The following is a 72,089-nucleotide window of genomic DNA, read 5'->3' on the forward strand; positions in this document are numbered from 1 at the left end:
TGTGTAAATAGCTGTTATCAGTCATATTTTGGGGAACACAAATCTGCTGCCTCTGCCTGGGGGGTTTGGTGTGGGCCTACAAACACGTGAGAAGTGGGTGTTTTCCCCCAAAGAGACCCTGCGCGAGAGACCCCTGCTCCCGGCAGCGCCCCACAGCCCCGCTCCCCGACCAGCTTCCCAACATCCTGTTTTCACGGGGGTAATTTAACCTCCCTGTTCCCCATCATATTTTCCCTCCTGCCCCTGCCAACGCAGGCTGTCATTCCTGGCAGGCGGGGTGGAAATCTCCTCCCCGGGATGCGCCACCACTTCGGAGGAGGAGCCGGACTCTCCCGCAGTTGCTCCTGGCTCCACCGCACTGCCGGCACTGGTACCCAAACCCCCGCCACAACCAACCGCCCGCTTCACACCAAGTCCTTTGGCGTTCACTCAGCCACTAAGCGGCTCAGGCAACTCTGTGCTTCCATATTTTGCTCCATGATGGCTGAAGAACCGAAAAAACCTGCTTTCCTTTTGACACCATTAAGCTTTTATCAGGACAAGAGGAACGAAGCAAGGTACCGACTAAACTATCCAAGAGCCATACAGGTATGGGCAGCCAGACTTTTCCATGTTCTTCCTCGCCAGCGGTGGATTTTTGGCAGCTGTGAACTGGGAGCTGCTCGGTGGCTTGCCCAGCTTGCCACGGCTCCGCTCGGTCTTTCAGGGTTTGCGTTACTCCTGGATTCCCTGTGTCCTGGATGATGAATCTCCTCGCCCCGCGGGGGTCCCTAGGCCAGTCACGGTGAGGTTTTGTACCTTGTCTCGCTGGAAGTCGATGCTGTACTCTAGATGATGCAGGTAGCAAGGTCAATAGAAATACGGCTGTAAGTGCCAGCAATACCCAAGGGACATTCCTGTCCGCTCTGCGCTGCAGTAGCTGTATAGACCGGCACCTCGCGGCGTCAAGGGCTAGGTGGGATGTAAAATTGAGAGACTCCAACAGTTGGGGGTCTCTCTGCATAAAGCAAGGAAGACGAAAATAAAGAATCATGGAAAATCAGTGAAATATCACACGTAAGGGTCCAAAAGCTAATTTAATATGTAGAAGTAACTTAATCTTTTGGTATGCGTCAACATCAAATTTGCTGAGAGACTCTGGTAGTACTAGCAGAAAAAATCTGAGACAGACAACACAAAATAAAAGCTGAATCCACCTGCTTTCTTGATCATAGGCTTTGAAAACATCTCTGCTAGTTATCCAGCTATTTCAAGAACTGTACTGGTTAAATCTATATCCAAACAAACACAGAAGTCACAAAAAATCTGTCATTCAGGTCTATGGCCTTAAATGATTAAAAATAATAAAATTCAGACAGACATTAAATGGAAATGTTGTTTTGCTGCAGCCTCTAGCACTGAAGGTTTAAGCTCTAATCCAGTCTGGACAACATCCCCAAGAACGAAAATGAGAAAATGTCCTTTTATTGCAAAAGTCCGGGTTTGGAGCATCCATAGCTGAAGCCTGAGCCACAAACCAGAAGCGCGTCCCAGGATCAGCCGCCGTGTAAAGCAGAAACTCTGCCCTGGCTACACTTGTGGTGTGGAGACACCTTTTTGGGAAGACGCCGTGGAGATGATGCTGATGCAGAAAAATAAGGTTTATACTTACCTACCATCAGCCACGGTGGGATTAGTGTGGCAAAGAAGCTTCCAGGCTGCACAGCCCCAGAGCCTCGGGGCATGGCTTGAGGAACACGGCAACGCTCGGATATAAAGGAGAGCCTGTGCTTTATTAGGCCTCGCGTCTATCCTGAGAGCAGCCAGCAATCGTTAACCAAGCAGGCAGATCACCCACACGTCTTGGACTGTACTCAGCCATGAACGATTACTAGAAGAATATAATAAGCCTAAAGCAGAAGTGTACAAGAAATTTGGAAAAATCAAAAGCGTAAGCAAAACCACAAGCAATGGGGAACTGTACCAAATTAGGACAAAATATATCAGCCTTCTACCAATTAGGAAACAAACGTTAAAACTGTAAAAAAAAAAAAAACAAAAACAACAAACCATCTGCCACCAATTTAGTAATGACCCTAGAAACACCGATGGAGCGCATTATCAGTGATCGTAGATTAACCCAAGCCCCCCACTAAGGCAGGAGAAGCCCTTCCCCGCGTCCCTCCCCGTATAGCCATGGCTCACTCGGCGCCCTCCACCCTTTTATTTCATCAACCAGGGAACCAAAGCTGGGGGGGCTGAGCGGGTTGTGAAAGGCAATGGCATCGCCGGCTCCGAAGCCGGACAAGACGTAAGCTCCCTGTCCCACCCCCAACTGCAACAATCACACTTTCCTGTTCCACACCACACATAAAGAACATCCAGGCTGGGTGACATAAAGGTTAAAAGTAATTTTGGCTGCAGCAGACCGGCGCATAGATTACAAGAGGAATTTTATTATCAGAGTTCACTATAGAAGGGCTGCTTTGCAGTCAGGATGCAATAGCCAGATTCCAGAGAGAAGCCAGTGATGTTACGTGACCGCCGCGGCTATTGACACAGCTATTTGCAGAGCGCGGCCGTACCTGGCTATCACCACGTCCACATGGGCCACCAGGGCAGAGCTCCCTCCACACATGGTGCGGTGCATGCAAATCACCTTATCAGCGATGCTAATTCTCGGTCAAAAGAAGTTCACCGAACCTTTCAACAGTCAATATTTTAAGGAGTTCTCAAATAGCGCTCGGAGTAAGCAGATAACCATTTTAAATATAGAGGCCCTGGAACGGGAGCCCGCCAGCGCTGGTGCCAGCGGTGATCTGGATTATTTGCTTGTTACTAAATACCCCGCGGCATTACTTCCCAGGTTGTTCAGCTCAAGTCTGACGCAAACAGCGGCAGAACAACAAACAAGAATTTGCAGGATTTTGTAAGCCCCAAAATAATTCAAAGAATAGGGAACAAATTGGTTCAGGGCTGCTGTTGCTCAGGATTGCGTCTTCGGAAGCACGAGGACAGTTTGCTGTTTAATTACTTGTAAAACCTACCTGAAGGCTTGACAAGCGCTTCCAAATCCCAGCAACAGAAAAGCAATGTGAGTATAAATAAAGACGACTTGTGAGAGCAGATTTAGTTCAAGGATGCTTTTCCCCTCTATCGATACCCAGAAATAATCCGTCCCACAGCACGTTGCTGAATTCCTGAGGGCCCTAAGCACAATTCGCTGTGTTTTGCAGTATACGCGCCGGTAGGGTAGGGGATGGAAGTCCACACTTGGCAAAACTTGCTACCCCTGACTATCGCAGAGTTTAAAAGGGGACAGAAAAAAATAGCGAAAAACAGCTCCAGAGCAACATTAGTCCCATACGGAAGAAAAACTCTGCAGGAAGAAGCCTCCCGCCTGTAAGAAAGGCATTAAAAACCTGTTGGTAAACCAACGCCTCCAGGCAATAAGCCAGACCAAAGTGAGACCTTAGCGAGGCTTTAAATGCATGTACCGGGCACGCTCCTAAGGGCCGCTACAGCACAGAAAAAGCAACAGCAAGGCGACAGGAGAACAAAGTAAACCAAGGCACAGGCATTTATCTGTAGGCAGGGGACCAGCTGCGGCAGACCTAGGCTCTCCTGCCGAGCGGGGCAGAGCCCACCCGGCTCTGCGGGACTGCCCAGCTGCCCCAGTTCCCCACTGGTTCGCAGAACTGGTGTGCAGCCGACAGCCCCAGCAGACCAGCTGTGCTCCAGGCAAAGACCAGCTAAGGCGCGCTGCTCCTGCTGCGACCGTACCACCAACAGCAGCGTGGGCAGCCCCATGGAAATAGCTGAGATTATATGTAGTAACTCTTGATTAATTAAAATTAAATATAATTGTAAGAAAGCTAACTGACCGTGACTGAGAACTCCTGATCAGAAGAAACTGTTCAGCACCATGCCAGTTTGCAGTTACTAGATCTCACGTGATGACAGTACCAGTACCTCTGTCCTGGTCTGCTCAGCAAGGGTAAACATCACCTCTTCTAGCTCAAGTTAGATATACTTCAAAATGCTGCCTTTTAACCAAAGGCCACATAGAGAAGAAAAGGTAATTTTAGATGATGTTTAACATCCTCATTTCTTATTTGCTTTGTTGTTAAATAAGGGTGTTCCATTTCACTTGGCAAGCACCTTGGCAAGAAGCAGTGGTCCCTTTATCTAGCTTAATAATTTAAGCCTCTTCCATAATTTGTTTTTAAAGACAATTCAGTTACTAGGTCACAGCCAAAGGGCTACACATGTAACTGTCCTATTTTTTTTTTTTTTCCTTGCAGGGATGGGCATGGCTGATGAGTGCGGGACAGAAACCACCTTCCACCCACTGGGGACACCCCGTGAGAGCCTGTACTTTGCCAAGGGAGAACCCCACTCCGTGCTCAGAGCATCTTCACTTTCTGGCAGGAGATTTCACTTTGCATGGTCCTTATGAAGCACTTTTACTTTCTTTAGTCGTCTCCACATAGGGAATTACTTCTACTTAACAAGCCAGACGGCCCAGCTGTACCCCGCCATGACATGTGGAGGGAGCCCCGCAGGAGAGCAGGGTTCTCACCGAAGCAGCCGCCAGTGCCGGTACAGCGTTGCTGCCCCAGCATGAAGAGAAGGCAAAGGCAGTGAAGCACTGCGCTGGATTTAAGCTCCACACTTGACTCTTTTCCAGTGTAAAATGTTCCCTTTCTACCATTACAGGCTTCTTAAGTACCATTGAGTTTGATTGGTGTTCTTAGAGGGAAAAAAAAAAAAAGAAAAAAAGACTTCATTTGCACATGATGTTTTGAAGCTGAATTTTGTTTTCAGTTTCTAAGCACTTCCCACCCACTGCTTTCATCCAATCTCTGAAAAAAAAAAAAAAATCCCAAACCTACCACACCACTTCAAATCAGTCCCTTGCCCAGGAGAGAGGGCAACCAGCCGTTTCCCCCTCCCTACAGCCCCACGCATGCCGATCGATGTGGCTACCTAAGCATTCCCATACCGTGCCCAAGGACATACACACAGCCCCACCTCCCCCAGGGACCGTTTTCTGCCATGCTGAAGGGGCAGCTCCTTTTTAGGTGAGTTGCAGCTGTGCCACCTGCCAGAGGAGCAGGGGAGGAGGGGTGGAAAATTTGGAGGAACTAAGACACCATCATGGAAAAAGTTGTAGGAGTTTGCCAAAAGATGGAGCTTTATTGTACGGCTAATTAGCTCCCTCAGGAATGGCTCTGACAGAGGGAACGGGAAGAGAAATACACACTGTTCTTGGGGCTTGCTGCAACAGAGACCCGATCTGCACGTTTTGAAACATCCCATAGGAGTTACCTGGGTCCTGCTCCCGAAATTTCCTTGTGAAGGCACTCCAGACAAGCTCTTGGCCGAGACCCACACAACCACCTTTGCTCCGGGTTGCCTGTGATACAAAGGTGCTCACGCACGCTCGCGGCAGCTTTTCCACTTCAACACTATTCCCCCTAAAACGCTGATAAAACAGTTATGCTCATTCTCTGGAAGTCAACTGTGTTTTCATCAAAAATGGTTACTGACACTACCGTACACTCACGCTTTCATAGCCATACCCTTACCCAAGATTTTCGTCAATACGGGCTGTAGGCACCGGGACAGAAGTATACTCCTGGAGTCTCCTTCCAGTGCGCTGCAGCCAAGGCGGACCGCAAGACAGCTTCTCCTGCTTCCTTGAGCACCTCGCAATAGGGAGCGCAGGCAAGCAGGTCTGCCTTAGCAGCTCTTTATCTGTCATCGTACAAAGCATCAGGAAAACAACAGGCATTCTTGCTGGCCATGTTTTTATTTGTTTTTCGTTTTAAACAGGGGAGCCAATGATACATCCAGTATTTCAAAAAATCAGAAGGTAAAACAAATTTTCAGAAGACCGAGATGCTACATGCTATATTTAACCTAATTTTATTCATGCTTGCTTTTGAGGGGGGGTGGGAGCGGGACAGGAATCATTCAGTAAAAACATACAGTAAAAACAAAATGTCTCACCATATAGAACTTTAACCTACAGTAATGTTGTACCTTAATTATTTCCATGCACACAACTAACATTACAAAATTCTTTTTAAAAATGAACACAATTAAGACTTCTAGGAGCGTTTGATAATAAAGCAATTCCTAATTTCTTTTGTAGAGATCAAGCACCTCCAATTACAAATTCCTATACACAGTGAGTGCTTTACTTGAAATGAAAACTAAAAAATGAAAATAAAAAAATGTATTGGATAGCCTCAGAATAAGCCGATGTTAATATATATCCAGCTATGTAGGCAATAAAACCATAGTGCTAAACAAAAACTTTTATCTGAAAAGTAACTCAAAAATTGACTTTCTATAATTACAGAAATATACTTATTTGCTAAAATAAATAAAAGTGCTGCATATTAACACTTCACTATAAAGAATGCATACCGGAACATTTATAAATATTGAATGATTTTCAGTAAGAATAGCTACTACAATAATGCTGGCTAAATAGAAGTGCATAATGAGAAGCACTATGGGTGGTTAATGTTTTGCCACATACTGCTGTTACCTTGAGGTAGATAACACATGCGTACCAAATTCTGCATTCATTTCAGTTGCTGCTGGTATCATGTGTCTAAGAAATGTGTACAGTATGAAAAACTCTAAAATACGCATGAATGAAAAAATGTCTTGGGAAAAATAGATATTTTCATGCAATTATGTACAGTCTCACTGTGTAAATTTCAAGGCAAGGTTCTTTTTCTGCAAAACATGGACACTGTTTTACTGAGAGAATGTTTTTGTGTTTTTTTTTTTTTCTTGGTTTAGTGCATTTTTTGTTACCTCCTGCATTTTGCATTATTTTGCTCTATTCTTTAATTTTGTGTGCAAACGACATGCCAGTTAAAAAACAAAAGTAACTCATGTATAGAAAGTAATTCTGGATTGTAAAAACAATGGTAAACAGAAAACTAATGAAATCCATACCAAAATTACACCGTCTGAATCAAGTAAAAAAATTACTTACACTAGTAATAAAAAAAGACAAAACACATCTCATGAATATAAAAGAAATGTCTGCTGAGTGTTTTAATTTAGATGTTTCAGAATGCTGCTGTATGTTTTGTGGGGAATTTGGGGAGACGATTTCATAGCAGAAGGCGTTAACGTGGCCTGTATTGATTTCAGTGGCGAACCAACAGGGCTGTGAAACTGAGGAATACCTATAGCCTCAAGCTGCTTGTTGAAGAGGAGTTCTCCACTGTTACTGAGAAAGCTCTCTTCTCTCTCCTTCTCCCCAAGCTTCCCCTCTTCTACTGGCTCAGGTTCTAGCATTTCAGCATCTTCTTTCTTACTAAAAAATTTGTCCAAATAACTGGTGTAAGTATTTTCTTTTTCAACTTGTTCATCTTTCCTTACTTCGCAACAAAACTGGTCTATGAGGAAGCACTCCTCCCCGCTACTTACAAACTGACTGTCCCAAGAAGTTTGGTACAGAGCTTCTAACTGTGCCAAATTAGCCATTCCTTTCTCCTGCTTCTCTCTGCTTACTGACTTTGATATTAATCCTTTCAACTCTATTTGAGACACTGAGCTATTCAAGTCATTTAATTTATCAACATCAGTAGACTCGTGTTGTAAACTAAGCTGAATGGTTTCTGCTATAAATGAATCAAAGTCAAATCCTTGATTCTTCTCCCTTTCTTTTTCAACAAGTTGCTGTGATGCTTCCTCAAGTGCTATCTGAGCTTTCACCAACCCATTCTTTTCACATTTAGACTTGCCTTTCTTATCAGACTTTTCTTTGCTCTGTTCCTTCCAGTTCGACAGATCTATAATAAGCTTGGGCTCATAGTAATGGTTAACTTCACTGTCTCGCCAAACTAAGTTATCTAGGTATGAAGATGACCTCATTTTGTAATTACAAGTGTGACTACATTCCAGATCACAATACTTGTTTTCATGGTGATCTGAATACTGCCAGCAAGGCTCAGTAGAGAAGTGGGTGTCAAAGGCAGGATCCTCCAGATACTTTTCACGATCTCCATCCAAATATTTGCGAGGATCTACTTGCACTTCTTCCTCATCAGTAACATCAGAAAGAGCCCTTGGATCACGCTGAACTTCATCAGCTTCATAGGTATTATGAATAGGCCAGTCATGGTCTGAAAACTGACTTTCATGGTATCTGTAAAACAATTTCCTAAGTGTTAGAAGCTAAAACACAGTCTTCCAGCTCCCAAGACAGAGACAGTTAAGTTTAGAAATTCCCTTACAGAATCACGACAGTTCAACACAGATAAAGTTTTTCCTCAGTCCAATCGGGTACCTCTTCCAGGTTTTAAATTTAATCTGGCATAAAGTAATCCTCATATGCACATCTGAAAGATTTAAGTCCAGAATTATGTACAATAGCTCACTCCATTTACAGAACTCTTCCTTAAAGTGTCTTTAACTGACTTTAAATGACTGCCGTAAATCCCTTCACTATTATATGAGCTAAACATTGGACAAGACAATCATACTTAAAAAAACCTCTCTTCATTTAGAGTTTATTTTTTAGAGAAACATTTTGGGGAAAGAAGTAATGGAGAGATTAACTTTAGATTCTAGAGTCCTGAGTGCATCTCAGGAATGCATCAGCATATCCAAGTCAGTCTAACGAATTATAAACCCAACAACGTTGCATTGCCTATAAGGGAAAAGTTTATTCTCAGGTCAACTTATGAAGAAGAAACAGAAAAGGAAATTATGCCCATGAAGCAGCATCACTTCGAGCACACGACCATTCAGTTATGTTATATGCCCCAGTAAGTAATAAATTTACCTTTCCCAATTATAAATATGGCTGTGACTTTCATCCATCAGCAGAATATCATCAACCTCATCTTCAATGTGAAAAGGATGACTCGAAATAGGCTCATCCGTTGGAAAGGAATAAATGCTCATATAAGGATGGGACAAAGCTTCTTCTGCTGTCAATCGATCCATGGGACTAAATGTCAAAATTTGCTCCAGAAAGTCCAGCGCTGTGGAGAAAAAGTTATCATTAAATAGGAGAAAAATGGCATTTCAGACATCTGGAATTTAAGAATACAGTACAGTGCTTTGCTCTAGAGGTGTACATTTGCTTAAAAGTAGCCACCTGCAAAGTATCAGCTACTGACGCCACAGTGCCAAACATGCATCCTGTAGCCATAGGAAAGCTAGAAAAGTAGAGGTCAAATCTAAAATCAACAATGATTTAACTTAAAACAGGAAAAAAATACTAAGAGATAGAATGCTTCGAGCTGAATCAGTATCTGATATTTCCTATCAGGAAACACTGCTGGGGACTTTCTTTTAAAAAGATCTGAAAGACAGTTGTTTTATACTGACTGCATTCCAATCTCCCCTTATATTTAGAAGGCCACTGTCTCAAAATAGAGCAATTCAACTGGTCTTCCAGTGCAAACAGCTCCACCAGAGACTCACAATTCTACTCCAAAAATGACCAAGTAGCTATCAAGCAAATAGTCTCTTATTACAGCAGAAGACAATCCTTCTTCAGAGAATGCACAGATGCTTGTAACTGAAATTTGCTTTTAACAATCACACACATTGTTGTTCACTATTTTATGATTTTGAAATACAGGAAGTTTTTTTTTTTTTTTCTGAATTAATTACTTACCTTCAGGACTGATGCCTGGAAGCAACTGAGTTAAAGGTTTGTGTGGCTCAGTCATATCGTTTCTAATGTAAACTGGAATTACATTGAGAAGCTCCTGACGGTCCTCCTCATGTACAACAGGAATTGATTCTAGAATCAACTGCATCTGTTCAAGTTCATGTGCACCTAAGTACCAAGAGAAAATACAAGCCATTTCAACTTCAAACACTTCTGCTCCCTGCATGTGAAAGGCATATCGAAATTTTGTGCTGTGAGCAGCTATTTTCAGCAGACAACTTATCTCTTACAACAGAGGAAAGGCTGAAGTTCTAAATTTGAATGATAATAAATCTGAAGAGCTCTCAAAAACACTGTAGCATATGAAGAACTACAGAGCTGCTACACACAGATAAAGTGACCTAACCTTAAGCTTTTGCAAGGATGTTTTCACCATGGATGAGGTACTCTACAGCAACACTTTATCTTTTTGTTATATCCTATATACTGCAATCCTCCCCTTTCAACTGATCCACCTAATGAATTCAATACTCGACCTCACTTTGAATTATATGTCCCTTATTAACAAAAACAGTAGTGGTTTAGCTCAGCAAGAGATCTTACAGGCCACAGCCATTTGTATTAATATTCTACTCTGAAACCCTATATTACTGTCAGGTGCAAGACAAAAATCACCTGCCAGTTAAGCAGTATAACCTTGTTTAACAACAACAAAAAAACCCCAAACACAAAACCACCAAACAAAAGAAGTACTGTATTATGATTAAGATTATAGTGCACTTCTAGCACTATCTGAAGTTTCCCTGGGTAAAGAACTGTAAGGGCCCATACAGCAGGTGAATTTTGAATGGCATCTATATTCAATACCAGTGTTAACGTTGGAGTACCCAGAAATACAGCTTGTCTACCTCAATTCGTTGCTTAGCTCCAAGAAGCATGTAGCACCCCAGAGATTCAACTAGCAGATGAAACCATGTGGGATTATTTGCATGCCAGTGTTTCACCAAGCAGCTCTAGGCAATCATCAACGACACTGATGCATGTGACATTAAACACAAAAATAAGTGGGGCCAGAAAGAGATTGTATCATCTCCTGATCTACACACTATCAGTACACTTCAGCAGTTTGCACGGCAGTCTGCACTGGACAGCCTACCGCACATCTGCCAGAGGACTTAACGAAAAGCTGAGGCAAAGTCACTACAGAAAATTCCAAGACCTACATTCCCCAAGCGAATCAGTACGGCCTCCTGTTAACTTATTATTTGCTGGATGGAAAAAGCAGTTTTGCCCTCCTACTTCAGACTACTACAAATTGCTTGATGTAAGCTATCAGATGTTACACTGTAATTTGCTGGAAAACACATTCTACTGTATCATTATTTCCATCCTACAAATTAATCAGCTTTCTTTCCACTATAAATGAAACGAGTATTTTAAACTATTCATTTAGAAGAAAGAATTACATAAGTTGTTTGGAATAGCTATTGAATTCCTCTGCCTCAACTTCTCTTCCCTCCCTCGTGTCAGGTATTCTGCAATTTTAATCTTCATTTTTCCTTCCCATTCCCATCAGCTTTCCAGACAGCAAGATTCCCAAGGGATGGTTCAGAAGTAGACAGGAAGTTGCAAGTTAATAAAATCAAGCCATCCAAACAACTTGGCAAAAGAATTTTATGCAGAGTTTCAGGACAGGCTAACTGTCATATCTCCAACCATTTTCCCTTTCCAAATGCATGACGTTAAGAAGTCCACTCTTTAGATCAGAAAACTATGGCAGTGCTAAATTATCAGAGGAACACATCCATATCTAAAAATACTTTTCTAGGTATCTACACAAGGCAATTAGGGCACATAAATGAGCCTATAAACTTAGGATTTTGGTTACTAAGACTGAGTTTAAAATATTAATATTAATAACAATAATAATATAACTCACTATTAGACCAATAAAAACTTTTGTCAAATACCAATGCTACTGAAAAAACCCCACCCAAAACGCTAGCAGTTGTAATCAATCTATGCTGAATGCTGAAATCTACAGACTTTCTCCCACTATTTTACTATTTTGCAGTAGAAGTGCTTGATGCAGTGGAAGCCCAATAAATATCTTACCAGTTGAGCAATTAATACACTGGGGACATTACTCCAATAGTTAGTAACTCAAAGAGTTAGCAACTCACTGCAAGTTAAGAAAAGCCTCTTCGCATGTTAATCACCACTCCTATAAAATAATGATCTCAAGGTGACAGTACTCCATTAATAGTACTTAATGGGAAAACGCTCTCAATTTCATTACCTTGACGTACAAAGCTAAGAATTACTGCAGAGGTGTGCTTTTTAGTCCACATGTATCTAAAGGAACGTGAACGCTGAAATGCAAGCTCAGTTCTTAGAGGTTTCATCTGTATCACCCCAGTAATTTAGACCAACAGGAGCAAATCCAATGCGAGCCTGAATGAGACAGCTGCTGCTGAGGCCCCAGGGTGCACACAAAATAAGCATTTCAGGGGTTTACTTGAGACTAGCTCATCTGCTCCCACAGACTGAATGCCTATCAGCAGGTGGAGCACATCGGGTGATCTCCTGCAGTGCAAATGGCTGTTTCATTTTATCTACAAAGACTCTAGGTTGTGCACTGAGCTAAGTCAGCAATGTGGTGCAGGATGGCCATCAAGAGATCTGCTTCACAAATTTGCTCCTCATCCTAATCAAAACACTGATGTAGATGCACGCAATGACACCAGAGCATTGCTTCCTATCTTACCAGAAACATTTGGAGGTTACACACTTCTTTGGTATGCCACACTAAATTTCAGATCTTAAGAGTCCTCCCTATACCACTGAAACAAAGGTCAGGTCGGTCTGTAGATAAGAAAAATGGGAATAGGGAAAAAAGGGCTACTCTTTCATAATTTCAGATATAAAGAACCAAGAAATGACTAGGTTGACCACATTAAAAAAAAAAATCTTTATGAATATGATACTCAGGGCATTCATAATCCTCATATATTCCCTGGATACATCAATTTACTAAAACACATCAATTCACTAAGATACATGTATTTAGAACACTTCTTAGGCCCTCAATAAGTCTAGCTTAACCTAATTACAGACAGATTTACCATATATGCCAGTACTAAATTAAATTGTGATATTTATCTAAATACACATCAGTAAGAGTAACAAAAATTAAAACATACTCTGATTTACAAGTACATCAATTTACAGTTTGCTTATATAACTGCATAATAATATAGCATATCCTGATAGTCAATGACTATTGATACTAGCCATGAGAATCAACATTTTGATAGGGAGATAATTAAGCAGTACCACTCCTTTTAAGAATACACACACACATTTTTATCCTACTCACCTGCAAAGAGGGTTTTCCCAGTCAGCATTTCAGCAAAGATGCAACCTGCAGCCCACATGTCAATGGCTTTAGTGTAGTTATTAGGAGAAAGCAAAAGACGGGGCGATCTGTACCATTTAGTAACCAATCCTTCAGAAAGATGGCCCTAATAAAATTAATTGAAAAAAAAAAAAGAAAAAAGCTTAGATTTTTTTAAGAGATACGATTTTTTAATTACTGGTTTCTTATTTTTTAATGCACTACTACTAGATTTTTTTGGTCTTAAGATCATAGGGATAGTACCACGTGCTCCCTACCAAGCACTTCTACCTTTTAAAATGGAACAGCAGTATCTTTATGAGTGAACAGCAACAATATAGAAGAGACTATTTATTAGTCAAATGAGGCACTGTAGCAAAACTTTCTTATTCCCAGATGCCAAATAAATGCAGAGATAATAACGAACTCCTGTGAAACACAATCTAAACCAGGAAGACAGTATCTCTAAATCAATCCCAGGAAGCCACACTTGCACACTATGAATGCACCACTTCCAAACTTATCTAAGGCTTCTATAGTTATGCCTCTAAACATTGCTCTTGAACTCAGGTTCTGTATTCACTGTTAATGATCTTCTTTTCTGAACACATCTAGTGGAAAAGTTTTATTTTATGCTTGCAGTAGTCCTATCTGAAACAAAAAAACATGTCATGCAGAGATCTGTTTTACTCTACTTGCAAGCATTCCAGTCGTACTGTATGATTCCTAATATGATATCCGACCTGCTAATGAGGCCTTCCAGCCTATCTGCCTCTGTGAAAGGGAGAAAGATGCTATTTTAAGAAGTCATGGTTGTCAGCATATCACTTAAATATTCCCACTTTTCACATACCTTGTGGGAATAATGAGGATCCATGATTCGTGCAAGACCGAAGTCACCAATCTTCAGCACCAAGTCTTCAGTATTAATGAAAAGATTAGCTGGTTTGAGATCTCTATGCAGAACATTTGCAGAGTGAATATACTTGAGCCCACGTAGCAGCTGGTACATGAAAAGTCTGGCATGATCTTCTAGTAAAGGGCCTTGCTCTAGCAGATTAGCCAGATCTGTCTCCATGTATTCCTGGACAATGTAAACACAGTTCAATTCTGTAAGGGAGCCCACATCATCTGTTAACTGGCTTCCACTAGGACCAAGAATTTCAAATACTTTGACAATGTTATCGTGGTCAAGTCTTCTAATAATTTTGATCTCACGTAGAGCATGTTTAACACTCTGGGGATCTGTAAGGACAATTTTCTTGACAGCCACTCTTTTGTCACAGTCATTATCGACAGCAGAAAAAACTAAGCCATTTCCACCACAGCCCAGTGGTTTTAAGTCCATATACCGAGAGCCCAGATCAAAACCATGAATGTTCATGAGACTTTCAAATTTTTCTGCCATTTTTAAATTCTTTAAGTTTCTTTTTCCTCAAACTACTAAGCTTCTGTAAACACGCGGAGACACTTCCACTGGTATCTGAAGGAAAGGTCTTACGGAAAGGGAGAAGAAACACTTGGCTTCGACTGCAAGATGGTTTCTTGACACTCTCATTTCATTATGAGCCAGCCAGGCCTGTTGTGTCCCCTTGAATTTAGAGCCCGTAAGCTCTAGAACTCAAACCGAGCATAAGATAGAAAGATTGCAGCATTCATAGTTCAAGAAAGGTGCAGCATTTCTGCAGACATTAAAGAAAATACTCACAAGAAACTCAAACGGAATGAAATGACATACTATGCACTCAGCTCTACTGTGCTAAACTGGTTAACATTTAACAAAAATGTGAATAAATATGCACATAATAGGCTTCTATTAACATCCTCCTCCTCACAGTGCAGATACATTCAGTGTTGGACTGGTCCTGAGCAGCGTCATTCTATGGTGCTGGTAAGCACTATTTTGTTTTCCTTCTTCCTCCTTTTTCTCTCCTTGTTTACAGTCTAGTTAAACAGGAAACTGGCAGCTCTTGATTTACAAAAGATGCCTTCTGTTAATGATCAGGTGGCTCCAGCTCACCACAATCACAATCAAAGCTACCATCCATTTTACTCCGTGACAACCTGAAAAGGAGAGAAAAATACATCAGTATTCCAGCACATACAGAAGCCTTTCTCCTCCCCAAGTCCTTAAATTGTCCTAAACATACAACTTATTTAGTGTTCAATTACAAATTAAGAAACCATCACAAAAGCTAAGCTAACTAGAAATGACATATTTTTCATACTCATGGAGGAAAACTGACAATAATCACCAACCACTATTTCTAAACATATATTGTGAAAGTTTTAGATATAACCCATTGAGAATAAAAGGCACACAATGAAAAATCCTACTAAACCTCAATAAAGAAGGGAATATCACAGAGAAGTTGATAATTCCCCAATGCAGTTGTTAAGAGACAAGCCAGAAACAATCATATCCTGCACCTCAGTCACCAAATTTTGGAATAATTCTTTTACTCAAAGACAAAACCAGGGTTTTAAGTATTTCACCATAATAAGAGAGAAGTGGGTATCATTCACACAAAAAGGGTAAGGTTTGTGCACTCCCGGTATTTACTGACTTTCCAGAACGTACAGCCACTTCCAATGCCACTTATAAAGCTTAAATCCTTGTGATATTGGATAAAGCTTACTAACAAAACATAGTTTTGACTCCATAGATTCATTGCTACAGGAATCATGCCTACATATTAGACAAATATTATGACTTTATCAATTACTTCTACGCTTATCCAACCCAGATTACAGAGAAAAACTAACAGCAAGTACATTTTACACAGTAACTGATATATTCTATAACCGCTTCCCCATACACATGGGCATTTTCAGACATCATTTATTTTTTAATAGTCTAATGAATGCAACTACTATTTATGAAAACAAAAGTGATAATTTTCTCAGTAAGCTTCCCTGTCTGCAGCAGCAGAATGCAGTCATAACGACCACATGTTGCATTTTTGCACAACATCCTCATTTCTTTTAAAAGCTCAAAGATGCCACAAAGAGAAGAGTCAAGGGTGTACCTTACGCAGTGTGGTAAGGTTTGGGCAATTCCATTACAAGCTACTTGTATGTTCTTCCCCAACAACTATAGGTCACATCAAACCACTAAATGTCTTCTGTTTGATCTTAGATCAACACATTTCAGCTCTTCATCTAGCTCTCTAAATACATGTAAAGTTCTCCAAACTATCTTCACACTTCAATTGTAGGACCGCTTTCCCTTAAAACTGTGCTAGCACTTCAGTGGGACACTGGGGACCAAGAAAAACATGTCTCCCCACTCCTAACAGGGCAGCAAGAGCAGCTGACAAATTATTAACATATTTTAGAATAACAACCTCAATTCACTAAAGTAATCAGAATTGCATAGACAAAAAAAAAAAAAAAAGAAAGAGAGAAAGGCACACTGGCAAACAGAAACAAGAGTGTTTCAACATGTTTAAATATTACCATTCCTCAGGCTCAAGGCTGACTGCCACCAGGACGCAGAGCCCCAGTGCCCTGGCTCACTCCCTCCTGCCATACACCAGCTCTCTCCAGGTATTGGTACAGCCAGGTACACAGAACACAGGCAAGGAGAAGGGAACGCACGCTACTATCCTCTGCTGGGTTTTTCTTTTTAAATAAAGATCACCGAGTGTAGTACTCCCAAACTGAACAGCGTTGAGCTGGCCACCACTGATGTGGTATAGTACCCTGCCAGAAGGGTGATCTTTGGAGCTTTCTTTACTTGACATGTATAACTATTGCCTTGAGATTCCTTTCTTCACATACTGCCAAGAGTCCTAGTTTTAGAGAGTGTTTTACAAGGGTTATTATAACCTTAGTACAAACGTAATGAAGTAAGTTACTTTTCCCAAAACTATCTTGAATTTATATCCATATTAAGACATCAGCATGCAGACTCTTCTTATAATACCCATGAATTTAATTAAAGAACAAATATCAAATTTATCCTAATTAGGATAGCATCAGTAACTATCCAACTATTTGTTCACAGTTACAAAAAAACAGTCTAGTCTCTTGGTTTTTAACTTTTTTTAAAAACTAAAAACATTCACTTGCACCACTTTCAGGCTCACACGTTCTGAGCTGCTGCCTGTAAAAAAGTTTACACCACCCCAGACCATTTTCCTTTCATTCCATGCCCCCACAAAAAGCTTCAGTGGAAAATTCATTTTTGTAGCTTATCCTCACACTTGAAGTTTCACATTAACCCAAGGTCCAAGGCCTCTGTTCAAACACGCTGCAATAAGCTGTATTTTATATCCTTGGGACCATCTAAACTCAGTTGTATTCTTCCCCACAATTAGGCCTATTGTTTCAAATTGCTGATGTCTTCAATATGCAGCCATACCAAATCGGTTTGCACCAGCTGGGTGACACATCTGGAACCTCTCTTTTAGCTGGTTCCACTAAACAACTCGGATCTTACCCCTTACCACCACAACTAAATGAAGGCGGCAGCAGTACTGACGTTACTCCTTCAAGGAGAAAGGGAGTTACGGCCCACTTGCTCACTGAAGTAAAAGCCCTAAAATTTTCATTCTGTATCCCTAAAATGATGCATTTTTAATCATCAGTTTATACTATACCCTTCCACTAGGTGACCACTAATCGCAACGTTTTCAGAAGGCATGTAATGATTTTCAAAATCAGAGTGATTTAGCTAAGAAAGCAAATAGTGACAACATAAGCAACCCATTGCAGCCTTCAATTTGACCTGATCCTGCTACAAATTTCCTGTGTAACTACGAGCAAATGACTTAATCCCAAAGCCACAAAAAGGAGTGCCCAGCTATCATCCAAAACAGGATCTAGTCCTAGGAAGTAGCCCATCTACAAAACAGATACAGTACCTCACATGAGTACGGTGAGGACAATTAGAGATTGTCCTAGCAAAAATGCCCCGCTATTAAAATAAATGAAATTAAAATTCAGTAATTGAGAGTGACCTTTCGTTTACCTCCCCTGAAAATTCTACTTTGGAAACATAGCAGATGACAATGCTGGAGCAGGTTCATATATTCTTGTCTTAAAAAATTGCTTCTATGTCCACGCATTACCTACTGTCACATTAAAGATGTACTTCTCTCACTATGCCAGTTCAATCTCTCACCTAGAGCAGCCCTTTGCTGACATGCTGCAGCCCCATCATTGCCATCGCCTGTCAGCTGGCCCCTCTGCCAGGGCCACAGCCCCCAAGAGCATCGCTGGTGTCAGGGGGGTGGCCGAACTTGTTTCCCCATCCACAAGTCAACAGCAAACAGACAATTAAGACAAGTAGTCCTGTGGACCAGAAGCACATAGGAGGGAAAGTAAAAAGTTAACCCCAAACTTTCTTTCACTCTGACTAAGATAATAATTAGTTAAAGGGCAATCAACTAGATGAAAGCAAGGCTTTTCTCAAGCCAAAATGAGCTCAAAGTAACAAGTTTTTTTGTTTTCCAAAGTTGAAAAAGACTATAAAACGAAAAGAATGAGATGGGGTTTTTAAAACACCAATACTTACAAAGAGTGACACCAACATCTGTTAAGTTTATACGTTTTCAGTTTCAATGAAAGTCATAACCACCAGTCCAATGGACTGTCTTGAAAATGCACACTAAATAAACAAAAAAGACAAATTCCTCTTCAGTTGCATAACATGCTCTAACCACTTAAAACACATGATGGACTGCAGTATAAAAAAGGGGTGTGTATCACCCCAATTTGTGTTGAATAGTCTATTCACACACAGGCACTGATGTTTTCATTTAGGCTAACTGTCACCTTTCCAAGACTACCAGTTTTTTTAAAGTGGTACTTTTATTCCTCCCACAAAGTTTAAAGCGGGAAACACAAAGATACTAGTTTCCTAAGTGGTTTACAACTATGCTTTTAAAACAGATCAGTTCTCGGGTGAGGGCAACAGAAGTGACCCACAGAAGGGCTGTCGTCTTTGAAATTATTCCTGGTGCTGGCAGACATCACCACACACCACCAGCTTCATGTATTATGCAAGCAGCCCCTTCAATTCGTGCTGAACTTCTGCACGTGGATTTATCACAGTTTTCAGGAAACCGGATGTACACTGAAACACAGTCAAGTATGAGATGTTTACTTTTTCAGAAATACAAATCAGAAGGAAAGATACCAGTTAATTTGATTATGCAGACCACATAATGATCAAATCGTTACTCACAGAAGAAAGACCAAGAATGACTAATGACATATTATACAACCTGCTAAGTACTATCCCTTTGACTATAAAAATACAGGGCACAGAAATATTTTTTTTAGATCAGCCACGTTGCAGTCAGTAGGCAGAATGAGTCATCGTCCAACTCACGAAACTGCCGCTTTTCTAAAGCCTCCTACTTGCTCCCCACTCTGTTTAGGGAACTCTGCGCTGGCAGTCAGCAAATGTTACTATTAGTTTATAAATCTTCTGAAGGATCCGTAAAAGCACACAAAAATCCACTGCGTTTTTCCTGTACCATAAACAAAAGCGGTTCGGTCCTCCCTCGGGATAATTCAATGAAAACTCACCACTGAAGAAGCCTACCACCAGCTAACCACAGCCTTTGGCACCTCGGCAGATCCGCTGCCGTCGCCTGTTCCACCGAACACTTAACCAGTCAACAGTGAATTAAAGATAACAACAACACAAGCAAGAGTTGAGCCTGAGCGAGAAGCTGAAATGAAAAGTTCCCATTTTAGCTTTAAAGCACGCATTTTCTGAACGTGATTGCCAAATCAAGATCTACCTCTATTTTCAGCCACCGCTTTCCGGAATTTGTAACAGGCTTATAAACACATGCTAACACAGCGTTGTTTTTATACACACACAGACATATATATATATTCATATATATATAAAAACAAGCTTGTTGGAACCAGTGCTTTTGTCAACGTTTGCACCGGCCGTATGACAACACACCAACCACCGCTTCTTTTTCCAGGGCACAATTAACTTGGCCATTGCCAGGCCGAGCCAAAATGGCACTGAATTAGCCAGGAAAAAAAAAAAAAAAAAAAAAAAAAAAAAAAGAAAAAAGGCGCATCTCGCCCGCCCAGCCACGGGGACCGGCTGCCCCAAAACTCGAGCAGCCGCTCCTCAGGGGCCGTTCCGAGCAGCTCCGGAGAAGGGTGAAGTCGCTTTCCCCACAGAAGGTGCCCGAGGTGCGGGGGAGCCTGCGGCCGCCCTGCCGGCAGGGCCGAGCGCTGACTGTCCCCCAGGCCGGAGACCGGCGCCGACCCCCCCTCCCACCCAACCCCCCCCCTTCGCCCGGCACCGAATTCAGCAGCAAAACTTCCTCAGACTCCGGCGCGGGCGGGCCTGCCGCCACCGTCCCGGTAAAGGACACGCTGCCTCCCGCCGCCCCTCGCTCCTTTCCCGCACCGCCCCCCCCCCCGGCTCCACACACACCGGCGACCCACCCCCGGCCGCGGCCGCCGCGGCACGGAGGAGCCCTACCTTCAAACGCCCTTCAGGGCGCGGAGGTCGCCCCCGGCCCCCGCTCCGGCGGCAGAGGCGACCCGCTGGGCCCCGGGGCCGCCGCCCGGGCCGCAGCCGTTGGGAGCGCCCCCCCCTCACGGCCGCCCCCGCCCGCCCTGTCAACACCCGCTCGCCCCCCTCAGCCCCGGGGCCGCCGCAGTGCGGAGGGGACGGGCCGGGCCCCGGCGGAGCGGAGACGGCCGCGCCGGGCCGGGGGGCGCCGCCGCCGCCGCCGTCCGGCGGGAGGGAACAAAGCGCCTTTGTGCGGCGGGGCCGGGCCCGCGCTGTGCGACGGCCCCAGACCCCCTTCTCTTTCCCCCGCCACCGGCTGCCCCGCCACACTCACGGGCCTTCCCAGGCTCATCGGGGTCTGCGCTGCTCACACGGCCGGGCCCTGCGGCCACACCACCGGCTCCCGCCCGGCGACCACCCGCCTCGCCGCAGTCGCCGCTGCCGCAGCCGCCGCCATGTAACCCGGCGCGGAGGGCAGGGGAGGGGCGGGCCCGCCGGTGGCTCCGCCCCCAAGGGGGCGGGGCCGAGGCCGCCCTCAGGGGAGGGGGGCGGGCGGGGAGGAGGGTCACCGCCGCCCCGCCGGGACAGCTGCCGCGCTCGGTCCGGCGCCCCCCGGGTCTCCGTGGTGGAGGGAGGCTGGGCCGCCCCCGAGGCCTGCCCGCGCTGCAGGGCCCTCTCGTCGACGGCCCCGTGCCCTGGAGTGCGGAGGAGCAGCCGACCCCCTTCCCTCAGCGGGGTGCGCCGGGGGGGGCGGGCCCGCGGCGGGCCCCCTGTCGCCGAGCGGTCACCTCACAGCTTGGCCTGTCCTCGCCGGACACGGCGGCTTCCGGTTAGCCGGAGGGGTTCAGCAGAGGCTCGAAGTCAAACGCTGCAAAGAAGTGGGCCTGGCGGAGCTGTGTGGAGGGACTACAACCCTGCCACCCAAGTGAACCGAACTCGAGGCCTACGGCACTGACGGTGGCCTCGAGTACTGCATTAATGCTCAAAGCTTCAACTACGCTTGCTGCTTCCTCCTCCTGTTTGATCTCCACTGCCTCCTGACAGCTTCCCTCGGGTCAGGCTTCTGCTTTGGAAACCCGCGTTTGACCGGAGCCCAGGCGGTGCCTCGCTCGGCAAGGCCTAGGGATCGGTTTCTTCAGCGTTTCCCTCAGCCACAACAGGGCACAGGGAAAGAAGCCCCGCAGGTGGAGAAGGGAGCGGGAACGTGGGTTTTCTGCAGGAGGAGGGCCGGGCCATGTCCCCATGCCCAGGTCACGGACCCTGCAACAGCCGGCGGGAGCGAGGGGAGAGGAGGAGGAGGAGGAGGAGGAGGAGGAGGAGGCCCCGTGGCAGTCACCACTGGGCAAGCACCGCTCCTGCAGCTGTTAGCATGCAGGGGTCCAAACAACAACAGGCAGGGAAGCGGTTGTGTGGGCCCAGTTCGACCATCCTGGCTTTAAACGTCCTTCATGGTAGAAGAACAAAACCAGGGTTGGAAGGCAGCAGGCGGGAATGACGGAGGCAGGCTTTCCTTCTCCAAAGGGGACATTTCAGCTTAGATGTTCAGCAGTCTTACTGTCATGGGGGACCTGAATGTTTTCCCCGTGTGCATCTATAAACTACTTGCTGTTGCTGTAGACACCAGAAAAGATTTCTCTCTCACTATTGGATATCCCTTAATGGACATAGGCAGAGACAATAGAAGACTACTTTTCCCTGAAAACCACAACTACTACAACAAAATAAAGCAAAATAGTTAAAATGTTAATTTTTTCCCCCATGAGACTTTTACACAGCAATCTTAGTGGGGAGGGAGGCATGAAAACACCAGGCCTGTAGCTAACAGAAGAGCCTTATGCTTCCGCTAACAGTTTTTGTACAACTCTCACCACAGTGTGCAGTTTCCCTAGGTTCCTCATATGCCTTTTCAGTGCAGGATGACTCAGAAGATAAAGCAATTAGTACTCATTTTTACTGTTTAAACAGGGGTTATTTATAGTTAGTACTGGGATAGAAGTTACTCACGTTGCATAGGGCTCAAGGCTCCGTTCTGCTGCCATCTGGACAGAAGCATCCAATTGACCCTTGCACTTCTAAATCACATAACTATTTTTTTAATAAACAAGTCATACATCAACATCTGAGGAGCTCCCTACCCAGCTTCTTTAAAGTTATTTAGATAGCTTTTAAAACCTCTTCAATGATGAAGCCAAGCGTTAACTGTTTTAATTCAGTCAGATGCATTGCTAACTCTGACATTGCCCACACTGGCAGAAGAGGTGACATGCTAATACAGCACTGTACTAATAGCACACATATGGAAGTCAGTAACTAAACCGACACTTTACATTACAGTATTTGCTCAGGTACCTACGCAGCTAACCATGCTGCCAACAGTGGAGAAAAGTCATAAAGTTGCAGTTCTTCTGCCCACCCAGCAAAACAGAGTTGGAAGGTGACAGCGCTGGCTGCTCCAGAAGGCCTGGATTTAAATACAGTCTATAAAAAAACCTGCAGGAGTGCATATTTGGAAGAGGTGATGTTAGGACGGCAACCAGAGCCAAGCCACAGAGGAGTATTTACTTGCATTAAAGGAAAAGATTTGGGACTCAAAAAAGGCAGGAGCAGCAGTAGTTTTATGTCTAAATCCAGAGCTATTTAGTTAATTAAAGAAACCTTCCACCCATGCAAAGTATTTTCATTATGAGAGACAAAAGAGCAAGCTGATGCTAGGGTCCTGCAGTAAGAAAAACTTTATATTACAGCCTTGCAACAGCACCTGGAAAGCCCATCGTCATACTGTGTCCATCGGGACAAGTTGCCAATATCCACATTGCCATTTCAGTCAGCTGGAGAAGTTGCACATCCATGGAGTTTGCTCTGCAGCAGCCCAGACTGTTTGAAAAGCAGTTTAGCAAACACGGAGCAGGCTTGCAGTAAGTGGCAAGCTGCCTCACCTGGGTAGCACATGCTTACTCATAAATCTCACTTAGTCCAGATGTACCACCATTTTTCTGGATTCCTAATTAATAAATCAAGAGCTACTTCCTTCCTCCTTCTTCTTCTTTTTTTTTTCCTCCCTATTTTTTTCTGCTATTCTAAGAGCATAGTCTGCGGTAGGATCTAGTGAATGAGACCTTTCAACCTAGAGGAAAATCATGCAACAAGGAAGAGGATGGTGCAGGAATGTTACTTGTCTTCAGCCTCACTATTTATAGAATTACTATGCATGTGAGAGTTGCTCAGAATTTAATTGTATGTCACGTGGCAATTTATAGCTATCTAATCCAGCAAATTGCTAATCTGTTTTCAGATTTTTAATATCCTATTGATTGGGCTATAAATGACTGTCAAATTGTTTCCCATTCCCCACAAGAGTGCAATTACATAGCATGTAGGTGATATGCTATATGATACGAACCCATTCTAAAACATTTGCAGATATTAACTGTCAGTAAAATGCAAATAAGAAAAGAACTGGACTTCGACGGTCATAAAGCCCCGCAATTAAAAAATAATTACAACTAAACAATGATTCATTTATTATATCCAAGTCCAAAAAGATCAAACAGTAAATTCCAATATAACACTTCAGTCCTGTGTGTGAATTGTTACTTGTGGCATAAAAGGGAATGAAGTATTTTTAAGTGTCCACACCCAGTATGATTGGCAAGGGAAGAAAGATTTGGAGACGGTTTGAAAAGGTTGCCCAAGGTGACTTGGCAGCTCCAGGCTTTTGTCTCAGTTTCGTTGCTTCACTGGGCTTTTCTGCGGGAAATCTTTGTTTTCTGGCATTGTGCAGCTCTCTGTAATTATTCCAGGTATTTTCAGAAGAGGCTGGACCCTATGGCTGAACCATACAGAAGATGTACTTCACATCAAGCAGCCTCCACCCCCAGTGAAGATTAAGATTAAGGTGGTACCTGGTCCTTGGCCTGTCCTGCAGGATCAGTCCCCTGAGCAGACGAATTTGCTAAGGCACACAGGCGAAGACTCTTGACAGCAGATGGTACCCAGGGGACCTGCCGGGCCGCTCCTGCCATGACTTACACATCCTTCCAGAGGAAGGGAAATACATCCTAGGATACGTTTCTAAGGACTGATCATGCTTCTTAGCGAAGTCTAGGATTCAGTTTGCATAAGGATACGGAGGAGTTTACAGAGAAAATCCCACTTATTAAAAGGGAAGGTTCAAGAAACACTCAGTTTCTGCTGCCTCCTCAGCCTGTTCCTGCTTACCTGTGTTCTGCAGGGTGATCTGGGCCCTGAAGTATGATTTGATTTTCCTGGCACAGCTCCCAAGAGTTTTTAATAGTTTGTTTGGGTCTCCTTTAACTGCTGCCTTCTCCAATTCAGCCAGTTCTCAGCAGGTGTGAAGCAAAGCCTCCACTAATCAGTTGCTCTCCCAGCTTACGGTTTCATAGTGCTGACGTTCGGCACAAACAGTCCAGATAAATTTGAGTTTTACTGACAGTTCAACTGCTCAGGAAGCTTCACTTCTTGGGCACCTCTTTTTCCTGGAAAAGGTCAGACTACACCTTTCCGTACTGGATGTAGGGTTTTTTATTTGTTCTCTTTAACACAAACATGTTTTCCTAACAAATGGTCGCTGGGTTTGCAGACTTCCAAGTTTTCCCAAGAAAACTTAAAGTATACTTCATGCCAGCATTATTAGCGGGCAACCACATGGAAGTTGCCATCTTAAAAACTTTTAACAAATTTTTGCATTCAAATCGTTTTTTAGTTAAAGTCTATTTGGCGGTAGCCAAAGCTACCTGGGCACAGACAGCACGCTATCGCCTCATCTGCACTCGCTTGGTGGAACTGACTTTGCTAGAGCAAGCTTTGCACCATCTACATTCTGATCAGGAAAGAAGCTATGAGAATATTAGGGGACTTAGAAGAAAGGAAGAAGGCAAACCCTAAGATCTTCATCCCTGTGTGAAACAATAGAAAGACTAGAAAAGAACAGACCATTAGCAGGGACCGATTCAAACCAAAGGCAGCAAAGTACAAAGCACAAATGAAGGTGGAAAAAGAAAGTCACAGAAAACATTCAGCTTTGAGGTTAGAAATAAATGGGTTCTGTGACATACTTTGGAAATTCTGTGAGTCTGCAGGAAAAAAAAAAGTCATTAAACACTTAAAACAGAACGAGTCATTCTTCCCCCTTGGTAGATCATCAGCAATCTAGGACACTTCGGGACAGCTAGCTGCATGCAGGCTCCCTGCTTAATATCACACATTTTTATTAAGTCAGGCAATTCCTTAACCAACACTTAGCACAGGGACAGAGCAGCTGCCTAAGGCAGGAGTTGTCAAAACCATGGCCATACTGGGAGAAGAGGAAGGCTTAGCAAACTTGCCTTGTAGCTGGGTCAGCACTGAAAGCATCAGCCCCTCTGCGTGTGAAATTCACTTGTAGGGCTGGAGCTCTCCCAGGTTTCTCAGCCTTTCATTAATTCCTCTTTAGTTAACCTTGCACAGAGGTAGCTATTTCATGCACAGAATAGCAAACGTGTAGAAAAATTCACCAAGTTAGGCAATTAAGGCAGTATGTCTTAGGTTTAATCACCTTTTAAAGCATGACTAGTACCAACATTTTCACACTTGGGTGCTCCAAATGACCCAAGTTGCTTCTAACTTCTCTGTGCAGGACATGCGAGGTGTGCTCGAGCCAGGCTGTAGATCCAGTCAGTGGGTGAATCTACAGCTGAAAGACATTCTACAGAAAGAGTAACAGGGCTGTTGTGCCAAGGCAAGCACAGGATGAAGTGGAAACAAGAAGCACCAAATGTTTTTTTCTCAGTACTTCAGGTCCAACAGAATTCTATGTGTGGCAGTTCTCCCCTGTTCAGACCTGCAGGAAGGCACCGCTCCCATCCCCATCTCCAAAACCTCAGGTGAAGCAGTTAGGAGAACACAACTGCCCACTGAAGTAGCACCAGACAATTGCCTAAAGCATCTCTGTGCTGGTTATTGCATCGGCTGTGGTGCTGCTAGAGCTGTAAGGCAGCACATTACTGTACAGATATTATTTAAATATCTGTAATACGTTGAGTATTCCAATGTGGAGCGATGCCCTGGAAGCAGGGTGGGGTGCTCTCAGCAAAAAATGCAGTTGGTTTTGGATCCATACTGGAATATACATCAGCTCTTGGGCAGAAGTTATAAAGGCCTGATGATGGATTTATGCAGAACAATTATGCGTTTTTGTAGAACTCTCGCATTTAATTGCAGAACTATGCAATACATAGAGTTCTGCAACAGTAGAACTGTTCTTGTTCATTCCTGCAGAACAGTAAACCTTCCCACATGCAGCATTTTGATTGCTATTGCATTACAGAGATAAAGCCTCTGCTGTGCAATTGTAAATACAGCTGGTGCTGCAGTGCTTGTCATTTACAGAGAAAAAAAATCAGACTAACATTCGCTAACATTTTCACCAAGACCAGAATCCTCTTGAAATACATTTATGTGGGGCAAAGCTCAATAGAAATACACAGGCATCAGCTGATACGCTGCCTTAGCAGCCTGAGGCTACGCAACTTTTGCATATCAAATAGCAACAAATGCTATCTGCAAGGGGAGAAGGGAGTTGCAGTGAGTTGAGGCGTTTCAAACACTTTCAGATATTATTTTGCAATAAACTGGTGCATGGCCAGCGGTGAATCTTTGTCAGCCATCAAGATGGTGATCTGCTGCTGCCTCAAGTAACTTGGGGGTTGGAAAAGCAATGCTAATTGGTCACAGTGGAAGTCTCAGACCTCTACTGCTACTTAGATTTGTGCCTTTGTGAGTGGGACATGGACTCCAATCCAGCCTAGGCCACTGGTGGCACTGTGGTACTTATGGTCATTTGTGAAAACAAGATGAAACAAGCTGGACTGTGACACACACTACGAAATCGTATCTTTGTGACCGCTCAGGCAGAGGCCATCCTCCATTCACTTTGCCCCGCACACAGTGGTCTCCAACACGCCCAAAGCTCGCGGCTGCAGCTCTTTCACAAGCAAGCAGCACGCTGGATGGCTAAAGATCAAGAGGCGAGAAGCACGGTGCCAGCAGGGTCAAGGCAGGCCAGTGGGAAGCCGATGTGAGTGCTGTTGCTCGGGCTGCGCTTCGTCTGTGGCCAACATGCTTTTTCAGGATTCCCAAAATATCACTTATCATAAGCAGCAGATGGACAGGGAAGCACACTGCCTGTCTTAATGCATCCTACTGTCCCTGCCAGACCCCTACCCCAGACAGTCTCCTGAAGCTAGAGAGATGGAAAACCTAAGAAATAACATAAAAGTAGAGATTTTCTTTAGAACATCTACCAGCTAATTATATGGCAAATATTCAGCATTGCAAAAGCTACCTCAAATCACTTTTGTTATATATTCAGACAGCAAACCCCAAAGTTTTTATTTTTCTAACCAATTAATTTTGGAGTGACCTCCTCTCCCTTACACACTGTACCTTTTTCTCAGGACATGTTGCACCATCTATTTTTAAAGGTTTCCACTACAAATATATGGGACTATTCAATTCCCCATATTCCCCCACCCCATTATATCTTAGCTTTCACTAAGATTTTCTAGGATGTTTCAGGTTTTCTCAAGAGGCGCTTGCTGGGAAGGAATACATCTCCAAACTATTTGTTTTCTCATGAAAACTGGGTTTTGCCTGTGTGCCAGAATCAGCAGACATTTTATAAATAGCTTTGGACAGATGACAGGAAATGATGCAAGATCTTAGGCCACTCCACAGAGGGCAACTGTCTGAAGTGCTCAGGAAAGAGGGACTCGCACCATTGACTGCTACTCGGGGTGGGGGGGGAAATGCATAGAAGCATCATTTACTACAGAGGGTATCAGGCTTATGAAACACAAGATCTCTGTCTTATTACAGCTCAAGCAAGAAGTCTCTTTGCTTGCAACTACACTACAATGAAAAACAGGAAAATTTTCCTTTGAAGAGGAAAAACTGACCAGAATTGTCTAAACTCGCTTTGTCTTTTACTCTCGAGGAGGAGCTTTCCCCTCCTAACACGCTATAAATGCCAACACATGCATTGGAGATTCTCCAGACTCTGACTAGTGCCAAACACTGGCATCATCTTCTTACCCTGGCATTTCCCATCAGCTTCAGCAAAAGCTCTTCCAACTCAAACTGCTTTAAATGGGCTCCAATAGTAGCTGCTTAGAGGTTAATCTGTGTCTGTTCATCTGATCCCAAGAACTATCTGTTCCTCTTTGCAATAGTAATACAGAACGGAGCATCAACTCACTGTCTCATTTTGTTTCTATCAGCTTCCGTGAAGATAAAGCATAGTAATTTAACCCCAAATAAATCCTTTATTTGGAACAGGGGCAAACTCTCAACTCTCTTAAGTCCATGGCAAAACTCTCAACAGATTTAACGTCAACGCAGTGAGTCCAGCCTTCTCCCCCACTACCAAGTTGGCTCCTCTTCCAAACAGCAGCAAGCACCTCTCAGCCCACTCCTTACCACACTTTCACACGGCTGGTGCCTGAACAGTGTGCTGCACACGGAAGACTACAAGTATTAGTGAGAAATAGATAGTGTACCTCCCCAGCGGATGTGCTTTTTGAGTCATTCAGTCCAGAGAGTGATGCATTCAAGTCCTCTATGTTCCCACGTTGCAGTTAAGCATCGTGTGGGGCTCAACGAGCTGGCGTCGAAGCAGCCACGGACCAGTCTGCTTTCTCCATGGGGCAGTAGAAGTGTGTGAGCGTGTAAGCACACCACTCCTCTGCACAAGGGCATCGCCATAACCACCCACAGCCCTTTCTTCCACACTCCCGGCACCGGGGAGGCTAGCCTGAGACTTCTGCTGAGATTTGACTTTAACAGGGAATTGTATATTTGATCCCTCTCGCAACCATACCTCAGAGGCATCCTACTCTCAGGAGTGGATGGTTTCTGCCCATCATTTGTAAGCTCTCTGTTCCCACGACAGACAGAAGAGCCCAGAAGCACTCCTACCTATGAAAGGAGTAAATAATACATGACACATTTTTTGAGCTTTTGAACTGAGTAAATGGTTTTATCCATGATCTAAATTTCTGTAAGTCTAAAGAAGACCTTTATTATTTTTCTCCATTAAAGACATCAAATCTGACAGAATCTTTGTTATTTTGGAAACGTAAAATTTATTACCTCTGTTAGAGGTACGACAGTGCTGAAACTGGGCCATCCCAAACTTTCTCAGTTAAAGGCTATGCAAACAGAAATGTAATCCATGTATCCATGTACACATTGCAGATGTAAAAGCAAATCCACGTGTTAGTGGATGTTCACACACTGCGTGTGTGCAGGAGAGAAGGGCACAGGCGAAGGTGGACAAGGCTGTCAGCCTTTGCAGAGCTCAATGAGAGCTCCGCTGCAAGAGACTTCATTCTTTTCTGCACTTGGAAAGAGGTCTTGTATATCCTTTTTGCTTCTTGACCTACGAGGAAATGTGCCTCACATGCCTCCTTACTGCACCACTGGATAGCCTCCTTCACAGAGACACGCTTTTCTTGTACAGGCTCACGCAGACTGCTTCTCTGAAATACCTCCACGGGGTACCCCAGTGCTGAGGGATCACTGAGGAGCAGTCCTAAAATCAGAAAGTTTTCATCTCATATAGATAAGCATTTCGCTGTATAGTTATGACTAGAGGTTCTTTCATGATTTGAATAGCGAGATTTACTTTGCAAGTGAGCTGGAATTAAGAAAGATAAAGAGGTAGAGAAAGCTTCTGCTTTTTAGTGCATCAGCATTCTTTTATCTCCAGCATATCTCCAAACAGTTTTCAATCGCGTTCAGTCAAAACCCGTTAAATGACAACGTAAGAGATAGCACATACATCTAAAGCTGTATTTCATGACAGGGGAAAGGTATTCATCCCTCATTCTTTGCCTGTTATGAAACACTGGAGAACTATTTAAGCCTCAGTTAAAATAAAATAAATTCCTGATAAAGCTATTTTAGTAAACACGAAAGGTTGCTAACCTTTATCTCAGATTTCTTCTTATTGTTTAATCTGGACACTCCCAAAACAAAAGCAATCGAGATGATTCAAAGAAGAGGAGTTTCAACCTTTGGACCAGCTCTAATTGCAATACTTAGTTCTCATGATTGCTGCAATTCAACAGACTCCAACATGATCGTAGAGTTCACGTGTGCTCTGCAACCTACTCCAGCATTGCCCTGGATGCCAGCAAGAGCTGCCACGTGGTTCCTATGTGTAATCTGATGTCCCCAGTGGCTCACAGCGCCACAAAACAGCTGGAAGACCTTCTTCTGTTCCCTTGCATCCATTATCGCAGAAGTTAGGCGCAGAAATCTATTCAGTTATGTTCAGTAGTGGGAGGCTATTTGTGACAAGGTCGGGCTATGCTGTGGGAGGTTTCGCTTGGCCACCCAAAGCAATGAAGTATCCAGCTTCAGCCACCAGACAACAGTGGGCAAACTCTTCCTGGTAGTCTGTGTCTTGAAATGGTGGCCCAGAGGGGTGAGATTGCAGCTCCCAAACCTCTCAGCTTTTCCTTGTTGTTAACTTCCAGGACAGGCAGCCTCCCTAGCTACAGACTGTCTTGGGAAAAGTATATCCCAGAAATCAAGGAGTCTCAGCCCTTGCTTTCAAAGTTGAACTATCCTGCCAGGGCTGGACTAGGAGTCTCATTACCACTGCCCAAACCATCCTGCTCCATGGGCAACTCCAAAGGGGACCTAACGCTCTCAAGCCTGTCTGTTAGAGACTCACTCACAAAGGCTTCACAAGACAATATTCACCAAAGCCAAGGTGGCGGTTTTCCCTGCAACCCAGCAAAGGTTTTGACGTGTCAGGACTTTATTTTTTCCTGACGCGCTACCCAGTCTGGTATTTCCACAGCTGCATGGACCATCTAAATACTTCCTAGAAGTACACAGTAAAGTGAGATTATTATGGTTTGTGATAATATCCCTGTTTAAAGAATTCAGGCAATTCATTTGCTTGTGGCAAAAATGATTCAAGGACTACATGTACAATTTGTGATCAAAGTACTACCCTGTACCCCGTGTTTATCATCCTAGGGCCAATGATATTTGTTAGTAAACAATACAAATGTAATCATTGCTAGGCGATGGTAAATCAGTGGCATGGCTCGAACAGGTTATTGTCAAGTAGGAAAACTTCAACCAAGAACCTGCGGTAACTGCCGAAATCAAGTGAAACAGCAGGGTAGTAATGGAAACTTTTGAACCTTTTCACACAGAGTTACAAGAAGATTTATCTTCCTGATTGCTCTAATGTTTCAGATAGCAGGGGAACATGGGAATATGGGCCTTAATGTCAGCTAGCAAACTTCTCTGACCTTTGAAGGGAACTCCATGTGACATGACAATCACAGTAATCAGAACAAGCTCTATCTGCTCTGATACAGCTTTACTGCATGAGCAGATACTCCTTTTTCTCCTCACAAGTGCTCAGTGCTCTGCTTCATTCATTGCACAAGACAGATAATGCTCACCTGATTACCAGTAATTGGATACCGAGAAAAAATAAAATCAGGGTACTGCCCTATGTGTTATTCATCACATATTGCCCCAGTCTAAGGACGGAACCGCCAGGGTTTAAGGGCTCTGCAAATACCCATTAAATTAATTTCTACAATCTGCAAGAATGTCAGGATATTATCGTTGCCACTTCCCTGAACTAAGTCACGAAGATCAAGGTCACAGTAGCCCTTAATGCACAATTTAAGATTGCTAGAACTGAATTCTGCAAGGGATTGGTACTTTATTCCACTGTTCAACTTTTCAACCCACTTTTCAAAGTGATTGCTACTTCTTGCACCAAGTGCGGATCCCCGAAGCTCTGAGTTCTCAGTTTTTGCAAGTCATTCTATGCTTTGTCCAGGCACTTCTGATTTTCCCCAGTGCCAGAAGCCCCTGAGTAGCTGCGTTTGCACACCCTCCGCACCAGCTTCTCTACTCCCTCTCAGCTGCTCATCCAGCTTCTCCACGTCTCCTCCCATTTCCCAGTTTCTATTTTCTTTTCTCCTTTCCAATTCAAGTCTCATTTTCACAAGCTTTTTCTCCTAACATACTCCTTAGAGATTTCCTACCTATTCAGTCCTTGCTTCTTCTGCACCTGAGTCAGGTAGCTACCTCCAGCCTCTTAACTGGAGCCAACAGGAGCCGCTAAAAGCAGCTCACGGGAGGAACAGTCCACTTGTATTCAAATAAGGTGCCCAAACCCAACACAGCCGGCAACAGCCTGTGGATGCAGTCACAGGAAAATTTCCGTTCAGAAGTTGACTGGGGTGGAGCACAGCCAGGACTGACAGACTGCGTGGGAATTTATCTGCTACCACACCTATCCGGTCTGCAAAACCTGAGGTCTCCAGTTCATAGATGTCAAGAGATTTTCCACAAAGGGACAGGCACATTCACACCTTCCCCTCCCCCAGCAGAAGGTACCCAGAAAGCTACTGTGGGCTGCAGTGCCTCTCCAGGCAGCCTTCTCCGGCACCCCTGGGGCTCGGAAGCTGCTAGCTGTGTCAGGGAAGGTGGTGGTACAAGGGCCTTCCTGCACAGGAACACGTTAGGGAGGGAAAAAAAAAAAAAAAGTGGACAAGAGAGTTTCTGAGAAGGATATGGCCCTGTCAGTGTCCTCCCAGTGGGTGAGGTGTTGTTGGGGGGCACAGGGAAGCCCCACAGGGGCACTGGGCACTTGCCGCTGGGATGTGGGGGGCCCTATTCAAGCTTCTCTTCCCTTTCGCAAAGGTATTTTGGGAAAAGGCCCTCGGCAGCAGAAAGCAGGAGGAGGAGGATGTAAGAAAACACCCCACTCCCCAGGACAAAGTTTCTTCCTACTATTTTGCTCCGGTGCGCAGTCACGCAGAACCTCTCCTGCCACGCAAACCCTGCTGCTTCCCTGCGTGCCTGCGCCCTCGGTACTGCTGCCGTTAGCGGGGCTGCAGGGCAGCCAGCGTCCAGGCAGGCAGAGGGGACACCCGGGGTTACAGGGAGGGACCCCAGCAATTAGGGGAACACAACAGTGAAGGAGGAGAGGAGACAAATGCTTAAATAATCTCTGTCGACAGCTTCTCCACAACCTGAGTTTTTGGCTGGTTGGAGGGACGGACGGAAACCACATGTGACTGTGCAGGGGATGGGGAGCGATGGTGGCAGGCAACATTGTCTGACTTTCTGGTGGTTACAGAGGCTGTAATTTCTTTTTATTTCCACAGTACCCTATGTGCAAAGAACTTCAAGACCTGTCCCATCCCCCAGATCCTATTATGAAAAGCTGGATCTCCCAAAGCTGTTTTCCAACATGTCAAATTCAGGTTTTGTGGCTCTGTTTGACAGTTGTACGAAGACAGCGTTCGCTCCCAACTGAGCATAAGCAACCAGGTCACTGAACATCGGGAGTGCACGACTCAGTGCCCCGATGCCCTGCCTGGGTTAGGCACACTTCTTGGAGCCCCCGTCTCCGGCCTTATCTGAGTCTATCCCACCCCTCCGGCATTCAGCCGCAGGCAGGTCAGTTCCCAGGACCTTTACTGAGCTATGGTCACGAGCAGAAGACACCAAAAAGGGACAGCTCAGTCCCACCACTCCTGCTCGCCCGGGTTAATGCCGCAGCGCATCAGCGAGCCCACCTGCTCCCACGGGGCTGGCCCCACGCTGGCCCCTGGGCACCCACCGCTGCGGGGTGGCTCTCTCACCTGCAGCAGGTACACAAACTGCCCGGGGTCCTTCAGCATAACGCCGGTAGCTGCGGCAGGCAGAATCTAGGAGAGGCATCCCCGAATCTGCCCTTGTGTTCTTTAAAACAAACTTTTATTTATGCTGCTGACAGCGGCACAAAAATAGCCTGAGTCCCCAGTCTACCTTCAGTTATATTTTTCCGTGTGCAGAGCTGAAGCTCTGAGGCTCCTCTCCCTCTGCAGAGCAAACACAGCATTTGCAGGAATAAAGCTGTGCTTATATAAGCTTCTGAGAATGCCAAGTTGAACGTCTGACGGAGGAAAAACTTCTGGTAAACCCCTATTTTTTGTCTTTTCGAGAGATCTAATCTATCTTCTGTGAATTCCTGACCTTCAGAAAGTATTTTCATCTCACACGTTAAGTATAACAATCCTCTTAACAAGGGAACATTTTGTTAGAGCTTTAAATTGGGTTACGTAAATTATTTGTAGTTCTGACAGCAGGTTTCTCTTCCGTCCACGAGGACAGTTGTTATGAGATTGCTACAAGGTTCATTTGCAATCACTGCAGATAATCATCTGAAGGGACTGTTTGAAATGAGATTTTTATCTGGGGGATGTGCAACAAGCTTATCAAGGCTTTTTATAAAAGCAGCATTTTTGCCAAATAATTTGCCGTACAGTAACCTGCACAAGAATTAAAAAATCCCTGATGTGAATGGTAGACGGAGAAAAAAAATTGATTGCAACTCCCAGAAACTTTAAGAGGAAGAGAATACAGAGGGGAGAAACCCCAACATATATATATATATATATATATGTATGTATACAGGTGGTACCGAGCATGTCTCAGTCCCTGAGTTTACTCTTGTTGACTACAGTGGGAATTGCAAACAGTCAGGATCGGACTCTTTGTTTCCACTAAGTACTTGCTTAGAAAAAAGCAGAGTGGAAAAATGATTCAAGAAGTAACAGCACTCCTCTTAGCATTACGTCAGAGCAGTCAATGACTTAAAAAGACATTTTGCAGTACTCTCTTTTCACTTTCTTCTCCCCAGTCCCAAACCAGGCATGGGGTTAGACCCTGATTTTGAATGGGAAGAGTTCTCTGGCAGTAGAAGCCTCCTGCCTCCCTTTCTCTCATCACCGGTAAGGCTGATTGGGAAAAAAGTTTCTTCAGGAGTGGGAAAAGAAGGGCATCATTTATAAATTGGGATTATTTTTTCAGGTTCCCCACTATATTTATGAGCTATTTAAAAAACCCCAACAAAGCAATAAAACAATATTTTATTCAAATGGAAAGCATTTTGTTTGACTTTAAGAACACTTATCTACTGAAACAAAATTTTAAAATGAAAAATTTTGAATCAAAATATGGACATTTCATTTTAAAATCTTTGCCAGAGCATTTCATTTTCTCCCTAAGTAACACGAGCAGTGAGTTAAGTTTCATCCAATGAAGCAATCAGCAATTGAGCAAACCCAGTAAACCTGATTTCTACACGCTCCTGCTGGTATTAAGTTCTCCACAACAGTGGTCCAGAAACCAACAAACCCAGCTGCCCCTTCTGCGGCGTGAAAGTGCTCCAAGAAGTGACATTTTCAAGGAGAAAAAACCCGCGGGTTTGTAAACCACGCACACCCCCGCACAAACACAAGAACCGTGCAGAAGGTGCTCAGCAGAGAAGGACCTTTGCCCACAAAACTTAACACCGACTAACATTTCCAAACCTGCCTGGGAATGCTTCACCTTGGTACTCCCAATCGTATTGAGCTAACTCATGGTGGTTTATCTTTCCTTCATATTCCCTCCCCTTCTTTGTTTGATGCCAAATATTTATGTTCAGCAGTCTATATAGAGTTGTCTCATGATTTTATTAGCAGTCTCTCTTGTCATATTTTATCTACAGAGATGCAATGCATTAGTACTTCTAGGTGCAACGTTAGTTATTCCTCTGAATTATCTAGAGACACTAGCTGACTAATATATAATGCTTTTATTTATATAAAAGACAATATATTATTATTTTGGAAATTCTCAGAGAGAGAAAGATGTTTTTAAGTGTTAGTTAGAAAGATTGATCTTAATCCTTTATAATTCTTTCTCTCTAAACAAACAGATCTCATAGCAGAATACACACAGACATTTAACTTACCATTATTGAAGCTATCTTTTGACTTCCTCAGTATCATTAATATTTAAGCAGAAAGAACAGAACAAACAATTATCCTAATGACACCAAACCAGAACTAACAAAGTAATTTTTAAAAAGTCATCCAGAAGAAGTGAGAAGGTCGACCAGAAAACGCGAGTCAGGAATAGCTGTGCTCCGATGAGGCGGGGAAGGTTATGTTGCTGTGATATGAGTAGTGCACAGCTGTTACTCTAGTAATAATTCATCATATTAATATTTAAATGAGAGGAGGAGGAGGGCACGAGATTGTGTGTGACTCAACAGCCCCTCCCTGTCCTTAAGCAGAAAAATAGGCCACCAATACAGAAAGAGCATTAGGAGCCATGGAGTGGGAAGGTTTGTTTTCATTAGCTCATGAATAAAAGTGGGCAAACTGGTCCCGAAGAAGTCTAGAAATTAGCCTGGGTTTACTACTGAAAGTTAAATTCTGTTTCCACTCTCGGAATAAGCCATAACCTAATGAATAAGTTGATCCAGAAACCAGTGCAGTAGGTCTGTATGTGGTGTTCCTTGGATTTCAGTGTATTTCCGGCAAGATTCTACTTGCGGATCCCAGGCGGGATCCTCGCCTGGCAGCTCCTCGCAACGAATTGCTGAATCGCTGCTGTACTTTGCCATTTCTCTACAGACACGTTGATAAAAACCATTTCTTTAATCAGGGCTTACTTACCTCCAGGCTTGTTCCATCATCTTGGCCCATCGGGGTCTCTGGCACGGGCAGGCTGGGGAGACCTGGGGCAGCTGAGGAGGAGCAGAAGAGGCTGCCTGCAGGAGGAGGTGTTGCGAGGAGCAGAGCCTCAGCCCCAGGGAGCCCGGAGGAGCTTCAGGAGGTAGAGCAGCAACACCCAGCAACAGCAGGCTCAGCACAAGGTGGAGAACTGGAGGAAACAGCTGATGCAGGCATAACCCAGACAGATGTGGGTGGCATCCCTGGCAGGAGAGGCAGCCTGACCACGCTTGGTTGCATGTAGGATTGCACAACTTTATCTAACAATTCAGTATAAACACACCTCTCGCATGCTAGTTTTTTGGGGGCTGGGTTTTTCTTTTTAGTTCTGTGCAACTCCTCCTTGTTAGCAGAGAGCGTGTTACTATGACACCCCTGGCTGAGCATCGCCTCGTTGGCTATATAACTCTATAAAGGTAATAAGCAGCCATTTAACCAGAAATACAGACACGGACTCCAGAAGTGGCCATGAGGCTAAATAACTAATAGTTTGTAACAGAACAAATCCACAGAGGAGTGTTCAGCTTAGTGCTCGGCATGAAAATAGAAGGTACACAAAGTACAACCATTAAGAGATGCCAAACTCACGCAGTAACATCAGTTCTCAGCACACCAAGGTAAGCTCTTAATCAAAAATTTTCTATTTTTTCCTATTCAAGCAAGGACATTCCCCCCCACCCCTTCATTTCATTAGCCTAATCCTTCAAGATCAAGTCTGCAAACAGCCTGAGTTAATGTTGACATTATTTTTAGCTGACTGATATGGAGGTTTTATTTGCTGCACCCTGTACAACAGGATTTGTGTTATTAATACATTGCAGAAAACACACTCATCAGATCTTCTCCATATCCATTGTCAGTGTCCTAGTAGAGTGACCATCTAAAACCGGTCTTCATAACTCGCTACAGAGGTTTGTACATAATATAAAATCGGACCCCTGGGCACGTTGGAGGAATGGGGAGTATTGATCTAGACTGTTCACAGGAGTAGGTGACAAGGGTCTGTAGGAAGGTACCCCCTTTGTATTAGTAATTACAGTAACGCAGGAGAGGTGGGGCTCCTCCTCCTTGGATTTTGGGTGTGCTGGAAGAACAGACCTGCCACACTGGCTTTAATCCCCAGCACAGCCCTCCCTCCAGCTCCACCACCGCTGCTGCCTCATGGGTAGGAGAGATACATGAGGCTGGAATTAGCCACCTACCACTGCCAGCGGGGACTCACATGTTCCCAGTCACACGTGGAGGGAGAAGCCGTTTTCCAGTTCCTTGAGCTTCTGTGTCAGATTCTAGTGACAGCTCCAGCCCAAACAAGAATCATCTGATGACTGTGAGGCTGAAGACCATTTGCAAAATGGTCTTCAAAGCTGCACCCTCACTAGTATCTCAGCAATCAGAGGGCTCAATCTTCAACTAGCTTGGATGCCGAGTTGTGTCACTGGCCACAGAAGAGTTGAGGAAAAGCGCTGGAAGAAGCAGAAGAGTTCCTAAAGTAGCAAACCTCTCTTTCTAAGTGAAGGGGTTGGGTCTGGTCCACTGGAATGCAAAATATTTGCTGCTCTCTATATGAGTAGTACCAAATGTGATTTCAGATAAGTCAAACTCGCTCCCTTCCTCCTTGTACATCCTCCTCCGCACTATATACACACATACTATTTCAGAACCAAAATCCTCCTTGTGCAAGCAGTTGTCCAGATTTCAAAGCATTCATGTACAATTGCTAAAATAATCTGCAGAGCAGCCTCCAGTTTTCCCATTGATCTTCAGTAGCCTGAAAAGGTTAGCAAGCCCTAAAGGTCTCACTACCATTCCCTCCTTCCTTTTAGCCCTCATTTTAAAAAGAAACTGCATGAAGCACAGTAGTACACATTAACAAGGAGAGAAGGCTAATGTATAATTTTAAATTAGAAGACAGACTGTGGACAAAGGTTAAAAAGTCTTCGCAACTACTGAATTGTTAATTGAAGGTGAATGTGTGATAGAAGATAAACATTTTCGAGTACAGATTTGGTCAGCTGACAGATTTAATAGCTTCCATAAAATACCACCCTGGAACAGCTTTCATACTGTCTTTATGGGCAACCATCAATTTCCAGCTGGGCTTGGTGGCAACCAGATCAATGTACAAAGTTTGAGGAGGTCCAGAAGCCCAGGCTCAGATTTGTTCTTTTTCCAATGACAGAAGAAGTTGCTAGCTTAATCCAAATCAATGGTCTTGGTTCAGGAGAGGCTCTGGCCTCTGTTGACAAGTACCTTTGAGGTCAAGGCTTTTTCAGGCTTTGTTCAATGTCTGCCCAAATGCCACACCATTCCAGCCTATGCTCTTAGTTAAAAAGGAAAAAAAAAAAAAAAGAAAGGCAAATTCAACCATTTCTTTTTGTGTCTAAAATACAATACTAACAAGGAACTCCTGCCCAAGGAGGTTACCACTAATTTCTCAAGTACCCTTGAGTGCACTGTTGTGCTGAAATTCCTCTCCTGTGGATTTAGGGGTCACCTCCATTCACCTTGAGGAAGACATGCCAATTAGAGAAGGACCGAGTACAAAATTCAAAGATTGGTCAGGGACCGTTAGCTCCGTTGGCGAGTCTCTTTCCAAGAGCAGTAACCTAACTCCTGACTCAGGAGGTGTCACACCATTCGTTCTTTCCTCTTATAACCAAGCATCAAGCCCCCACCACAGCCACAGAACAACTCACGGGCATAGAAGAATTCACTGCAAGGCTGGCCACTGCACTTGCCCTGGGAACAGGGGAGTCAGTGTGAAGAGTCAAGCTGGCACCAACACCCCCAAACCCTCATCACATGCAAATTCTAATTTAATTCACAGCACTAGGGTTTAAAGTTACCACCACCACCACCACACGCAGACTGCTGTGCCCGTGCCCAACTTTTCCTTAACCAGATGGGCTCCAGAGCTTGGTCTTTCTAGATGAAACGGGGCCGTTGTGCTTCCTGAAGGCCACACAAGTGGACAAACTCCCCTCCGCCTCTGCAAAGGCCACATGGCCCCCTTGAGGAACTAAGAAATGCTCTCAGGAATGCTGTGTCTAACTTAGATTTCGAGTAACAGCAGCAAGGCTTACATACTTGTTTATCATTAAAAAAAAAGGGGTAGGCTTTTTATAGTCTAAACTTTATGAAGTGATAAAGATCTATGAATCATCTAACATGCAGTTTATCTACAGACAAATAGCATTAAAAATAGAACAGGTAGTTTCGTCTCCCTTTTTTTTTTTTTTTTTTTAAATTGGAATGGAAACAAAAAGAAAGCTGGCAGATGAGGAAAAAGAAGGCTGCTGAGGATGCTGAGCACAAGGCTGTGGCTGAGGACTGCAATGAGAGCTTCCTCAATTATTGTATCTCCCTGACGAGAGGCCAGATCGTAGGTACTCTCAAGTGGCCCTTTTCTGTAATGAGGATCTCAGTATTTGGCCTATTAATATTTTTCATTTCTCTACACTTGGTCCAGGAAATCACAAGGCCTGGAATTTTACCACTGGAATCGATGCGAAGACTTCTGCCTTTTAAGTGCTTGGCTCTGCCTCAGGGTTTTTTAATCTTTCCTTTCCTAAATGTAACTGATTGATGGGAGTGTGCATCCCTGGGTCAGTTTTCAAGTCGTGATCCGCATAGCTCCTCTTACCTTGGAAGAAATCCCAACAGTTTCCCAAAGAATTTTCCTTGGGACGGTCTGGAAACCCTCCTTGTCAATAAATAATTTCTACCGAGTGAAACACTGACAGAGCTACTCTGCTCAGCTAACTACATCGTGAAACATTAACCTCCTTCCCTGCCCGTGGTGGCAGAGACTGTGTTTTGCTGCTTCGTGACCCATGAGTGACCTCGCTGTGGACTCCCAGATTTTCAGCACACCTCCTTGAGGTTCGGGATTGAGTTACATGGCACCTATATTTAAAGAAGCAGATGGGAAAAAGCAACTCTCATTTCTTCCTTGTCTCTACTGGGCACTATACACAGTGAGAGGGGACGGATAACGCCAGGACCACCTGTTCCTCATCCGAGGATGCTTGGTGCTGCCTGAGGTAAGGAGCCCTGCCTGCCCTCACTTAGGGATCTTGCAGCTCCAGTACACCCAGAAGAGCTGTGGCTCCAAGGGCTGGGGAGGAAGAGGAGAAGTACGCTGCCGAGGAGAGTGAGGGCAGATGCCCACTGCAGAACCAGATGGCTATGGCACCGCAGGGGCCACCACCCCCTGTGACACAGCACGTGTCCCTGCCAGAGCTCCCTGGGCACAGCCATGCCCAGCAGTCAGTAGCACAGTTGAGCAGCCGCAGCAAGTCCAGTAGCACCAGTGTCACCTCAGAGGTCTCTGAGGCTGAGTGACAGGGGTGGCACATACCTGAATGCCATTACACCTTCGGTTGTGCCTGCAGTGAGACAGGGCACAAATTTGTACCCATTGCTGCTGGGAAGGAACCGTGACACTGGAGACACCAAGGCTGTCGTTCCACAGAGCTCCAGGACCTTCTGATAAATTCCTGAGGGTTTCAGAGGGTGAGATGCTCTGGGAAACCCCTCCTCACTCCAACAACCCCTCTAGAGAGGGTTTGCCTAGAGGAAGGTCACACATGATGCCAGGGCAGCACATGGGCAGGAGCCACCTCACCAGTATCCTAATTGACACCTATGCCTCTGGCTCTTCCCTCTCCACTCCTTCCAACCTCACCCCTCCACTGAGTAGTTTCTCTACACCCACACTTCTCCACACCCACAATTCTGTCTCCTCCACCTGTCATAATATGCAGCCCGGCTGTGCCGACAAGCCCACGCCACACTATTCCCTCTTGCTAGCAAGCCCAGAAAAGGCGGCCTTGTTCAGGCCCCTACTTTTGGGGTACAAACTGAGCAGAGCACCAGATCTCCCCTCCTGCCTAGCCTCCAGAGCAGCTTTACACCTGGCGGCATTGCCCTGCACAGCTATGCGTCTCAGGAGGGCTGCGTGGCTTTGCCAAGCCTGCACCAGCAGCCCAGAGCTATTTTGTAATTAGGATGCTTCATCTGAGCAAGTTGTTGAAAGAGACAAGTATAGAAGAGTGCTTTGTGGAAAGGGCTGGGTAAGGAAAATTAAGCCAGTTTAACGTTCTCACAAAGAGCACCGATCTAGAAAAAAAAAAAGGGGGGAAAGATTTTTTTTTTTTTCATTAAAAAACAAACCAAAAACTAACCCCACTTTTCCTTCAGTGCAAGGAGACCGCACAGCCTCCTGCAGAAAGGCTGTTACAGCCCTGCTAGCTGGCCCAGACCTGGCAGTGCTGCACTAGGAGAAAGAAAAAAGCCAAAAGCAACAAACAAAAAACCCACTCTTACTCAGAAGCCAGCCCTCTGCCTGCAAGCTGCACGCACTAGTCACAGCCCAACCAGGACACCAAGGAGAGATGAGGTCAGTTTACGGGAACAAGCTCACACAGCTCAGAGTCCACAGCTCCCTGGAGGGCCCCACGCATTCACCAGGGCTGGCCAAGTCCGGCACGGGCAGGTCCCTCTCTCCCCCTTGTGCCCTGGCTTCTCTTTGGAGCTTGTGCTCCCAGGGGCCCTGGGCAGCTCCCGAGGGACACAGGGAACAAAGTACATGCCGTGTCCTGGCCAAATTCTGCCGAGCACAAGGTAACGAACGGCCCTAAGCTGTCCCCATGCTTCTAGATGTGAGACTCAGGTTTTGGGCTGCCCATTTGCGTGCTCATTAAGAGGTATCCAGTACCAATCTGCAAGGCTCAGCAGAAGAAATCCAAAGAAAAAGCCCACGGCTGTCTTGACACCCGATTAGCACCGCTACTTATGAGAGCTGCTACTGCCAGGCCAAGTACCTCAGCCTGGAGTGCCCGCCACCGAGGCCGATAATGCTGCGGATTTGGCACCTGGGCCTCGGCACTGCCACCGGTGTGGACGGCTCTGCCTGCTGGGTGCTGGCCACCCGGCGAGTTCTCAGCCTTTTGCTGGCTCAGCATGAAGGAGTTGACAGTGGAGCTATCTATGGCATACTGTCTCGGTTGGCATCATCCCTCCCTCCCAGAGCTTGTGGCTGAACTCACGTTGTTTTGCTTTCAGCACTGGCAGCTCTTGTACTTTCAAGAGAGATGCTCAAGCAGGCTGAGACATTGCTTGAGAAAGCCAGGTCTTTGCTCTACCTGCTTTACCTGCTCAGCCTCCCGTACAGCCCTTCCTTGGCCCAGAAAGTCATCTCAGCAACTTGGACGGTAAAACATTTAGCTTTAAGGTCACAGCTGGGAGGAAGCTGTAACAGGGCAGCATAGACACGACCGTCCTTATACTGTCCTACAAGTTCCGTAAAGACGGGTGGTTGCACATAAGAGATGGTGTTCGTGCCTGCTGTACATGGCCAACCCTGAGAGGTAAATCCATAAGGAGGAATTCACCCTGCTGCCTACTGACTTGACCTAAGAGGTTTGGATGTGTATATTCAGAGGCTAGAAGCATAACATCCACAGCAGAAACACCACTCCGAACATGGAAATATTCCTGCCACGTCCTCACTGTAGCTGGGTCAGCCTTGACCCTGTAAATGAACAGTGCCTAAGGCTGGTGAAGAAGGTAGCAAAACCTCTCTCAGGAGCTCAAACTCTGGAACAAAAAACGGTCCCAGGGAGAGAGAACAGGGGAAAGAGGAAAGGGAACGAAGGGGAAAAATTCAACAGAGGTCGTATTGTGCGTGAGGATCAGGCAGCTTAAAGTGCCATAAAATCCTTTATACAAAAGTTCTTGCAGTAAAACGAAATAGCAGCTATCCTCAGGGAAACCATGCCTACCCTCAGTGATTATTACAATAGCCAGAATGATGCGGTATTTTTTCCTTTTTGAACCACATGCTATCACTAGCGGTATGTACCTATGTATTCACAGAATGCTTTAGATCAGCATATCAAGTTCAAATGGAAACTGTTTAATACGTTTATACACCCAGGCTGGATAGGGCTTTGTTCAATAACCATTTCTTATGGCGAGATAAGGGACAGAACAGAATGCAGCCATTAACTGTCAATCAAAGCGCACGTCGGTTTATTCATGGCTCTCCTTACCCCTGAGAGAGGATAAACAGTTTAGATATCCCTCAATTAAAGCTCTCCAGGACCACCTAGTCGCAGATTTGCTTTCGATATCCTCCTTTTAAAACCTTTTGTCCCCGTCTACCGAGTTCACTACAGGCAGAGTGGGTGCAGCATTACACTTTTTTATTTTGATCCTTGCTTTTGCCAGAAGGTTAGTTAACATCTTGAGTCCTACCCCACTTGCTCAGACAAAATCTCACTGATCGCAAAGATGAATGGGGCTCATTTCCTCATTTTGTCCCTTGGGACAAGAAACGTACTTAATAGTGCTCCAGGTTACATATGGCTCATATATACTGCCAGGGCCTTCCGGTGCTGCCTGTTCCGGAGCAGATTTCCTGTATCCCAGACAGCTTCCCATTTAAACAGGCACACACTTCCTTCCCACTGCGCAGGTAGGACCGTAAGGACCTACAATCCTGCCTTATTAAGCCCATATCTTCTGAGAGGGTCACAAGGGCATGTTAGAAGCAGAGAGGTAGCGTTTAAGCTGCCAAACAGCTATTCTGTCATCAGAGCATCAGCAAAACCAGGACTGCACAGATCCACAGAGGAAACTCTGCCATAATAAGCTTAGATCAGAGTCCAGAGTGGGTGGAAACACGCCAGTTAATGACTTCCAGCTCCAGCATGGAGGAGTACAAAACGAGCAGTGTCTGTCCTCAGCTCGAGAAGTCACAGAGCTCCTTTCTTCTAGATGCTCCGTTTGTGTATTTGGAGAGGGGGTGGCTTCAGGGATGGACGCACACAATGACAATTAGAAACATGCCACACATTTAGATCAGACAGTCTCTCCCAACATTTTGTAGTATTAATAGTTGGCTCTTCATTTAACCTGTTACGGGACAGAGCTATGATATGAATTCAGATGGCTCACTTGAGTCCTGAGACTGGTACTGGTCCTCCCTTGGGGCTGGGGAGGCAGGGAGGGCTGGGAGCCCACCACCTGCACTTGAGTCCCTTTCTTTACTCACAAACTTCAGCTCAGACACTTCCAAAAGATACTGAACTTGTCATAGAATAAAGGGGACAGACACAGCCTCCTCCTTCACAGGACACAGGGTAGTCCTCCAACATGCAGCCAAGGCATCCAACCAGGACTACAGGACAAGGGAAAGGAAAGAAAACCACATCTGTGACCTGCCAGTGGATTAGCATTTCAGTAAAGATTGAGCTCAGTGATATGCAGCCCTCTCAAAATCTAGGCTTGATTGGAGCCCAGATATTACCCGTGCAGTAGGACAACTACCTGGGAACCAGCAACAAGCCCACAGCCAAAGAGAAGCAGGTCAAGAGTCTCTAAGGTTCAACCACTATATAACACACAACCGAAAGGGCCAAAAAGTCTGCAGGGCCGTACAGATGAGCAGCAGGACTGCCGCAGGCTGTACTACCACTCTATATTGTTATCCCCGATAAAGAGGGTTGACCATTCCCGTATTTCTCAGAGGCCCACCTTTACCATTCACAGCTCCCACAGTCAGAGGGAACTTTGGGACTGAAATCCTAGGCTCCTACCCTTTTTGCCATTAAAGCACCCAGCTATGCAATTCCCCTTGTCTTCAGCAGGCCCTCAAGTTTGAACCCCCCGGTGGGATCACCTCTGCTCTGCCCTGCCTCTCTCCTCCACCACCCCTCCAGAGGCTGAGCAGCAGGTTCCATCACCCCCGTCTCCTCAGCCGGGGCCACTCCGCGAGGGCTGATGGTCAATTCATTACCAGGCAGCCTGTGCTGCGGGGTCTCACTGCCACGCACAGCAGAAAAGGTTAAGGGTGCCCTTGCTGGTGGAATGATCCAGCCAGATGCTGGCCAGAAGTCCCTCAGATAAAACCTCCTGGATATAAGGCTGGAGAGGGTCAAGGGGGAGAAGCAGAAGGATGTATGCTGCCTCCGCTCTCATCGACAAACACCTTTATGCTCCAGCACCCTGGGAACCGAAAAGAAGGTATTCTGGGGCTGAACAAATCTGAAACTTTAGTTTTCAGTAGTTTGTGTGAACGCTTCCTGCCTGGTCCTTTCATGGCATGCAAACCTCTCGTTGAATGCAGGTTTCCACCCAAAACTCAAAGCAAAACTCAAAGCAAAACTCAAAGCAAAACTCAAAGCAAAAAGCTTTTACAGAATCTCCACCTAAAATAACTACCTTTGCCTGGTTTTGCTCAAAATTCAAATCTCTCTCGTAGGCAGGGCACGGGGTTTCAGGCCGGTGAGGAAAACAGCAGCTGGGGGCTCCAGGGGCAAGGACGAAGGCGGAGAGAGAAGGGGCACGCCGGGAGCCCAGCCCTGCTTGTCCCTGCAGCAGACCGTGCTCGGTGCAGCCCAGCAGCTCTGCATATCTATCGCTTGAACCATCAAACCTGTTCCCGAGCTGTCAGCATTTCTGAACGTAAATCCCTGTACGTGATGATGAGGTTATTTGCCTTAATGACCACATCTGTTTGCTGCCCGCTGGGAATAAGGACCGCAAACCTTTCCAACGCTTGCCCGGGCGCTTGCTGAGCTTTCTGCTCCCCCGGCTTTGTGGCCGCCCTGTGGGTTGAGCACCCTGCGGTCTGCCCATGCTCTAGCCATGACCTTGTGCCTTCCCTCTCTGTTGTAATCCAAGCTGGGAGCCTGCTTCACTTACGCTTTTTAGCAGCCTATTCTCCTTATCTGTTGTAAACTCAGCAATGCTAGAAATGCGGGACACAATAGCACTTGGATGGGATGCCCGATGTCAGGAATAGCTCCCCTGGCTCCCTGAGCGGGACTGCGGCTCGACAAACACCATTGCAAGCCTAGGACAATGTGGGAACAACTCTTCCCTCCCATGTGTTGGATCTGCTGCTCTCCTCCTTGGATAAAAGGCCGTTCTGCGCCTTTCGGCCGTCGTTCAGGGCTGCCAGAACAGCCAGAAGCTGCTCTCTGCCTTTTTTTTTTTTTTTTTTTTAGCCCTATAAACCACAGACAGAAGAAAACCACAAAGGGAAGAAAAGCCTTAAATCAGCATTGGAGATTTGGCTACTGCACTTCAGTTCTCTCTTATTTTTTAACCAGGCAGATCTATAGCAGAGATAAGCGTATGCTTAAATAGTTTGCTGAATCAGGATCAAAAGAGTACTCAGATTCTCCACTCAAAACTTGCTTTGATACCTCAGTTATGCTGTTCATTTAAGCAGTGCATGTAAGTGAAATATATCTTTTCTTCCCATGCTTTTGATGTTGATATTTTTGTAGGAAAGATTACGTATCCTGTCTCTAACCGAATTCATTTGTCGTTGGCAAGACCGACGCTGCTGGGTGGCACAACAGGCGGTCACCTTGTTAGAAGTGACACTGACAGTCGAGGGGCTTTGGTCAGGCTGCTAAAGGCAGTTTGGTAAATACTTGCTATCCAAAATACTCTTAAATCTCTAGTCCGAAGACACAGCCTAGATTAGAAAAAAGCCTTGACATAGCAGCCCTGTCTCGAACACCAGATTGTCTCAATGCAATAAAAATGACAAACTTTCCTAGTAAGGGTACTTTTGCTGGCAGAGCATCTCCCAGTTCAGTAAATAAAATAATCTAAACAGGAAAAAAAAGCACGTTGATTTAATTATACACCTACAGTTGGATTTTAATGATACAGAAATGGCATAAAAGAAATCTTTTCTTTAGCCAGCATTTCCTCATTATCATAAGCTTCTAATGTAGGCCTGGCCTTAGGGACCTGTGGGACACATTTAAGCCAAAAGTCACTTGATGCTGAAAAAAATTTGTAACCATTATCCTTTGCAGAAGCAGAAGCCAGTGCACCCTGCTACACAAAGCAAAATCGCTTACTTTGGGTTTTTTTTCTAAAGAGGCGACTGTTCACTTGATTTTAATTTTTCCCCTTACAATAGAGAACAGCCCTAAAGAGTTTTGCAGACAGCTTTTCCAAATAAACACACAAGGTCACGCTGCTGTGGGGAGGAGGGGAGGAACAAACCCTGCTGGTCGGAGGCAGGAAAGGAGTGCCGGGGGAGCAGGAACCCGGCAGCGAGGACGGCAGGTCCCCGGGAGCACCCGAGCCAGGCCGGCTGCTCCCAGTCCCACGCTCGCCGAACCAGTGCGACGCTGTGTCCCGCCACACCAACAGCTGCAAAGCCAGGCTGCGCGGTTCAGTTCTGAAAAGCTTTCTATTAAGAAAAAAAAAAAAAACTGAAACCAAACCAACCAAAGCAAGGCTTACATTTGAAGTTACTTACACGTGGCTTTATGTTTTTAAAAAAAAAAAAAAAAAAATCATCGCAGGAATGATGGTACCGTAGGGTACGACGCACTTAGTTACACATACACTTCAGTGGACTCTAATCCAACATGGTGTTATATATCTATTTTTTATATATGTATGAGCTGAAACCCTACATTCATTTCTATAGTTAATGACCGAGAGGTGGGCGAAGGGCAGCACAAGCAGCCTCCATTCGGACAAATGCTCGTCTGAGTTTCAACACTGGTCAAATAGGAAGTTTGCAAAGGAGGCCTAGAGGAGTAATTAGAAGAGATTGACCTCAGTGTTAAAACATCCTTCCTTGCATTTTCTCCTTGAAGGGCACATGATTGCATGCAATCAAGTTGGAGCAATTAAAAATATTACCATTCCAGCAGCTGCAAAGTACCACCCCGATCAGTCTGAACTCCCTGCAGCAGGTGACTGGAGGTGTCCTGTCTGATTACGCGCTGGGAACGCAAACAACACCAGTTCATGTGTCCTTGCCGCGGGACTCAGCACTTCACCCGTGATGGTCTGGCCATCCTTTCTGCCTGCAGCACAGGCTCTTCTGGGGGACCCTTATAGCGTAAGGTACGGCACTTCCAAAACTAGGCAGGGAGAGGGTTGGCTTTCTGCTCTCCCCTTGGCTGTGCTCTGGCAGCAGGAATTTGGCATCAGTGCCAAAGCAGCGATCGACAGGCTGTGCTGCGAGGAGGTGGGATTTCTGGGTGCTGGACCAGCTAACGAGCGAAATCGCCATTCCCGGCTACGACACAATGCAGCAGTTTGGGGCGGTTTCTGGGGACAGCATCACTCATATGGGGCAGAGCCCGGGGGTGCTTGGTGGGAGGCGGGTTGTCTTTCTCTTACGCAGACTACCACAGCTGTTTTAAAACCAGCGAGCAGGTCGGTCCAGCTAAGTTGCCCCCAAAGTAGCCAAATATCACCCTGCCCTGCTCATGTGTGTTTTCCCTTCAGCCTCCCGCTTTTCCCCCTTGTTCTGACAAGGAAAGGCCAGGGCGAAAAGAGGGAAAACATGTTTTCTGCCTTCGTTTGAACAACAGAGGATTCTGCAGTACACTGATCTGTGAGGCAGCAAATACCAGGAAGGGCCAGAACAGCGTGAAACCCCTTTGGCCTGCTGAGGCTGGCAAGAACTTTACCATTGACCCTATTAGTGCTGCACGGGTAAAGCCCAGGGACTGTTTATGCAATAGTGGGTATTTTATGTCTGAATGAGGAGTTTAATTAACGTTGATCACGCCAGCCCTAGTAAGGATACCATATTTTTTTTCCGTTTAATAAACTAAAAGAACCACCCCTTCCCAAACTGTTAAATTCTATCAGAACAAACACCCATTTGGAATCTATGCTTAGTTTTAGAAACGGGGGGAGGAAGCCATTTCCCTTGACATTTCCTCTACATAACCTTAACGCAGCGTAATAAACAATTCAGTTATGCTGCTGTTGGTACTAAATCTAGCATCGAGATCGCTGCTTTTCTAAGAGGGAAAAATTCAGGCATAAATTTTTGAGTCGTATCATCGCTCCGCAGCTTTCCTTTGTCAATGCCGAGCCCTTTCCTAGACAGAAAGGCTAATGAGTCCCTTCAGAGAATGGCACCGGTTTGGGCTCATTTCCACTGAAATAGAAAAGTCAGTGGCAAGGCCAAGTGGGTAAGAAAGGCTCCACATTGCAAAAAGCTGAGTAATCCTGTGAGACGCCGAGCCGCTCCGGGCAGGGGCTGAGGGCACGCGGCCCTGGGGCAGAAAGGCTTCAGCATCCTGCAGGATCAAGCTGTTACTACTGAATTCCTCTCTCTTGCGATCTGTCAGAGAGCAGCTGTGCCAAAGTGGAAAAAATCCCGGAAAGTTATTGAAACATTCTTACTATTAAAGACCTCGTGTTTCCACTGCAAATGGATAAAACTCCCAGTGAGATTTCTGGTGTCTCTTAAGGTCAGCGTTTGCGGCGTTACAAAATATCAGGCGTCCTCTGATGCCGTACTCACGGGTTTGGGGAACATTTTTAAGTAAGACTAGAAAAAAATTGCAACTTGTTTGTTGTGATTTACACCACTGCTTGCCCGTAAGCGTACATAGCACTAATTTACTGTGCTTTCTGCCACTTCTCGGTACTGATCTGACCTCTGTTTCCTTGCGTACTTCCCTTCTGACTTTGCCCCAGTTTGATCTGGGGCTACTTTAAAACAATCTTCCATTGCCTGCATTTGAAATCCCTAACGAAAGGGACTGCAGTCACTTGGTATGGAACTGCACAGCACCCTGCTCCCTTTGGCTGTAAGGATAAATATGCAATCCCTGTTGTTCAAACTAGCAATCCTAAAATGAAGAGTTTAAAGAGAGAGCAACCACTGTCATCGTCCTTCACCTACACCAGTATCCCAACTCGGGGGGGGGGGGAGGGGGGGATTGCAAACAGCAGAATTAGCCATGCTGTCTCTCTCTGAACTGCATTGCTTCATTTTTTCCATAATCGCTGATATATAATATCTCTCTTGGGAAACAAACCCTTTTACTAACAAAACTGAGGATCGCTTCAAACTGAGAGGGTTTTTCCCTCTTTTCATCACTCTAGAAATGCACTCTGGATCGACAGATTTTAATATCTCTCTTTGGCGAGGAGAGATCAGACACTAAATGGCATTCCATGCAAGTGAGGACTCATTACTGCGAAGCTGTTGTTTCTTGCCCAGCCAGTTAATTGAAGCCTATAAAATTTCCATTGTTCAAACCTGGAGTATCTCACAGGGTAGGCCTGGACAAGGCGAATCCCAAACCCTTATCCACTGGACCGATACACGGGTTCCCAAACATGCACAGGGTGGAAAAGTAACCCAAGACTGTGCCGTTTGAGTGGGTTCTGTCCAGGGATCTCCGGCGGAGGTTTTAATCCCGCCTGTGGAGGTAAAGACACTGAGAGGTGAAGTCACTTGCCTTTGAGGCATGCAACACTTTAGTTGCGGAGCTGGAAATAAAACTGAGGAATATGAACATGCTGGACCAGGCTACAATCAGCAGATGCTATTGCTTCCAAGTTCTAATTAAAGAGCTGTCATTGCACAAAAAGCATTTGTAGTTTGCAGCACAACTGATAAAGCTCAATAGTCTGGAGTACTGGAGGGGAGGCATATGTTCTTTAAATCTCCCAAAGATGATAATATACTCTTTTTTTTTTTTTTTTTTTTCCCAGTCTGCCTCAGCCTCTGTAGCTAGCTGATCCCAGATATGAAGTCTCTCTCTGCTCTAACAAACCCAGGATCCTGCCAGTCCAAATTAAGCAGTGCTTGAAATACATAATCTACACTACAATTTCCTACCAGGACTGTTTGTGTGAAAGCAACTGCACTGTAGCCCTCTCATGAAATAGATAGAACAACCAGTGGGAAAAATAACAAGTCTGGGAGAGAACAGAAGCAGCTGATGTGCTGCAGCCATCATTAACACAGCCGGCAATGTTTAAATGCATGAAAATAGGTGGCAATCCAAATATAAATGAACCAGTTTGATGTCTTGGGCGTACAAGTGCCCACAGACACACATGGATGCACACATTTCGCTGCAAAGGGGGCTCCTGCTTCCAGCTAACGCTGTGCCTGGCACCACTCCGGCAGACACTTGGCATTGGGTCTAGCCCCAGAGTTGAGGTTTTGATTGCCTAAGTGCTGGAGCAGCTGCTGGATTTACATCCCCAGCTCTGTAAGCCAGGCAGGGGCTCAGCACCGCTGCTCCTGCTTCCGCTGGTGGCCACGGGGCCGGTGGCACCATGGGGCCGGTGGCAGGGCTCTGCTGCAGCTGGGTATCAGCATGCGTGCAGGCAGCGTGTTTGGGCTGGGGGGAAGGTGTGCCCAGGGTTGCTCAACACCAGTGCCTCCGGCTGAGTGAGGAGCAACAGGAACTGTCTTTCTGGAGTCCTGTCCAGCCCTGCTCCTTCAGACAGACAGCAGCTTAATGCAGGCCGTTGTGAAAGAAGAAAGGATGGGGCAAGTGTACTTCTCTGTGTTTCCCACCAAAATGAAACACCTCAAAGATTTTCCTGTGATCTAACGATTGCTTGGGTTTCTTACCTGGTGGGCGCACATTGCTGGGAATACCAGGGGGTGCAATCACTGCTGGGAGCACAAAGAAGCTCCGCTTGCAGCCAAAGATGAGATGAGTTTGTGTGAACTGCATCAAGCCACACGTGATTCAGAGCTGGTGTGTCCCATATCTTCCAGAATCAGTTTTGCTAAGGAAAAAAAAATAAAAATAAAAATGAGGCCTTCAACCGAGCTTGTTTTCAGGTCTTTTTCCCCATGTACCCCAGGATCCCAGGTATTACCATCCCGTCACAAAAGTCTGTCCTGGATCCTGAGCATGGTGCTGGGCTCAGACCCAAACCATGGCCCGAGGTGAGGACTGCAAGGCTGTTTGCATGCTGTTATTGTGGGCCCAGAGGAGACCCTAAGAAAGCTGGTCCTTTATTTTTATCACTCCCACTCTATGAATGTTCATGGTTACTTCTGTTCCCCCACCATGTCTGAAAGGCAAATGCACAGACCCTTCAATTCTTGAAGCAGCAGTGGCATTCAGTGAAGGGGAAGACTACAGCACCTCAGGTGGGGGAAAGTGCCTGATGAAACTTCGAAATGGAATATTTTTATACCTCAAAAAGCAGCCAGGCCACTAAGCCAGATGATAAGCAGAGCTGGCATGCAAGTGAACAGCGCTGGGTAAAGCATGAACCTGACAGCACAGAGGCAGCAGGAGCTGGCTGGGGACAAGGCTGGGTGCTCTGAGGATCATAGAATGGTTAGAGTTGGAAGGGACCTTAAAGATCATCTAGTTCCAACCCCCCCTGCCACGGGCAGGGACATCTCCCACTGGACCAGGCTGCTCAAAGCCCATCCAACCTGGCCTTGAACACTTCCAGGGACAGGACAGCCACAACTTCCCTAGACAACCTCTGCCAGTGTCTCACCAACCTCAGAGTAAAGAATTGCTTCCTAATATCTAATCTAAATCTCCCCTCTTTCAGTTTAAAATCGTTACTGCTCGTCCTATCACTACACTCCCTGATAACGAGTCCTTCCCCATCTGTCCTGTAGCCCCTTTAGGTACAGGAAGGGGCTATGAGGTCTCCCCAGAGCCTTCTCTTCTCCAGGTTGAACAATCCCAACTCTCTCAGCCTGTCCTCATAGCAGAGGTGCTCCAGCTCTCTGATCATCTTTGTCGCCTCCTCTAGACCCACTCCAACAGGTCCAGGTCCTTCTTACGCTGGGGGCCCAGAGTTGGACGCTCTCTCCAGAGTGGAGTAGAGGGGCAGAATCCCCTCCCTGGCCCTGCTGGCCACGCTGCTTTTGGTGCAGCCCAGGATACAGTTGGCCTTCTGGGCTGCGAGCGCACATTGCCGGGTGTTGTTGAGCTTCTCCCCAACCAACACCCCCAGGTCCTTCTCCTCAGGGCTGCTCTCAATCCATTCTCCGCCTATCCTGTATTTGTGCTTGGCATTGCCCTGACTCAGGTGCAGGACTTTGCACTTGGCCATGGTGAACTTCATGAGGTTCTCCTGGGCGCACAGAGGTGTCCCACCAGTCCCACCCAGGCCCCTCTGGATGGCATCCCTTCCCTCCAGCGTGTCGACTGCTCCACACAGCTTGGTGTCTTTGGCAAATTTGCTGAGGGTGCACTTGGTCCCGCTGTCCATGTCACATGTTTTTGCTGCAGGAAGAGTGCATACCCCCAAACACCTGGGTCTGGCTCAGTGTGCCCCTTGGCTTGGTCTCTCCACAGACCGAGCTGGGGCTGGCAGGGGTGTGCTCTGCTCCCCACCGACAGCTTGGTGTTGTTGGCCCACTTGAGAAGGGGAGAGGGCTCAGGGAAAGCTCACTAGACAACCACGAGTGCCCAAACGTATGGGGCAATGCCTACGGCTGTGTGCATGAAGAGAGGGAGCTCCAGGCCTGGCTGGAGCCCCTGTCTGGAGCCATGTCTCCACATGCTCCTCTGGAGAGGCCACATGGGGGCAAGGGCAGAGCTGGCCAAGCGTCCCCTTCCCTGTAGTCCCTCGCAGCAGCAGGTCTGAAGGTGCTGGAGGGGCTCTCCTGCATGCCACCACCCCTCTGGGACAGCGGGCAAAGGGCAACAGGAGCGGGTCCTGCTCCCAGGGGAGCACAGGGGAGGACGGGCAGCCCAGCTTAGCACCGAAGCACAATTTCCCTGGCGAGGTGGGATCTCGGCTGAACCTCCGGCGGCAACTGGGTAGGGGTGGACAGGCCAGGCCCCCACAGCCTGGAGAGGAGAGCTGGGAACCCTCCTGCCACCTTTTCACGCTGAGTCACCTCCACGGGGGTGTTGCTTATTTTAATGGCATGAAAATGAAAACCAGAAAATGCGAACCACATTCTGTGGCACTGGTAAACAGGGCTGCCGAATTCTCCCTCCACAGACGGCTGTCAGAAAATGTCTGCAGCGGCAGTCCAGAGCTCGGCTGCAGAGAAGCCAGCCTCTGTCCTCTCCCTCTTTTTTTCCCTTATTTGATCAAGTTTGACAAAGGCTGTGCCAGAAGCAGGTTTTAACGGTGACTCAAGCACACGTCAGCTCTGCAGAGGTGCAGCACAGGCATGTGGGCACGGGGGCAGCGCTCAGGTCAAAACCAGCAAGCCCCACAGCACTGCAAGCACGGTTACTCACGGCTGCATTCCTCCCACCTCCACCTTACTTGGGATTTGGTTACGGGCACTTCTGGAGCACAAGAAAAGACATCCTAGAAGGATTTCTCCAAAAGCAAAAAGCCATACCGGGCTAGAGGTTCAGCCAGTGTTTCAGTGGAGCTCTACCAACATTTACCACAAAAAGAGTGAGGGAAAGAGGACATGCTTGAAACAACACAACCAGAATTATCTGTGAAGTGCTCTGTGATCAAGGTGGTGTCCTAAGCACAAGGGGCCAGGCGCATCAAAGTCTCTAGAAGATAAGGAGGAGAAAAAAAAGCAACAACCCAACAACAAAAAAAACCCACCCGGGTACAGTTGAGGTCTTTGGCAAAAAAATAGCAGATGAGATAAAGGCTTGTGTAATTGCTCTTTAGACAGCAAATCAGGACAGGTTTCAGGAACGGGGAAAGAAAAGCCAATTCTGCTGCAGTGCCGCAGAGGCGAGGCGCAGCGCGGGGTCTTTGCCCTCTGGGGCAGATGGCTGCCGCCACTGTGCTCTGCTCTCAGAAGCCGGAGGAGGCCAGCTGGCGGGCCAGAGTATTCTCTGAAAGCAGCAAGGTACTTGCCACAGTGCCTGGCTATGCCCGTGCCGTTAGTGCGTCACTATGAGCAACAGAGTTGAGTTATACAAATTTCTACTCCCAATTAGATCTGCATGGTGGCTATCTGTGCTTGGTCAGAAGTCATCTTTGAACTGCTAGTTCCAGGGCTTTTTTCCCGATTCAAAATTGGCCGTAAACATGTATACGATCGGGTTGCAGCCACTGGATTTCTCATAGACTCTCTTGTGGACCTCTCAGCTGTGTCACTGCCCGCTGCAGCCCCCGGGAAGGGGGCACAAGCCCGTGTACTTTCATTACACACACTTGGCAAAGAGAATTACAAATTTGATTCTAGCAGCACTAAACAGTTTGCCTAATCAGACGAGGGGGCCACACAAGTTACCAAAGGATCCAAAAGAGAAGTTCCTGGCCTATACCTTTAGTGGAATTCTTCAGGGTATGTTGTTGGGATGTGTTTCGATCCCAGCAGGGTGAAAAGCAGGTAGTGTACTCTGGTTGGCAAGCAACGTGCCGGGGGGGGGGGGAGCACAGACAGCCCCGGTCCCCCCACTCCTGCCCTCCCAAGCACAGGTCACCCGGGGCAGGGCAGGACTGCAGGACCTCTGACACCTTGCACGCCTTCTGCGCGACCAAAAGCAGAACATCTACACAGTCTGCGCTCCAAAAAAGGCCCTTGTAAAAGAAAGGACTTTTTCTTCTGCCCACTCAGAAATGAAGAGATCGAGCGAGAAATCCTGACTCATGTAAAACGAGCAGGACTTTGCCACTGATTTCAAAAGGCCCAGCTTTTCACCCCGAGAGTCTGCCCTGCTGTTGAGTAAGGAGATAAGCTTCCAGCAGCAGCAGTCTGGCCTCCGAAATCTGGAGGGGTTTGTTGGCTGATTGCAGAAGCAGCAAATGCACTGCTCACCCACAGTGCAGATGTAACTTGCATGCCTCCCGCTTTCAGAAAAGCTGAGGGCCCCGTGTTGTTTATTGTGCAATAGGAAGACATTAATAATCACGCCTGACGATGTTTAAGAATGGAGATAAAATTCTCTATTATCATGGATTATCAGTTTGTCAAAGGGGATGCTGGCAGACAGAAGCTTTACTGGGATGAGGTTTGCATTTCAATGAGCAATCTGCACAGAGAGCTTTCAGCTCCTCCATGCATCAGATCCAGGCAGAGGCAGATCTGTGCTGGAGCATCCTTCCAAGATGCCCTGCAGTGCTCAGAGAGGTCTGACTCCAGCCAGGTCACGGTCGAGGCTGTCAAGGCTAGAAATTACAGATGGCTTTAACTGTAGAAGATGCTGTGCCGCAGGGTGAGTAATCGGGCTTTTAGAAAAGCACGCTGAAAACGACCGTATTTCCTGCTATTTATAAAATGCCACAAAAGTACAAACTGGAGGCACTGGCACAGTGCTTAAACCTCAGCGCTCCCTCAGACCGGAGGTGCTCAGGTCCTCGCATGAAGAAGATGGTAGAAGCACTCAATCCAGCCACCCTGAAAGGACTTTAGGGGCAACTTTGGACTTTAGCCAACCCCGAGCACCCAGGTACAGGCAGAGAGAGCAAATGCATTAGAAGCATCTCACCTCGTGGGGACTCACTGAGCCCCAGACAGACAAACCTCGCTACAGGCATGCTGCTGGTTGTCTACACCAGTGGCGATTACAAGGGAACCCAGGGTGGCAGTTCTGTCCCTCCCGACCTCTCCCCAGCACCGTCCTTCTCCCATCACACTTCTCTACCCTGCAGCCAGCCTATGAGGTGTATAAAACACCTTCCGCAGCTTGTCAGACAAGCATAACGAAGGGCCCTTCTGTTAGCAGTAATTTCCTTGCTGTTAGTCTTGCACGACGCCTGGGAGCGGAATACTCTGAATTGGGTGCTTTTCAAAAGGCCATAGTACCAGTATGAAACTTTGCACAGATCTGAACTTAAAACCAATGCTCAGCATGAAAAAGAGATTATCGCCCCTTCACGTTTTCAAGTCTCTTTCTGCAAGCACAGGAGCTAGAAGCTTCCCACCTTCCTAATCTCCCTTTAAAAAAATACTTAGGTCTCCCTGAGATATTGTGCACCGAGCAGCTGTCTCTTTGCCAAACTGCCAAGAAGCTCGAGACTCATGATGGAGTCTCAAGAGCCGATAAAGCTGCCTGTGCATGGGGTTGAGGAGGCTCGGGGAGAAGGAAGGCAAGCCACATCCCTGCTTTGGGCCTTATTTCTACCATCCACAAGACTCGCAGAAGAGACGATGCTGGCTGCATAAATTCTCGTGGCCCCAATGAGCTCAGTGCAGGAGCCTGACGACAGCAAAATTGAATTCTCGTATACAGCACCAACCCTCTGCCACGCTTTAAAACAGACCTGAAAATGCCAGCAGCCACACTGATGTAGTCACAAGACAAAACACGGGCTGCTCTCTGTTTGCTCTCCAGGATGCAGCCACCAGGCTTGTGTGGCTGAACATGCAAGGAGCATCTGCTGTGTGTGCAGGGAGCGCCATCGGCTCGGGGACACACACACGCTCCTCATGTGCGCACATGCTCACCAGCTACAGCCTTGCACTGTAAACACAAGCTGCTGCTCAAGTGCAATGCTTGGCTGAGCTCCCTTCCACCTCTACGGCACTCGAGTGGTTCAGAAACAAGCAGATTGCTGGCATAAGAGCAACCAGCCATTCCTTCTGCTGCAGGCCTGCTCCTGCAGCTTTCATACCTGACATTTGCATAGTGCTCTTTCCCATAAGGCCCCCACCTGCGACGAAGACAGGCATGGAAGGGGGGAAAGCATCGTTATCCCCATTTCTCAGGTAAAGGAACTCAACGCTTTGCACAAGCCGTGAAGATTGCCCTCCCTGCAGCAGAAAGGTCCAGCCCCAGGCTCCTCCTGCCTCACGCCAACCCTTCTCGCTGCAGCTTCGGCCCATTTCTTCTTGTGCGATCCACCAAGGACCAGGGGAGCAGGTCCTTTTGTGTGGCCATGACTTCACACTTGAGGCTTGTTCTCTCCCTCTTTAATTCTTCGCAGTTTAGGCTGTATAACCCTTATTTCAGTTGTTCCACACAGAATATAGGGTGCAGGAGGAGTAGCGCTGCTATTACTTTTCCTGGGGTTTGCCACTATTATTTTCGCTGCTCTTCTCTCCTGTGATCCACCACTTTCTTACCCAGAGCATGCAAAACCCAGACCCAGAATTTCAGCTGTAGCCGCACCTCTGCTGAACGTGGCCGGAGAATCACTTGTCTGGGTCTTACCGGCCACACTGCTGTTTATCTGAGGCAGTGTGACAGTCCCCTTGCGTAGCCCCCCGCTGTGTAATGCAAGTGTGCAGTTTCACTGTATCTAGGCAAGGCAGAGGCGGCTGGGAACTTGGGGAGGCAATGGGGATTGTAGCCCCATTTCTCTCCGTGTCCGTTTCTACACGGCAGGGGAGAGGAGGTTTGAAAAGCATTTCCTTTTGCAAGCCACCGGGTCCTGAAAGCCCCCCGGCAAGCACAGCCCCAGCACCAAACAAAGGGCAGCAACGGCCGTGGCTGCAAACAATGTTTGGAGGCAGCAGAGCCCGCATGCATTTGACAGACAAAACCTTAATAGATGAAGCACGCAGTGTGGGTTGACACAGCCGCCACCCTCTCGCTGTCTCTCTGCTCTCCGCAAAAATGCACAGTCTGTGCTTTGCTGGAGGAGATGCACTGCTGGCCAGGCTATACGCCATCCCTCGCCTCGGCTGAGCCGCCCCAGAGCGAAGGGTCGAGGTTTGAACTGCCCCTCTCCAGCTCCCCTCGCTGCCCAGGGGCAGGACTTGCCCTCCCCAGTTAACACCGACCATCAGTGCTGGTTCGGCACCGCTGGTACACAGCCAGCCTTCACAGATGGCCGTGGAGCGGAGTTTTCAATACAAGAAACAGTTGAAACAACAAAAACCCTGCCGAGGCTGATTCAGCTCGTGAGCCTGCATCCCATTAAGCAAGTCATTTTTTCCAGTTGTTCGGCGCAGGAACCGCATGGTCGGGTACGGCTTCCCGGGCAGCGCCTGGCCGCGCTGAATCACCTCCCCCAGCCAGCCCGCCGGCAGCCAACTTATCCCAAACCGGACCAAAGTTGCTCCTTCTACACTAGGAAACAAGTCCTTGCGAAAACACGTCTTTGTGACAAGGACATCCAGCCAATTTTATGCTGAAGCCACACAGGCAATCCAGCCCATCACATCCACTCGCAGCCCGCTCAAGAGCGCACTACTGCGTTTTGAGAGAGTGATTCTGGCCAACCTGCCCGGCGCAAAAAGGAGTTTCCTACCACCTCCCGACATCTCGTAGGCACTGTGCATGGTCCAGAAAACAGCGGAGGTGGCTGTGATGCTTTGTGGGGTCCAAGGGGCAGCACAGCTCCCGAGGAGTTGAAAGGAGGCAGAGACCGGCTGTGGCTCTTGCAGACAGACCGTTATGACCCAGAACCAGGGCAGACGGATTAAAACCACCTTTCCCTCCTTTATATCATGTCCTGGACTTACTCACATTGTCTCACAGACAACTTCACACAAATCTTGTCCCTTTGAGACATCCTAACTCGGAGCACTAAAACATTCTCAAAACCCACAGCTGGTGGAACAGCTCTACAACTGTTTTTCTCCTCGATCACTGCTGGGTTTTTTTGCTGTTCACGAAGTGACGCAGTCTCCAGACAGGATGTGGTTTGTGCCATTCTGCATGTCATCTACAGAAGATGTTAGACTAAAACAGTCATCATCTGGGAGATTTCAAGCAGGACTTTAAAACAAAAAAACAAAAAAAAAATTTTTTAAGGTGGGTGGATATGCCCAGGGACTCACAAAGATCCCACAGTAAAATAGGAATGAAATTCCCATCCAAAAGGATAGGTGATAGGAACTGTATGTGACTGCATCTTTCAGGGATTGGTTGCCTTTGAAAACATGTCCTTTAGTCATTTAGCTCAAGCCACAGTTGCTTTTAATTCAGCTTGGGAGGCTCTAACTCAAGGAATGGCTCGTAATTACTACTGACACATATACTGCCCTCTGAAGTAGGACACACTGAATTGTGAGTTTTAGTACAATAGGATAAATATTAACTGGCTAAACATTGTGCAATTGTTAAGCAAAGTCTAGAGATATGGGAGTTTGCTTGACAAAACAGTTCAGAGGAGTTTGCCGTAGCCCTGAACGCACTTTCAAGTAAAAGTCATAACCAGCTTGGGCTGGAATCACATGAAGATGGTGATGGTGGAATTACCAAACTGTTGGAGCATTTGACCTCTGGAGCAAACTGATGAATGGTTTTGGATGGAAAATGAAGGCTCTTAGCCACTGTGCAAACACCTACTTGTTGGAAACATGAGGAGTCATGTAACTGATAATGCCAAATCTGACAGAGATCATGAAGCTGATCCAGAGACACAGATCCTTTCTGTGCTCTCTCACAGTTTCAAATATTGACCATGAAGCTCTGGAGGGCCCTAGGGTGTTTCACCAGCTACTAACCTTCAGAGGGGCCCAAATGTCCTCTCACTTTCATGGGGCTCAGCCTCTATACCTAGAGATTTCTGCTCCTTTTTTTTTTTTTTTTTTTCTCCTATTTTCTTTTACATTTGACAGTTATCAAAAGAAGATACTTATTTAACAGTATGAAGCAATGAGCACCCACGTAATGAATCTTACAGGCATTTCCCCGAAAGCACCACCAACAGCCCGGTGCTGCACTCACTCACGTACACACGTTCACTCGTCGTTGCCTTCCCTGGAAACCGTGCAGTATCCGTGCCACGGCGAAAAAATTGGCCTTAGCTCCTCATTAAACACTGCGTTCAGCTGCATTTTGTTTTCGCCAGATTACAATGTTTTGATTTGGATGAATGGGTATCACATTACAGGATAGCGTCTGATCTAGATAATCTGAAGCCAAAGCAGCGCTAATCTTGCACCGAATCCGTGTCGACACGCTTACTCATGTCTCCTGGGTTAGGGAATGCGGCACTTTCCCTTCGGCCTGAGGTTGGACCAAAAATACCAAAGAGACGCTAGGCAGAAACTGTAATTATAAATGAAGACATCACGAAACCAGCGTGCATAAAACCGAGATCGTGCTCCAGCCTTGAGCTGGCTGCTGTGTGAGAATTACGGAGTAAAACAAATACTAAATATATCAGTATCACTGGGAGACATTACCTTTGTTTCATAACCCTACCACAAACCATTCTAATGAAGTTATAAAGTGTTACAGTAAAATAAAACTTGGCAAGCCGTACACACCCAGGATTTTTTACTTAAAGAAATTTAAAACTCGGGTTTACCAGTTTCCTGGTACAGGATAGGATGGTTTTAGCTCTCAGAAAAACGCACATTTTCATTAGCTACGAACTACATAATATTTAAGCACTGACATAAAACCGAATCACCTCAAATATTTTTCTTCCTTTTGGCTAAGTATATATTTTGGAGACGGTCCATTGGCTATCCGGTAAACAGTATACTTCACAAAATGACCCGTTTCCTCCCCGCGCAGCCAGACCATTTAAAGGAGATGTTCGTTTGCTTCCTGTAAGTAACGCTTTGTGGAAGAATTTTCCACTGTGAAGCAGGTCAAGAGCCAGCAAACAGCCCTGGAGCTCTGTGCAAAACCCGCACGGCCGGGCAAGGCAGGGGAACCCTCCCCCGAAGCAGCGGGGATGGGAAAGCTGGGATGGCACTGGCTGGATACGGTCTGCCTGATGGCAGGCAGTAGGAAAAGTGTAACGAAAAGGTATTAAAAGAATCACGTTTTCTCCTAAAGCCCAAAGGCACCAGACTATATAATTGCAGAGTGCCTCCTACAGCGACAGACTTTGAGAATCCCCAAAACAGGCGGTGTCTGGTGCCCCAGCCCTGTCACACCAGGCAAACTCTCGCTCCTGCTGCCTCTCCCCCCCGCAGTCCTCACAAGTCCCACTTACTCTCCGGGGCCTTTTGCACCCATTAGTTTCTGCGGGGTTAGGTTCACATTAAAGTAAAAAAGAAAAAACACCCAAACCTCAAATCCTCCCAGCTTGCAAGGGTTACAGCACTAACGAGTGAGGACTTCCAGCACAAGAGCAAAGGCAGTGGTCTTAAGAGCACTCTTTAGGAAGAAAAGAACCACCATAGAGGGTCAGACTGGATCAGACCAACATCAGTCTAGTGTAACCCCGTTCCTGACAGTGGCCAATACAGGACATCAAGGAAAGAGCAGGAGAAGAGGATGAAATCAGGAGGAATTCAGTGGCAGGTTTCATCATTCCCTTGGAGGTGATGGAGAAGACCAGGACTGGACCACAGATGAAGGTACATGATGGAAAAGCAGCATCTGTGGAGCTAGTCGAATCCTCCATTTTCACCTCACCTGTATCCAACACTTTTTGCCGCAGACAGCAAGGCACCTGCAGCTCACTTTCCTTGTCTCTTTGAGGCATAACTTGCCTCAAAGCACCAGTGTGCTTGGCAGGTACCCAACCTACTGAGAATGCACTTGCACAGATTGCGAAAGCGCAAAATGCCTGATGTGCCAAATGCATCAGATTTAATACCTCTAGCCTGTCTCTGCCAGAAAGGTAGAAGAGGTCCAAAGCAGCCAGAAAACACTGAAAGCCCCGTGAGCACTTGCATATCCTGGATTTCCAGACATCCAGGAATCCCCAAAAATGTGCAAAATGTGCAGCTTCCCCTCTGATAAAACTTGTAGGTGGAAGAAAGGACACGTTTAGAGGGCAGACTCCTGCTTAGAGTGGGGGTGGAATCTCCTTATTAGACCTGACCAAAAAGTGCCCAGCAGCCATTGGACAATATGAGCTCATAGCTCTGTGACCATCTGTGGGAATGTTTTGACAAAATGAGTGAAATGACCCAAGACTTCAAGCCAGTCTGAGGTACTGGGAAGAGTGACAAGTGGGTGCTATTGTGAGAAAGCTTAGCAGCACTTCGAAATGCAACAGTACTCCCAAATTGCAGATGGAATTGGACAATTACAGCTTTGTACTTTCAACCAAGGACACCACACCTTGTCTTTAGACTCTTCAGAAGGCTTTCTTCTGTCCCCAAGAATGCTCTTTGTCTGCCATGGGAGCTGATTTTCCTCCATGAGCTGATCTCATGCAAGCTGTAGCCTCACTGGGAGTTGTGATGTGGTCAAACATAATGAAGAACAGTCACAGCAATCTCCCATTGTGATCTTACTGGCATTTGGGTGCAGACCTCCACACCAGTTCAGCCAGTGGCTGATGGGGACGCTGGAAAGAAAGTAATACAGCTTCTACATCATTCTACAATACAGCTCCCATCAGTCACTGATGGGAGCAGGAGCTGTTAGGTGCTTTTACAACATTTTGAGGAGATGAATGCTGACTATTAACGTCAAACTTTTCTGAAGAAACATAATGTAAATAAAGATAAGCAGTCATATAATGTAAGACAAGAAAGCAGCAGCCTTAAAAACTACTTGTATTCAGCTGTAGTCACTGTTGAACATCAAAGCTCTTTTGCAGCTTTGTTGCCTCAGACGCAGAGAGGTAAATAATATGTTGTGCTATAGCTGTTTGTTCTTTAGAACAAACACGGGATATTATATTTTCATTTAAAGATATAATCTTGAATGCTTATGAGGTGTTACTTACTTACAAGGAGAAAGCATGCACAGTAAAGAAAGCCGTATGTCACAAATAATAAATAAAGGAAATATAGCCGAAGTGTTAGCAAAGACTCGCATTACTGCAAGAAAAAGCACTTAAATCTTGAAGTCATTTCTGAAAGACTCTCAGAAGCATGCATACAGACAAATGCATCTGATCATTCAGGAGTCCTGTTCCTGGACCGTTCCAGTAGATTTGGCTCCTAACCCCCTCTTCGCTGCCTTTTCCAAGTATTTTTTTTTCTACGTGAAGTATCTTCTGAGTAGCATCCTTCTAGATTTCTTTAAAAATAAACTTCAAGTAACCATTCAAAGACTCTGAGAGATGTATGCTTTTGGAGATGATCCATCTTTTTTGATCACCACAGAAGCAGTTATCGTCAAAAGAAAATAAAAACAGAGCCTATCAATGTCTGATTTAGGTAAGAATTAATCAGCTCACATTCACTGCACAGATGAGTTTTATCACTTCTGTTGTTTAGACCATTGTTGCGTAGCTTTTTCACTCGCATTGCCTCCTGGAAGAAGGCTGATCTGCAATATTTTTACAAAAATGCCGTGTTTACACAGGGCTTCTTGATACAGCCTTTGCACCCACAGAATCCAGCTGGATTTCTGCTGTCTGTGACATTTGCCATATGTAGTTTTAGAGGCTCGCATCAATACAAGTAACCTGCAGTTCTCAGCATCTCACATGGCCCTAGCTGAGTCGGAGGGCTCTGTCAGCTGGCATAGCTTCAAAGCACTGTTAGAACAACTTTATACCAAAACAAGCTAATTACCACAGTCTGCATCCAAGATGGGCTCTCATATATTATTATATTGTCAAGGAAAAAAAACAACTGTGGCATCCCTAAAGATCTGAAGAAATCCCCAAACTAATCACTGCTGTATATACCCAGTTACATGGCAGAACATTAAAACGCTGTATTTCAAAGCTGGAAAAAAAAAAAGAATTCAAAAAAAAGAAAACCACTAAATATCTAACATTACGAAAATTCATTATAAGGGATCAAAAGCAGCTTTAAATTTGATGCCGCTGTCCTCCCACACACCCACCAAGCACGAGCAGCTCCTTCGCTGCCACCCACTGTCCCAGACCCCACCATCCGACGATTTTATACGCCTGTCTTGAAATAGCCTCCTCTTGCATCAGATGGAAAAGCTACACTACCAACCGCACAGAAGTCACGGCCCTCCCTATTATGGTCTACATACCTCCAGAAGAAGCGGCAGCAAGAGCTGGACAGCCTTGTCTACCTGCACCACTTGCCGTTGACTGCCACATCTTGTCTTTCAGCCCCCTTACTCTTCACCAGGTAAGGCTCACGAAGCACACTGCGAGAGACACATTTCCCCAAAATACATAAGCTCCACAGTAAAGGTAGTTGCAAACATATCTCATGTAGCACGCTTCCAGATGAGGGAAGTAATAGGAAGGCGTAGCTCAGATTATTTGTGAAAAATTAAGAACTCCAAGATCAGAGCTTTCTCTTTGTTCTTAAACTTCAACCCAGAACTGCCTCTCTCGCGCAATCACATTTTTATTTGTTTTTCGTGTTTGTAACTTATACGTACTTACAGGCTGACTTTGGTATTCAGTAAGAACAACCCATTTATGTTTTTCACCAGAAAAAAAAAGTCCATTCGCAAATACTTGGTTTAACCATTCTGATTGATAGCTGGGAGGCATTCCAATAATTTTAAGGCTGCCTCATACTGCAAGCCACATCTTAAAGCCAAAGCAATGTTGCTTCCACAGAGGACGGGAGTGTGAGACTGGAGAGCCCTCTGCGATCATTCACCTTGATTTCCCCTGGCCGCAGGACTTGCGTCACAGTTTCAGTTTGAAGGTTCAAACTTGTGTGTCCATTTATCTCTAACACTTAAATTGTAACCAGGCTTCACAGCAGATGCCCCTGCCCTGAGGATGGGTGGAATTGGAAGGTCCAGGTTGGCTCGATAAACTATCCTAAAGGCTTTCCATGGACAGCTTTACACTTAACACAAAAATCACTGGATCTCTCTCATCTGCTCTTAAGGATAGTGTCTGATCTTGACATTTGGATAGGTTTAAAATGGGCAAAGAGACGTTATGGTAGAGGTTCCACTCTCATACTCAAATATCTTACATCAAAGGGCACTGCTGGGGGACAGCTAACAGGATCCCTGGCCAAGTTCATAAGGCATTTTGTATTCTTTGCACGCAGAGATCAAGGGTCTCATGCTCTGCAACTCCCTTTGTCCGCCGGCCAAGGCTTTGCTCAGGGAACATAATGCTATAGCTATAGCTATCGAGTGGAGTGTTTGCCCCACGATAATTCCCTTTAGAGGAGTTACTTGCTGCAGCACATGAGGACCAGCACCGGGGGAAGACAAAATCTCTCCCGTTTATTCTGACTTCAGCCCTGACCATCCACAATCAAGAATCAAACTTCAGTTCAGTTTGGTTGATGACACACAGTTCCAGTCAAAGAACATCGTCTCTCTGCAGGGCTATTAAAAAAACCCCTTTCAATCAGAATTAAAAATAGACACCACCACATCTAACCGGCAAACAAATACGACAGGAATTGGGTTTCCTCACCAGGGCACAGACATCTGTCATTAGATAGATTCTTAATCAGCTATTTGACCATCCAGGTTTTTTTTTTTATTTCAGTGGAGAGAAAAGATTCAGGATATTTTCAAGTCTCCCGGTGCACTTCTGTAAGAAGTGGAACGTCCTGCCTGCTTTGTATTTCTGTTTCTCTTTGTTTGCTTCAGGTTACACAGATTAGCTTTGCCAGAGACCATTTGCAACGCTGACCGAACACCATCACTGTAGGGACACTGAGAGAAAAAAACATCCTCTGCAGCTGTCAACAGCCATAACAGAACCACTCTGGAGTTATTACAACTTTCAGCATAAGCAGAACGCAGCAGGAACGCTGCTTGTTCTAACAGACCGTGTCCACGGGTAATTATTTATAAAATATGTGGTAGCTCAGGCTGGGGACTGGAGACTCCACCGTTTGTTGACTGTTGTTGAGAACTATCTTATCAACTCTTAAGTCTTCTGCATTTGAGCAGAGACAAACATTACTACAAAGGTCTTATTTTAATGAACTATTTAGGCAACTGTCTTATTTTATGGTCACTAACTTTCAGAAAATTAATGTGTATACAAATTTAATCTGTTGAATCCAGGCTCGTAAATCCAATGGGATCCGCTTATTGAGAGCAAAAAGGAAGTTTAACATTTACATTAATAAGCAGATGATGAAGAAGCAGCAGCGCTCCAGGCCCAACCGTGCTATGTGGGAAGAAAGATGGAAATCCAGAGTTCTCTTCTTTGGAGTATCTCTGAATGTCTCTGTCTTCCTCTGTTCAATAACCTTTCCATCCATATTTGCTCCCAGGTGAAATAGATTGAATTATAACTCCTGTTAAAACGAGGCAGGGGTGAACTGATAAAAATTTCACTTTTTTTTTTTTTTTTAATTTATTTTATTTTCAGGTCACCCAAAGCAGCAAAGTAACTCTGTGAAAAATGAATTTTACTTTAAAACGTAAAATTAGCGAGTGGACTTATTTACAAGGAACATGCTAAAGCAACTCAGCAGCAGCAGCCAGGTTCTTTGCACTAATTTTCCTCCTGAGAGGTACCAATTAACCCCAGGGGTTCTCTCTCTTTCTTTAGGAAAGTTAATTCAAATCGAGGAATACTACAATTTTAAAGTGAAATAGCTATTTTGGATGAATGCTATAGAGACTGCTGTTCTAGAGCAAAAATGCCTTTGGATATACATTAAGCTAATCCACAATAAAAAAACCCACTCAGCCTGGAGTAAGTTTGCAAGAGAAGTTAATCAGAAATAGTTTTAGTGGGATGGCCATTCCAGAATAACTCTTCGAACTCCTGCTACAGCTGTGATTACTTTTCCGCTCTCTTTTTTCTGCTGCTGTTTCCTTCGAGCACACACAATATGTGCATAAGCAGGAGCCCGCAAATCCTTTCTGGTGGAATGCCCCAATTTTCATGTGGTGATGCGTGTTGGGTAGGGGGATCAGCTACTACTTTGTACTTTAACTGTTTCTGACAACCTTCTTAACGGGCAATGCCCTCCAGCCCAGCAGGGTTTCTCTGGAGCCCCAGCAGCAGCAGCGTCCCAGCTTTAACAGAAGGAAACAGAGATATTGGAAACTCAATTTAGATAAAGTGACACAACAAATTGACGTCAAACAGGATTAGCACCTTCGTGTCTTGGTTCCCCGGTAAATACTTTAAATCAACAAGTTACTTGCCTTAATTCCTGTCCCTCTGAAGATATGAATTCATTTTTGCTTTCAAATCAACTTTCATGTGAGATATTGAAGCACTCGGGAATAATTCACATTGAAATTAATTTGACACGGTGTAAATCCTGAACAGTAGCATATGTACGTACCAGAATACATAACAAGGACCCTAACATTAATCTGCGAGTATCTGAAAGCACTAGCAAGACCAGCCCCTAGCCCAGCACATCTTAAAATCAGACACATCCAGCTGGGCAGACAGCACGCAGTTGACCGAGAACTTCCATACAACCAGCCTTAGAAAAGTTGAGAGCCGAAGCCATGGAGCCAGATCATCTTGTAGAGGCTGGAGAGAAAAACGCTGCCCAGACTTGATGACCCAGAACTGTCTGGGGGAAGGCTAGTAGTGCTACAGGCACACAGATGTCTTCTTGCTTTTTCAATGTCATGCACAAGGTTAAGGATTCTCATTACTCATATTTACTATGAGGATATTATCCAATCACTCCCTACCCAAGTGGTGAAACATTACTCTGTGCATCCAAATTCATCCTTATTAGGAAGAAGCTGGAACAAGTTTCTCACGTTAGGAACTTCCATTGCTACTGTCATTTCACAGAAAACGGGGCAAATTTATTTCTGCTTTCAAAAAAAAGCAAACAAACAAACAGAAAAAAAAAAAACACAACCCCAGCCTAAAAACAAAGCAATACCCAAATGAAAAATTTGCTGTGAGTCACCTAAAGTGCACCAGGGAATCCCCAGAATTTCTTTGATTAGAGAGTATAATCATGAATTTGCATACAGACACACAAAAGGGACCCGAGCTAGGAAGAAACACTCCCTCTTTCACTTGAACGAATACCAACTATTGACGCATGTCATACGAGCTGCGAGATGCAAAGGGATCTCGAAAGACTGTGGGCCCATCTGTAAGTTATTTACCCTGCGGAGGGAGTGACTTGCAGCAGCATTTGTTCTTCTGCCGGGGAGCAGAACAACTCACAGTACAACCATGTAATAACCCCGTGTTATAATCTTTCAAAACAAAACCAAAAAAACCCACCAAACTAGGACTTGCAATAAAAAATGCTTTAATCTCACCTGTGCATGCCAGAGCAGGCTGGGACGCAGACAGGACACCGCTGAGTTACAACACGGTGCCACGGTGGGGTAAGGCTTGCTGCTGGGAGGAACTCTGAATGCTCCAGCTGCTTTCACGTCGCAAACCCATCACCAGAGCCCAAGGAAAGTGCCGGACAATGGGATACTAATTTACATCCCGTCATGCTGCAGCCAAGCAAGGGACTAGGAGGGCAGTGAAAGCAACCAGAGGGAAGAGTTGCTCGAGGACGACTTGGAGATGTTAAGATTTCAGAGTCCAGAGGGAGCCGAGAAAGCCTGCGAGTTAACAAGGTACAGGGGTAAGGCAGAAAATCAAAACAAGCTGCCTGCAACAGAACTTGGCCAGGCCAGTTAAAGCTCAGATGAAGCTAAGTCTTTAGACTAAGAGTTACACTGCTCTTTCTCCCATGTTTCTGAGTCTACAGAAAGTTTACCCCGTTGCACTGTGTTGTTTCTTTATAAAGTGATTGATACAGCTTAGCTGGTCAGAAAGCAGGGAAGACGAGCGGTCTAGTTAATTCCAACCATAGTGAAGGCTCGTGCAAGACCACATCACATCAGCATTTCTCTGTTCAAAGCTCGTAAAACACAGGAAAGTCGCGTTGACTTTAACAGCCAGGTGCATTTCTCTCAGGCGTAGCTGTATCGGGGCGCTACATGCCGCAGGAGAGCGAGGTAGGAGGCAACGCGACGCTTGGTGTCACATGGTGCTGCAGTTCAAAGGAAGCCAGCTTCTGTACAGGAGAAGGCAATTAGCGGGGAACAATGGGTCTGTTCCCTAACGGCAGTCTGGGGTGGGAGCGCTGGGCTGGATCCAGCGGTGGCTGGGAGGGCTGACTGAGCAGGCTAACGGCTGGCTGGCTGGGACAGGAAAAACAAACTGCCTTATTTCGTACTTTTACCTCTCACAGTCTTTAAACAATACGTCTACTCATTAATGTTTTCTGCTTAAATACGGTTAAAGAAAATTGAAACAGCTACCAGAAGAAAACACAGTGAACAAATCAGAGCTGCTAGAGAATATTCTCAGGCACCAATATAACTGGGTGCAACGGCAGCTCAAAACAGCGAGGTGGCACAGGACGTGATGCACTAGGGCTCGCTCACGCCGCTGGCACCTCTCACTAAAGCACAGCTGCTGGGGTTACTGTAGAAATTTACCTGCAGCAACATAAGGGCTGACCACGGATTAAGCGTGTATGTATTTATTTAGCCAATTCCCATAACCTGTGTTGAAGGCCATGCTGTCCTGAGGAACTGGAGTGCTCTCGTACCTGACTGAACTAACCAGCACAAAGCCGGTGGAGGTATGCCCAACATATTCAACTGCCACGCTTTACATCAGCTGACTTACCAGAATACTAGTCTTTTCATTTCTTTTGCCTGCTCAGACACGTTAGAAGTGACTTGCTGCATTTCGTACCACTTCATGTGCTATAACAGCAAAAGAAGGAACTTAGCAATACCTGGGACCACAGACTGCTCTGTAATTTCAATGCAATGCTCCTGATTTGATATATCATCTAAAAAGATCATTCACAAAGGAGAAATCAGAGATTACGCGATTTCCCTTTTCTTCCCATTTCTGAAGAGCTTCATGTGGCTTCATCCCACAATGACAGCCTGTACTTACTAACCGTCACCTCAAAGTACGTCCTTATCTACAAGCTGGATTCAGTGCGACAGTGAGGGAGGCATCACTAACCCTGTTGTCCTGCTTTCTGCTGGGAAAGAGTTAATTTTCTTTCTAGTGATTGCTATGAAAGGAATGTCAATAATACCTATTGTTTTTACTTGGTGCTAAGTGATATTTACACTATTCAAGGACTTTTTTCAGCTTCCCATAGAAGAATAGGCAGAATGATGGAACGGCCAGTGAAATATTCCATACCTTAGACATCATGCTCGGTATATAAATGGGGGTTAGCTGGGGGGCGGGAATCCGCAATCAGTGCTCAGGACAGTGCCAATTCACTGGGCGGTGAGAGTGACCTGTGTCATTATTATTATTGTTATTTTTCCTTTTCTGTTATTGTTTCTATTAAACTGTCTTCATCTCAACCCAGGAGGGTTTTTTCTCCCTTTTGCCTCCTCTTCCCCCCGCCCTTCTTGAGGAAAGCGAGTGAGCAGCTCCGTGGTTCTAGCTGCTGGCTGAGGTTAAATCACAACATCTATTTTACAGAAAGGGAAATCAAAACATGGAGTCATGGGGTCTCTCCCCCAAGACCCTCTGCTGAAACCAGTGACCGTTCTCCTGGAAAGAGTGGAGCTCCAAGCACATGCTGAGTCCCAAAGACAGTAAAGGAGAAGATGTGCTGCCAACCCT

The 72,089-nt window shown here is 45.8% G+C and overlaps 1 protein-coding gene across 2 annotated transcripts; it reads right to left on the reverse strand.

Annotated features, from left to right (window-relative positions):
• Window positions 1-5,775: 5,775 nt before the first annotated feature.
• MAPK6 (mitogen-activated protein kinase 6) lies at window positions 5,776-36,558 on the reverse strand. Of its 2 annotated transcripts, none has more exons than XM_082488757.1 (6): window positions 36,368-36,558; window positions 13,891-15,101; window positions 13,020-13,164; window positions 9,644-9,808; window positions 8,801-9,002; window positions 5,776-8,161 (listed from the first exon to the last, which is right to left on the reverse strand). In XM_082488757.1, exons 2-6 carry the CDS (start codon window positions 14,443-14,445, stop codon window positions 7,063-7,065), a joined length of 2,166 nt encoding a protein of 721 aa, XP_082344883.1. In that variant the 5' UTR covers window positions 14,446-15,101; window positions 36,368-36,558; the 3' UTR covers window positions 5,776-7,062. The 2 variants fall into 2 exon arrangements, with proteins under 2 accessions (XP_082344883.1, XP_082344882.1); XM_082488756.1 differs by lacking the exon at window positions 36,368-36,558 and adding an exon at window positions 20,873-20,996.
• Window positions 36,559-72,089: the final 35,531 nt, after the last annotated feature.

The sequence above is a fragment of the Vanellus vanellus genome, assembly GCF_965231255.1.
Source record: "Vanellus vanellus genome assembly, chromosome: 11".
In the NCBI taxonomy this organism is placed as follows: domain Eukaryota; kingdom Metazoa; phylum Chordata; class Aves; order Charadriiformes; family Charadriidae; genus Vanellus; species Vanellus vanellus.

Excerpts from the sequence above, each read along its gene's own strand:
- MAPK6 (XM_082488757.1), bottom strand. The coding sequence starts at position 14,445 with ATGGCAGAAAAATTTGAAAGTCTCATGAACATTCATGGTTTTGATCTG. Across the intron at positions 13,165-13,890 it reads ATCCTCATTATTCCCACAAG|GGCCATCTTTCTGAAGGATT; the intron begins GTATGTGAAAAG and ends TAATTTTATTAG. Across the intron at positions 8,162-8,800 it reads CATATTTATAATTGGGAAAG|ATACCATGAAAGTCAGTTTT; the intron begins GTAAATTTATTA and ends ATTGTTTTACAG.